At 46.3% G+C, this 63,820-nt stretch overlaps 1 long non-coding RNA gene across 1 annotated transcript; it reads right to left on the minus strand.

Moving 5' to 3' along the window:
- Window positions 1-13,488: 13,488 nt before the first annotated feature.
- Window positions 13,489-60,486, minus strand: LOC137638352 (uncharacterized). The gene is made up of 3 exons (XR_011044092.1): window positions 60,406-60,486; window positions 14,759-14,885; window positions 13,489-14,280 (listed from the first exon to the last, which is right to left on the minus strand). It is a non-coding gene; the product is annotated as an uncharacterized lncRNA (long non-coding RNA).
- Between the last annotated feature and the right edge of the window lie 3,334 nt (window positions 60,487-63,820).

Here is a 63,820-nt window from a genome sequence, read left to right on the forward strand (position 1 = left end):
CCAGCCGGCAGGTCTCATTCTCGGCGACTGAGATCCTTAGTCAAGAGAAGGTTGCGAAGTGTGCCATGCAGGCCACTTCGTGGCTGGATATCTGGCTAGGGACCTTAGGTATCCTGATACGTTCGGAGGATTTATCTAAAGAACGTACCAGGAAAGCTATGGAGACCTTTTTACTCTCAGGCACTCACACGATCGAGTTTCTGGCCCACCAAGTCTCGAACTTTTGGGCAAAAACCATCCTGAAACGTCAGGATGCGGTGTCTGAGAGGTTCCACCAGAAGGTCCCTAGCACCAAGATCAGCAGGCTCAAACATTCTTCCGTTATGGGAACGAACCTGTTTGAGCCTAAGGACGTGGAGCAGGCTGCCGAGAGGTGGAGGAAGTCCCAACAAGACTCCCTCCTACGTAGGGCTTTGACATCCAAGTCCTATAAGCCTCCAGCACCCCAGCAGCCACGTCCTACCAAGACAACGAAACCGACAACGGCAGCGAAGACGGTGGTGTCTAAGGCCTTTCCTGTCAAGGACAAGAAAGGCAAGAAGTCCTCCAGGGGAGGGAAGAATCCTAGAGGGAGCAGCCGAGGCCGCAAACGCTAGGATTGGCAGTCCCCCTGCATGTCCACCAGTGGGGGGATGCTTACAAAGTTGCGCAGACAGGTGGCAGCAACTCAGGGCCGATTCCCGGACGATTTCCGTAATCAGTCAGGGATATCGCGTCCCATTCACATCTCTACCTCCACTGACGACGAATCCAGTGTCATTGAGCTCCCTTGCCATGGGATCAGCAAGGGGGCAGGCCCTTCAGGCAGAAGTCCAGACCATGTTGAAGAAGGGCGCTCTCCAAGAGATCCTCGACGGGTCTCCAGGCTTCTTCAGTCGACTCTTTCTTGTAAAGAAGGCGTCTGGAGGCTGGAGACCAGTCATCGACCTCTCGGCTCTGAACAAGTTTGTCAAGAAAACTCCGTTCAGCATGGAGACCGCAGACACGGTCAGACTTGCAGTGAGACCGCAAGACTTCATGTGTACACTGGATCTGAAGGACGCGTACTTCCAGATCCAAGTCCATCCGTCTTCAAGGAAGTACTTAGGATTCAGCCTACACAACAAGGTGTACCAGTTCAAGGTACTGTGTTTCAGTCTCTCCACAGCACCACAGGTTTTCACCAGAGTGTTCACCCTAATATCATCGTGAGCAAACAGGATTGGCATCCGTCTCCTCCGTTATCTGGACGACTGGCTGATCCTAGCAGACTCAGATTCATCCCTTCTTCAACACAGAGACAAACTTCTGGGACTTTGCCAGGATCTGGGGATCATGGTAAATCTCGAGAAGTCCTCTCTGCTTCCCACTCAAAGACTGGTTTACCTAGGCATGATTATAGACACCAATCTCCACAAAGCCTTCCCATCAGACGACAGGATAGCAAGGCTGAGGAGGGTCGCAAGCCCTTTCCTCAGATGAGAAGAGCTTCCAGCCCAATCGTGGTTACGTCTCCTCGGTCACCTCTCATCCTTGGCTCGTCTAGTTCCCAACGGTCGCCTCAAGATGAGATCCCTCCAGTGGCAACTCAAGTCCCGGTGGAATCAAGGTTGCGATTCCCCGGACGTCATGATCTCTATGGGACCTGCGGAACGGACGGACCTCCAGTGATGGGTGACAGACGAGAACCTACGAAGAGGAGTGGACCTTCTCGTCCTTCCCCCAGATTTGATGCTGTTTTCGGACGCCTCAAAGGAAGGGTAGGGGGGCCACGTTCTGCACCACAGGACCTCAGGCCTGTGGTCAGAATCAGAAAAGTGCCTCCATATAAATCAACTAGAGATGAAGGCCGTCTTCTTGGCCCTTCAGCAGTTCCAACAATACCTGGCGGGTCACTCTGTGGTGGTGATGAGCGACAACACCACAGTAGTGGCTTACATCAACAAGCAAGGACGTACCTCTTCGAAGCAGCTATCCCATCTTGTAGTACAGATACTGAGATGGACCGAAGTCCAATCGATTTCACTATCGGCACGTTTCATTCCAGGCAAGAGGAATGTGCTCGCCGACAATCTGAGCAGAGCGTCTCAGGTAGTGAGTACCGAGTGGTCTTTGGATCATCTAGTAGCCAACAAAGTCCTGACTTTGTGGGGTTCCCCGACTGTGGATCTGTTTGCGACAGCGTTGAACTTCAAGCTTCCACTATACTGCTCCCCAGTCCCGGATCCCAAGGCGCTCTGGCAAGATGCCTTCCAACAACGGCGGGACAACATCGACGTGTACGCTTTTCCCCCGTTCTGCCTGATGAGGAGGGTGCTCAACAAGACCAGAATATCGGTCAATCTTTCAATGACCCTCATAGCTCTGCTATGGCATCACGCGGAATGGTTTCCGGACCTTCTGCAGCTCCTAACGGAACTTCCGAGAGAACTCTCTTGCGACACGATCTACTCAGACAACCACATGCCAACATCTTCCACAAAGCCGTAGCTTCACTACGACTTCACGCCTGGAGACTATCCAGCATCTCCTCGCTGAGAGAGGATATTCGCAACAAGTTGCGATTAGGATGTCTGGACATCTACGAAAATCATCCGCATCTGTCTACCAGGCAAAATGGAAAGTCTTCTGTGGTTGGTGTCATGGAAGGGGTATCTCTCCACTCGATGCCACTATTCCAGCAATAGCGGAGTTCCTTGTGTATTTGCGGGAAGAAATGCGCCTTTCAGTCTCGGCGGTGAAAGGCTATCGTTCAGCCTTAAGTCTAGCCTTCAGGCTCAAAGGAATAGACATTTCTTCCTCACTGGAACTTTCCCTACTCATACGAAGCTATGAATTTACCTGCCCTCAGTCGGAAGTGAGACCTCCTCCATGGAACGTGGTTCGAGTTCTCAGGTCTCTTAAGAGACCTTCCTATGAACCATTAGGCCAGGCTTCAGATCGCCACTAACTTGGAAGACGGTGTTCCTGCTTTGGCTTCGGCCAAGCGAGTCAGTGAACTTCATGGTCTCTCATATGACATCGCCCATTCAAGGGGATGGGGGGAAGTAACGTTCAGATTCGTCCCTGAGTTTATTGCTAAGACTCAAAACCCGGGGGTGCCGGATGCTCGGTTCGACTCCTTCCGGATTTCAAGTCTTCGTTCTGTAACAGATGACCCAGACCATCTCCTACTGTGCCCAGTAAGGAGTCTGAGGCTATATCTCAAAAGAATGGCTGCAGTCCGTCCCCAGGTGCAAGCATTGTTTGTTAGCACTGGGAGGACTACGAGGAGGGTCACCAAGAACACCATCTTGGCATGGATTCGTAGGGTGATCCATCTGTCCCTGAATCCAGACCCTCCTCCATCACATCGCCCTAGAGCACATGATGTCAGGGGCGTAGCTACGTCCCTGGCCTTCAAGAAAAATTTCTCAGTGACACAGGTTCTTCAAGCTGGGGTGTGGAAGCATCAGACGACCTTCACAGCCCATTACCTGCAAGACGTGACCCACAGGAGGCTCGATACGTTTTCTTTCGGCCCTGTGGTGGCTGCACAACAGCTGGTTTAAAACCTCAGGCTCCTTAGTGGACAAGTAGCAGAAGCTTGAGGGCATTGTTACCCGGTCTTAGTCTGCATGAATGAAAAGGTTTGTCTGGCCCTTATTCTTTTCTTAATCTTCCCCTCTCTTGGGGAAAGCACATCCTGGGTTCTCTGCACAGCTGACCTCAAACGACTGCAGGTAAACCATGTTTCCTTGTGTTCCTAGTATTAAGATAATACTGTCACGTCCCCATACCCTGACGAGGTGGTATTGGGAGAGTCCTAGCCTTAAAATCCATCTAAAGGACTCCAGGTCAACTTCCTAGGACGAGTCGCACTTCATTATACCTTCACACACAGTTTGCGTAGGATGCAGTCCTTGCGTAGCAAGGTTCTAGGGAGGTGCAGGGACTCCTTATTGCCAAGTGCGAACACACTCCCCGGGCCAAGCCAAAAGCCAGTACTGGCAGGGACTTTCCACCCTTCCTAATGGGTGAGTCACCCCTATTAAATAGCGTGGTTTGTATGTCAGTTACGGAACAAATGACAAATTCCTAGATAATTTGTATTTTTCCTAACTATACAAACCTTAGCTATTTAATCAAACTTGCCCGCCAGCCCTATCCCCCTTGAAGTCCTACCTCCAAGCAAAGTGAGCTCAAGCACAGGTGTGTGTGAGGGGGGGAGGGTAGCAGGCTACCCTCCCTACCCCCCGCTAACTAGCGGTGGGGTAGTAAACCCTCGTTAAAATTCTAATGGCTCGCCATTTCAGCTACGCCGAAAGTAATAACCCCTATTAAATAGCTAAGGTTTGTATATTATGGAAAAATACAAATTATCTACGAATTTGTAATTTTTTAAACATCTGACTTAGCCGGTAGTTATATATATAGCTGATTGACACCTTTGGTGGAGGGTCAGACACAGCCAATATTGTTGGAAATTTACTTAAGAGTTAATAAAATAAGCTTAAGGGTTCGTACCTGATAAGGAAGCTGACTTCAATGAATTCTTTCATTATGTCCGCTTTCCTTATGAGCTCCAGCGATCCACCCAGGGGGCTGAAGACCTCTAGAAGTTGTCAAACCGGTCTAAAAACCTCTCTGTGACAGGACCTCCTCCAATACCCTTGTTCCGGGAGCTTTCAAGGAACAAATTGACCACCTGACTAAAATCAATGATTGTGGAAGACTGTCGCAATCTCCACGAACAACCATAAAAATACAAAAGTTCTAAAATAAGGGTATTAGGATTATGGGAATGTAGTGGTGGATCCTTCCCCCACTACTGCACTCGCTGCTACGAATGGTCCCAGAGTGTAGCAGTCCTCATAAAGAGTCTGGACACATTTTAGATAATGTGAAGCGAACACAGATTTACTCCTCCAAAAAGTTGTGTCCATAATGCTCTGCAACGATCTATTCTGCCTGAAGGCCACCGAAGTTGCTACAGTTCTAACTTCAAGCATTTGACTTTTAAAAGCTTGAGGTCTGCCTTACTGCAATGTGCATGAGTTTCTCTTATAAAGAGCCTGATGAAGAATGAAAGTGCATTCTTCAACCTCTGTAACGAGGGCTTCTAGACCGAGCACCAAAGAGCTTCTGCCTTGCCTCGCAACTCTTTCTTTCAGTCCAGGTAGAACTTCAGGGCTCTTACTGGACACAGGACCCTTCTCCAACTCCTCGCCAACATCATCCGAAAGGTTCGGAAACTCAAAAGCCATGGGCCAAGGTTGAGAAGGGCGTTCATTCTTGGCGAGAAAGCCTAACTGCAAGGAGCCAATAGCTTTGTTATCTCAAAAAAACCAACGTTTTAACTAAAAGCATGAATCCCACTGACTCTTTTAGCTGTCGCCAGACTGACTAAAAAAATAGTCTTCATCGTGAGGTCCTTAAATGAAGCTGAATGCAAGGGCTCAAACCTGTCACTCATAAGGAACTTCAGGACTATATCCAGATTCCAAGCTGGTGAATCCTGGTGCTGTTGCTTTGGTGTTTCAAACGATTTGAGAAGTTCCTGTAGGTCTTTAACATTAGAAAGGTCCAAGTGCTGGCCTGAATAAGGTTGCTAACATACTCTTGTATCCCTTGATGGTAGAGGATGAAAAAATTGCGTTTCTTTCGAAGATATAACAGAAAGTCAGCAATCTGAGTTATAGAGGTACTGGACGAGGAAACAGAGTTGACTCTGCATCACTCTCTAAAAACTTCCCACTTGGATTGGTAAACCTAGAAGGTAGACATCCTCCTTGCTCTCGCAATAGCCCTAGCTACCTCCTTCGAAAAACCTCTAGCTCTTGTGAGTTTTTCGATAATCTGAAGACAGTTAGATGAAGAGCTTGGAGATTCTTGATGGTACCTTTCCAAGTGGGGTTGTTTGAGTAGAACTACTCTTAATGAAAGGCTTCTTGGAGTTTCTACCATCCATTACAGTACCTCTGTGAACCACTCTCTTGAGGGCCAAAAGTGGGCCGCTAGAGTCAATCTGGTCCCTTTGTGTGACCCAAACTTTTTGCATCCCTTTGTAATGAATTTTGAACGGTGGAAATGCATACACATCCATGTCACGAGCTGTTTGACGCTCGACGTCGCGTTCTGCTTGATGCTCGACGTCGCGTCCCGCTTGACGCTGGACATCACATCCTGCTGGACGCTCGACGTCACGTATAAGCTGGACCCTCGACGTCACGTCCTGCTGGACGCTCGACTTCTTGTTAGCTGAACGCTCGACATCAAGTCTGGCTGCTTGACTCCTTTTGGTTAAAGCGGCTGAAACACGCCATTTAACAAGGTAGTTGTAAAGACATTCGTCATCAAGAACCTCTCGACTAGTAGCCTTACGACGCTTAGCGTCCAGGTGTGAAGCTTCCTGATGCTCAGGGTCCAGGCCTGCTACTCTTTTGTTGTCCGCAGGCTGATAAACTTGCATGAGCAAAGAGAGTTTCTGTTGTATATCTTGTAGCACACTGAAATTAGGGTCCACTTGTTGTGGTACATGAGACGTCACGTCTACCACAAGCTCACTTTCTACGCCGTTTAAAGAACGTGCAGAGCGTCCAGAGGACGATAACCAGTCTGATGGTGGAGGAGGAGCATGAACCGAGGTCATGCCAGGCTCAGACAACTGTCCTGCAACTGGGTGAGTTGAACATTTCTTGACAGTTGCCGACGTCCTTAAAGGACGTTTGGCAGGAAAGCTTTCTTCGGTAGAATGAAAACGCTCAGGACTGCTCCAAACCCTACAACCAGTAGCTTGCGGTGTCATGATAGGACGCTGATTGACCGTGTCCATCTTCCTCTTCAGAGGTCTGGAAGCTTGACCCCAGCCTCGTCTGGGCGCTGCGTCATCCGAAGATGACGAAAACACTTTAACCTCACCTTCCTTATAAGAAGATGAGCGTCTTGTGAAGCATCAACAGGTATGCTCGAGGTGACAACTGCTCAGGAGCTAAAGCATCTCATTTCCTTTTGCCGTTCGACATTCCTTCTCCCAGGGGTTGGGGAGCTTGGAAGAGGTCTATGGTTAGAAGAATGACAGGTCCTAGCAGACGCACCATCTATTGAGGGGTGGTGCTTAGGCCGAAACAAAGAGCCCAAAACTGGACAACTTCCTCCTATACACGAACCTTCAGGTATTGCTTGAAGTTTGGATGGATGAGGATGTGGAAGAAAGCATCCTGGAGGTCTAAAGAGACCATCCACTCGTCCTTTCTTACTGCTGTTAGGACTGATTTCGATGTCTCCACAGAGAACTTTGTCTTCTGAATGAAGACGTTGAGAGCACTTAAATTCAGGACCGATCAATAGCCTCCTTCTCCAAGAAGAGAGACATTTGATGTTGCATAGCCTGTCTCTTTGGCTCCTCTCTGTATCTGGCTGAGAGGTCTATCGGAGTTACTATTAAAGGAGGTTTCACTAGCAAAAAGAATTCGCATCCCTCCTTTAGAAATAGTACGGGCCAAAGGTCTGCTCCTCTCCTCTCCCAGGCTCACCAGAAGTTGTTTAGTCAGGCTCCTACTGTTGTCTGTGCAGTTGAGAGACAAAAAGTATGCAGAACCTTTCTTGCTGATTTACACACCAAATCCTGTGTGACCTTTAGGGCTAAAGTGGAAGAGACCTCTTTGACCAACTCTTGAGGAAGAAGAGAGGAAGAAAAACAGGGGGTGCGTACCTCAATTCTGACTTCTGAATGGGTGTAACCCCAATGGACAGAAAAGAACACATTTGGGTTCTTTTCTTAAAGACCCACACAGAGAAAAGGGCTGCTAACTCGTTGGAACTGTTCTTTAAGGCTTTATCCATGCTTGACATAATAAGGCTGAGACTATCAGTGTCCACATCCTTCAAAGCAAAAACCTTCTTCCCCAAGGCTCCCAGAGTCCAGTCAAGGAAAATGAATACTTCATAAGCTCTGAAGACGCCTTTGAGAGGATGATCAAGCTCTGACGTTGACCAGAGTATTTGGTCCTTCTTAAGGCCATCCGACGCAGAACGTCTACTAGACTCAAAAAATTTCCTTGGGCAGAGGTAGGAACTCCCAAGCTGAGAACTTCTCCAGTCTTGTACCAAACACTAGGTCTGGAGGCAAATCTAGCCGAGGGAAAAGGGAAAAACAGTATTACCCTAGATATTCTTGGATTGCATCCAGTCTGTCATCATCCTCAAAGCTCTTTTTAGATGATCGGGACAGCACCATCTTTGTGAATAGAGACTCCTTCGACGGCTTCCCTAGCATAAACTCTGAAGGCAGGGAACGAGGAGCAGCAGGCACAAAATAATTCGGAAACTCTTCAGATAAAACTCTCATGAGTTTCTTTAGGTCAACCGAAGGAAGAAGGATCTTAGGATCTTCTCCTACGAGAATTCCTCTAAAAGATAAATAGGGGAAAAGAGATCGTAGATCCCTTCCTCCTACAAGTCTCTAACCGAGGTAAAGACCATCGATTCCTTCCTCCTACAAGTCTCTAACCGAGGTAGAGACGTCTTGTTTCCTAGGAGTCAACTCCTTAAGGTCCTGTAATTTTGGCCTCAATGGATCCAAGATCATTACTTACTTTTACTTATGTTTAGGGGTTTATTTCTCGCCCTCCATCAGACACCAAGAGTCTGTACAGACGGGCCTTGGTGTGTAAAAATAATTTATTTCCAGTTAATATTTTTCTCTGTATCTTTTCAGTTACAGCGCCTGGCGTAACTATGTTCCAACGCTAGACGCTCGCGGTCATTGGAGGAGCGAATCGTGATTCGACTTTCTCCACCTCTCAGCTGTCCGTTCCTCGTCCTTGGGCTCAAACCAAGGTCTTTCCAAGGATGGAAGAGTGACTGAGCTTGCCGACATCCATGGTTGGGACTTCCGAGAGGAGCCTCTCGGTCACTGCATCTCAATGCTTCAACATCGAGTTTGCCCACAAGTTCGAAACTTGGTGAGCCGGGAAGCAATGGAATTCGTGCCCGAGAAAGTTTCCATGGCCTTTCTGGAGCTCTCCTTGGACAAATTCTCGGATCGCAACAGGATGCCCAGAGATCTAAGCCAGACAACCAGCCACGAAGTGGCCCGCATGGCACACTTTGCGGCTTTCTCCTGGCTTAAGATCTCTGAAAACGAGAGAGTCACCTGCCGGGCGGAGAATTTCTCAAGAGAAAAACTCCCTGGTAAGCCCCTTCCACGGAATGGTGGAGAGGAAGGGCTAAACTAGGTTCTGAAAAGAAGGAAAAGAATGTTGCCCAGACCTCTCTGAAGATTCTTCCTGCTCATGCACGTGCCATGCTCTGCATTTACGGGGTGAAGATCATGATCTGGAAGTACGCGCTCCAGAAGACTCGCCAGGTTGCCCGTGTTGCGAAAACTCGACAGGAATCGCGGTCGAAATCGCCCTGGTGCTCGTGCGATGGTAAAACGTTGGTTCGTGCGTGGGCGAACGTGGGCACGGGCACGCAAGTGGGGGCAAGCGCGGTAGTAAGGGCGAGCGCTGGCGGTCGGGAGACCGATGGCTCACTGGCGGGAATCGCGCTGGCGCTCGTGTGATGGAAAACCGTTGGTTCGCGCCCGGGCGAACATGGGTGCGCGTGGGCGCGCGGTTGTAAGGGCGAGCGCAGGCGGCCTGGGAGACCGATGGTGCGTAAGCAGGCGATGGTGCGCTGACGAGCGATGGCTCGTAGGCGGGCGAAGGCGAGTTGGCGAGCGGTGGCGCGTAGCTACCGATCGCGTACAGGAGAGTTAACGCGTGGGCGCGTAGGAAACCTACGACGATTGAAGCGTTGGCGCGTTGAAAACACTTGCGCGCAGGCGAAGAATCGCGCAGGCACGTAGGAGATCGCTGGCGCGTTAGGAGACCCCAGGAGTGCCTATGAGGTGTCTTCTGGGCGAAGCGGTATGAAGTGGAAGCGTGCTGGCGTGTTGGCGCGCTGGAACTGGAACCGCCTGTGGGCGCATTTGGTGCGAAACTTCAGAAGGGCGCTGCGAGTCCCGAAGAACCTGCGAGCGCCTGTGCGCTAGCGTAGGAACTTCTTGAACTGCGCTTGACGAGGCAAAAACCAGGAGATCGTAGGAGCGTAGTTGCGTGGCCAGAAGATATGCGCGGCCAGACGATATCGGCGAGGGTGCAGAACCAGAGAGATCGTCGGCGAGGAGGCGAAGGAATAAATTCCTTGCCTGCGCCCAGATCCGAAGATCGTGGGTGCGTGGACGAACGTTGCCGCGTATTGCGCACATCAGGAAAGGGGGGCGCAGATGCGCGCTGGCGAGCAGGTGAACGTGGAATTCGGTGAAGAAATAATCTCCCTGCCTGCGCCCAGATCCGGAGATCGTGGGCGCGAGGGCGAACGTTGGCACGCATTGCTCACATCAGAAAAGGGCGATCACATATGCGCCGGTGAGCAGGCGATCGTGGGCGTTCAGGAGACCATAGGTGCACATGGCGCGTAGCCACACAGAAGGTCTCAGAAGAGTTGGCGATCAGGAGATCTACGGCGAGACTCAGCTACAGGAGGTCGCTGGAGTGTTGATTCAGCAGAAGTCTGGTCCACAGCAGGAGAATGAGGTTGCACAGGTAAAACCTGACACAAAAGGGACTTACTCACACCGTGAGATAAACCCTTTGCCCCGAAGGGACCGGTGGCCATTTGGAAAACGGGAGGGAGTGGCGCCCACTGCGCATCTGTGTCCAGGAACGGAGAAGGAAGACAAGAAGATCTGGCAGGTGTCGGAGATCCCGAACGAACTGCCGACAGGAGTAGCGAAGCAGCTGCAACGGTCTGTTCTCGTCGAGGAGGATCCTCTGCGGCTGAAGATGAAGACGACCACGGACAGGAGCACCATCATCAGTCCTCCGAAGAGGAGAGTCTGTTAGTGAACTCCCCCGAGGGGGAGAGACACTCGCAGGAGAGACCGTTGGACTCAGCTGCCCCCTCAAAGGATGTTCGGAGGTGGAAACTGAGCCTTCAGCAACAACAGCAGGTGAGTCCTCCGAAGAGGAGTCTCTATGAGTGTCCTCTCTCGCGAACGAGAGAGGTGAACACTTCGTAGAAGAGACAGGAAGAACTGCTGAATGCGCCCCTAGGGCCATTGGATCAGCAAGCTGACCATAAAGAGCAACCTCCGAAGAGGAGCTCTTGCAGCTGTTCAGCCCCTTGAGCGTAGCTGCAAGTGCGACCGCTCAGCACCAAGAGCATAATCGCATGCACACCATGGTCCGGCCTTGCAACCGCTCAGCCCCTTGAGCATGGTTACAAAAGCGCGGTCGCTCAGCACCAAGAGCATAACCGCCCGAGGACCAGAAAAAATTAAGGTAAGAGAAGTAGCCCCCCCCTGAAGGGGAAAAAATTCATACCTGGGAAGGGAACCTCCCTTGGAAGGGAAGTTACCCACCCATGGAGGCGAACCTCCTGAGCGTTCTATATGAACTAAGGAGCTGACAGATGTCACGGGAGAACATCTAGGAGAAGGGAACACGCCCATGACGAAGTCGTAGAGGAGGCAGCAACAGCAGACTCCCCGGGCCCCAACAGGACAGCTCTGCTTCGTTGACACAATAGGCAAACGAAACACTAGATAGATAACTGTGAAAATAAAACAATCAGTTAACATTAATTCCCCCGGGGGAACTCCGAAGAGGAATCCCCGAGGGAAAAGAACATAAGAATTACGCACCAGGAATGCGCCCTCCTCCCCCACTGACACTCACGGGAAGGAGGGAACGGAGAACGGTAACAAAACAGAATTATAACAATTATAATTATGTAATTATCTAAGAATGTTCACTGATAGTAAGAACGAATGAACCCCGAAGGGAAGCGTTCTACACAGAAGCGGAAAAGTTAACAAATACAATTAGATTTGATTAAAATTAATTGAGTCAAAATAAACAGAGTAGCAACTCAACCCGCAACGGGAAGGAAGCTACCGTAATACGTAACGTAGTAGAAATAAAAGGGTGAACAACCTCAAAGAGAAAGAGAGACCGTAGTCAACTAAACTCCCATGTTCCCTACGCTGAGAGACCAAGTTCCCCGAAGGGAAGGAGGAACAGCGGGAAACAGATAATAAATAAAGTCCAGCGATGACGATTCCCCACGGCGCCCGCCGAAGGGAGACCGAAGGACCAAGGGAGAGATCGCGACCCATGAAATGTCACCGTGGGGGCCTAGGACCACACGGAGAAGTTGTCGTACAATGAGTGGACTTCCTACACACACACACCGCACAAACACTGAAAAGGAGACTTACTGTATTTCTATACTCAATATATACATAAACATAAGAATGTTTACATATATATTAAGTATAAGAAAAGTAAGTAATTAAGTAAGACAAACATTAATGGCTGCCATGCGAGGACGGGACAGAGACGTCTGTTCATTGTCCGAGCCAAAAGTGAAGTGAAGCAGTTCACCGGTGTGTGAGGGGGGAAGGGGTAGCTAGCTATCACTCCCCTACCCCCTTGCTAACTAGCCCGAGAGTAATACACCCTCGTTAAATTCTAATGGCTCGTCATTTCAGCTACGCCGAAAGTAAACCCTATGTAAATAGTGTGGTTTGTATTTCGGTTACGGAACAAAAATGGAATTGAGTTTGTCAAGTTGTGAATAATGAGAAAGTAACTGTTTTTGACTGCAGCATCCAGTATACAGTATCAATAATTATCATGTTTCATCCTAGACCTTGAGGTTGCATAGGTCAGCATACATGTCTTGTTTGTGAAAAGGAATTTGGAGCTCTGAACCTCACTGATTCTTGGCTCTCTGAAGACAACAAGGTACTGACAGCAGCCCCCTTTACCCAGAAGGGAAACAGAGTATCCGTCTAGTACTGCTCATAACAATTATGAATGTGGTTGATGGCCTGTTACCAGTGTGTAGTGGTCTGTGATGCTGCTCTGTATTCATATTATATTGCCTGTGAACTGTAAATCCCATCAAGTGTTGAACTGTAAATCCAAAAAGTGTTTGATTGAATAACACCACAACTAATGCATTATAAGGCCATTGGCGATTACTTGTGTTCGACAGTCAACAACGTAAAGTTAATGAATATTTTGTTTCGATGTGCGAAGTAACGAGGAAGAAACTCGCTATATGAGTGTGTCATAAACATTAATAGTTAACAGGAGCTATTGAAATGGCATATCTGGTCGGAGGCCCAAGAAGTGAATTCAAGATGTTAGGAGGAGAGTGACTGTGTTCGAGTTTAGTCTGAATTGTTTCAGACTTATTCTAAACCCCTTCCAAGAATGAGAGATTTAGGCACTACTGTGGTTGAAAAAATTTTTGAGACATTGTTATTGTGGGCCCGCAGAGACTGCACGGAATCGTATGCGGCCGTACTGTTCAGAGTTTGATAATTTTAAGTGACTTTGCAGCTTAGTGGTGAACTGGATATTGAAGGGACAGAATTGATTCAGGGAAAATTATTGTAGTACAGTATTTTCACAGATTTATATTTTCTTATGGGTGGGTGGTTAATTTGAGATGGCTTAGAAAACTTGAGTGTCCAGCATGTGAATAATTTTTTTCATTCATATTTATTCAAAATTTTTTTATCTTGTTACCCTGATGCTGAAGTTTTACATAAAGGGATGCTAATTTTGCCTTTAATTTTTTATTTGGATTGACAAAACAATGTTAATGTAATCCTAACAGTTTTTTTTTTTTTCAAATAAATATTTTTTGTTTTTATGAATACATCATCTCATTCCAGTTCCTTACACCAATGTGCTCCCCTTCTCAGCCACTGTTTTTTCTTAGTTTTTTAATTATAATATTCCCTTTCACCTAATGTTCTTATACTTTTACTTATGATCAGCAAGCTAAAGGCAAGAGAAGCAAAGGGGTAAGTCAGGTTCTAGCTGGGTCCCCTTGCCCAGGATAAATCAAGGGGTGGTGCCCAGTGCTCCGTTCTTTTGACCTGTTACCTAGATTTTTGGGTATTCCACTGTTGTATATTTTTTGTGTAGTGAACGTCAGGTTGTGGTCGGCATTCAGACACTAGGCAGTTTGGGTGCTATCTTTGGCCACAGTCCGCAACCAATACAATGCAGTCTACATCTAATCGAATACAATGCCTTACATCTAGCCACACTGAAATTAGAAGGATAATTGGATAACTAGCAATACCTAATGGGAAAAATGCATCCCTATTAAAAATGGTATTGAACCTGTTCTAATTGAATAACTTGACAGAGATCCCCCTGAACTGGTTGTACAGCTGCGGACATTGCAACAGATCTGATGAAGCTGTTGTCTTAACCGCTACAACTCTGCTTCTCGCTGGGTCACAGCCACCTGGAAAAATTCTCATTAATGGTAAACTGAATCAAATAGGAACTAATTCCTTATCTAGTTCACTTTTTCTGAGTTAACAATAGGTATCTATACATGAGAGAAACTATACCTTATGTCATTCAACAGTGCATATTTCTAAAAAATCCCTTAAACACAAACATGAAAAATCAAATGCTTATAGGCCTTCATCTCTTTGAAACACCCAAAAAATTACTTCAATCTTTTCCAGTTCCGTTAATGCAAATGCTGTAACCTACCTTATTTTACTAAACCCCAAAAATTTTCAAAATAACTTGTGAAAACTGACAATTATGTTTGTTTTTTCTTTGAAAAATTTTGGAAATTTAATAACAGAAATATAATGACCAAATCCACAATAAACTCAAGAAAATATAACACAATATATGAAAATACAGATACAGTACCATTGAAAATATGAGGTGCTTTCAAAACTAGACAAAAATGAACATTAACTTACTTTTAGCTGATTGACTTTCGACAGCAGTACTTAATTCATTTCTTCTGTATGCGAGATTTACTAGCTGTCAATTCTTCCGTATGGCTCTTCAAACCATCAGTCTCTTCACATGCTAACATAAGGCTTTCTGTCAAGAAGAAAAAGGAAACGCTTATTTTGCTTACCAAAATAAAAAATAAACTAGAATGGACACTCAGTAGAGTGCATACCTTTGGCTATATCACATTGTATATCACAAGATAGGCAACTGAATTATGCACATTTCGGCACTAGTTTCATGCAAATCAGATAAAAATTGACCATGATATAGCAAAAAGATGTTTTTTATATTTTCATGATGGGAGAAGTACGAGAGGAAGGCCAAGGTTTGGGTGGATGGATGGAGTGAAGGAAGCTCTGGGTGATAGGAGGAGAGATGTGAGCGAGGCAAGAGAGCGTGCTAAAAATAGGAATGAATGGCGAGCGATTGTGATGCAGTTCCGGTAGGCCCTGCTGCTTCCTCTGATGCCTTAGATGACCGCGGAGGTAGCAGCAGTAGGGGATTCAGCATTATGAAGCTTCATCTGAGGTGGATAATGTGGGAGGGTTGGCTATGGCACCCTAGCAGTACCAGCTGAACTCGGTTGAGTCCCTTGTTAGGCTGGGAGGAACGTAGAGAGTAGAGGTCCCCTTTTTGTTTTTGTTTCTTTGTTGATGTCGGCTACCCCCCAAATTGGGGGAAGGGCCTTGGTATATGTATGTATGTATGTATGTATGATCTTAACCTTGACCTTTAGTCCAATCGTTTCCAAATTCTAATCAAATTGCCCTTGGATTAAGGTCAATCATTTCACCAGATTTTAGGAGATTCGGTCATATAGTTTTTGAGCTATGCGAATCACAAACACACAAAGAAACAAATACACATCTATCAAAACATAACCTTTCCAAAAAGTTAGAGAAGGTTACAAGACAGCACTATAATCAAACTGGGCATTAAGGATTTTGGATATGCTGCAGTTCTCTAAACCTAAAGCATCTTCCAATGGATTAAAAAAATTATTTTGTGAATTACACCTTAAAGCTTATATCGATTAAGTGAAATCTAATCAGCTGTGTTGGATCATCGGCAGTACTGTATAGTACCTTGCTTTAGGAGTAATTTTGAACACTGTACAAGCAAAAGGGGATTTGAGCACAAAAATTAAAATTTTAATTATGACTACATAAATCTGCAAGCAGAAACTGCTTTGCATGGACAATTATTGTTGACAATTATTAATGAGACAAGCATGTAAAGAGATGAAACTATTGTTCATGTAATTTCTAGGCCCTTTTCTTGGATGTTAGCTCGCATTGTCATGTTGACAGTACAGTATCATGACAATGGTCTCCAAGATGATCAATTTAGACGGAAAGGAGGAGATGATTATTATAAAAGTGAAAAAATATTTATTGGGGCACTTGAGTAAAGTGTGTGTGGGGCAGAAAAGCCAAAAATATGCAATTATATAACACCCACGATTTGTACAATTCTGAAGAAAAAAAGAGAAGAGATCAAATCAATTAAGTGTTGTGCAAGGGGGGCTGACAATGACAAAACAACAGCCATATATTTTTTATATCAGTGGAAAGTTGCTACTTATCAGTATCCATGAAATGCAGTTAGGAGGAGATTTGATTACTGTAAACACTATTTGTGAAAAATCAAAAGTAATGTCTGCTGACATTTTGAAAAGCAAACCAATGTTTTTTAGGAGATGACCAGGAAGATCTACAATACAGCAGAAGAGGCAATTCCTGGTCACAAACTCAAGAAGGACCGCCTAATCCTGCTGTTCTGAGCTAACGCTAGCGGGGGACTGCAAAATCAACCCTCTCCTAGTGTATAACTAGAATCCATGGACCTCTGAGAAGTACAAGGTGCAAAGACGCAATTGAACGTTATTTGAGGGTCAATTAACAAGGCTTGGGTGATTCTTACTTTGTTAGTGCAATGGATCTATGAGGTCAAAAAGTACCTTAAGGAGAAGAACCTCCTACTCCTAGCCTTGTTACTAATGGAAAATGCTACTGCCCATCCTTCCTCCATTAAAGACGACATGACGGAGGACATCAAATTCCTTCCGTCCAACACCACTACAAAATCCAATCCATGGACCAAGAAGTGATCTCTAAACTTTAAGAAGCTGTACACAAAAGAAATGTTCGCTGTACAGTATGTGTACTTACAGACATTAGGAACACACCAAGAGAATTTCCTCTATTTCTTCAGATCTTTGCTCAGACAGCATCTATTTTATAAGTTTACTACGCTTCCAGAGGGCTAAAATCACTGCAATATCTTTGATCAGACAGCCCAAATAAATTGGGAAAAATTGTATTATTTATGAGCTCGCTCCAAGAACAAATTAAACTCATAAACCATGTTACAACTGTATACTAAAACTAGCAAAATATTTATCCATTTCCTCTAACATTTTGCAAACAAATTCTGCACCACTAACCTTGTACATGAGACAGGGATTCCTTAGTGCTCAGGTAATCGGAAGTTATGCTATTGATATCCCGGGATGCTTCTGACAGCCATTCCTGGAGTTCTTCAACAGCCATGCGGAGGTCTGAACGTTCACTTTCAAAATTCTGTGTTTTCAGAATAACTACCAGGCATAGAGGTGAAAGCGCAGGACAGGGCCTAGGAGATGGATATGTACTGATCTATCGTGGAGTGCAGGAATCAGAAAGCATGGTGTTGCTATGATCGTAGGACCCAGACTTGCCCCCATATACAAAAAGTACATTTGATCAGCAAAAGACTTATTAGTTGCACAATTAGAGTAAAGAACACAAATTATAATGTCTTTCAGATTTATGCACCACAGCAAGGTCATACACAAGAGGAAAAAGATACTTTTATGGAACTTTTAGAATTACATTTGGAGGGACAGCCAGAAGGCATCAACCTACTACTAGGAGATTTTAATGCACGGATTGGCTGTGAGAGAAGAGGGATAGAGAGTGTAATAGGCCCATTTGGAGAAAACCTAACAGATTTTTGCATAAAAAATCACCTAATGATCATGAATGGATTATTTATACATGACAAATTCGTAGATAATTTGTATTTTTCCTAACTATACAAACCTATAATCAGGCCAAGGTATACCAGTCTTTGAGTGGTAAGCAGTGAAGACTTCTCGAGATTTACCATGATCCCCAGATCTTGGCAAAGTCTCAGAAGTTTGTCTCGGTGTTGAAGAAGGGTTGACACAGAGTCTGCTAGGATTAACCAGTCGTCCAGATAACGGAGGAGACGGATGCCAATCCTGTGTGCCCAGGATGATACTAGGGTGAACACTCTGGTGAAGACGTGGTGCTGTGGAGAGACCGAAGCACAGCACCTTGAACTGGTACTTTCTGTTGTCTAGGCTGAATCTTAAGTACTTCCTTGAAGACAGATGGACTGGGATCTGGAAGTACGCATCCTTTAGATCCAGTATGCACATGAAGTCTTGCGGTCTTACTTCTAGTCTGACCGTGTCCGCCGTCTTGTTCAGAGCTGAGAGGTCGATGACTGGTCTCCAGCCTCCAGACGCCTTCTTTATAAGAAAGAGTCGACTGAAAAAACCTGGAGATCCGTCGAGGACCTCTTGGAGAGCGCCCTTCTTCAACAGGGTCTGGATTTCTGCCCGAAGGGCTTGCCCCCTTGCCGATCCCATGGCAAGGGAGTTCAATGACACTGGATTCGTCGTCAGGGGAGGTAGAGATGTTATGAACGGGACGCGATATCCTAGACTGATCATAAAGATTGTCCAGGAATCTGCCCCGAGTTGCTTCCACCTGTTTGAGCAACTTTGTAGGCATCCCCCCACTGGTGGACATGCAGGGGGACGGACAGCCTATCCTAGCGTTTGCGGCCTCGGCTGCTCCCTAAGATTCTTGCCTTCCCTGGAGGATTTTTTGCCTTTCCTTTCTTTGACAGGAAAGGGCTTAGACACCAAGGTCTTCGCTGCTGTTGTCGTTTTAGTGGTCTTGACTGGACGGGACTGCTGTGGTGCTGGAGGCTTATACGGCTTGGATGTTAAAGCCCTAAGAAGGAGCGAGTCTTGATGAGACTTACTCCACCTCTCAGTGGCATGTTCCACATCCTTAAGCTCGAACAAGACGGATTCCTCTAGGGAGGACTGTCTAAGCCTATTGATCTCGATGCTAGGGACCTTCTGATGAAATCTCTCAGCTACTGCATCACGACGTTTCAGGATGGTATTTGCCCACAAGTTCAAGACTTGGTGGGCCTGAAACTCGATCGTGCGAGTACCTGAGAGAGGGAAGGTTTCCATAGCTTTCCTGGTACGTTCTTTGGAGAAATCCTCCGAACGTATCAGGATACCTAAGGTCCGCAACTAGATATCGAGCCACAAAGTGGCTTGCATAGCACACTTCGCAACTTTCTCCTGGTTGAGGATCTTGGCTGCCGAGAACGAGACCTGTCGGTTGGAGAGTCTCTCAAGAGGGACTCCCCTGGTTAGCTCTTCCAGCGAGTGGTGAAGAGGAAGAGCTAAACAAGGCTCCTGAAGGATCTCGAAGTACCTCCTCTGCTGTATGGGAGGAGGTGGGAGGAGCTTGTTGGTGGCACCGGAACAGTTGGAGGAGGACGTCTCGGAGAGCTGTTGTGAGATCTTGTCTCTGGTACTCTTAACCCCTTGAGACCAGGGCAGTGCTGCACTGGTCTTGGAGTGTTTCTGAGTACCAAAGACACGGTCCGGGACCCTGTCTTTGCCCTCTCGAGGAGGGAAACCCGTTGAGAGCCCTCAGAGTTAGTACTTGCCAAAACGCATGTTCTGACTCTTGCTGGTCTCCTCCTGCAGTAGGATTTGCAGTGAAATCTCCTTCTATCCCCAAAGGCTCTTCTTGGGGAGAGTCGCGGACATTCTCTGAGTGGCTAGCTGGCTCCATCCTAGTCCTAGTAGAGGACTTCGGCAATGTTTTGGAGTCCTTAGATTCCTTCCTGGGAAGGATGTAGGACTCTAACATTGACGAGGGTGGCATGTTCCTTTCAATCCCCGACTGAGTAGACCCCTTGGTGCGAGGAGAGGTTTCTCCCATTGGTGCGACGGGGGAAAGTCTCTCTTCGCGTGATTCCCTTGGGGACGGGAAATCTTCGTCCGAAAGGGAAGGAGAGGCAGTCTGAGGAAAAGAAGGAACCTGCCTCGAAGGTCTGCGTGGAGTCAGTTTCGCCCTTGGGAAATGACCGCATCTGGAACTCCTCTTTTTCTCTTCAAAGGCGTAGAAGAAGCCATAGTTTTGTGTCCCAATTCACAGAAGACAGGCTTGAAAGCGTGCGTTACGGCTCTGATCAGTGCACCGAACCAGGGCTGTTGGCTGACAGATGCACTGTCAGACATACCCCTTGAAGGGACAGCAATTGAAGGATCCCTGAGAGGAGTCCCTATAATTGGTGAGTTTGCCTAAGGTGGCTTTGGGATCCTGGACCCCTCTGGATGTATCCCTTCTCCCACAATGCGCGGTGGTATGCGCTCGCGGGGAGGGGAATGAGGCGATGGCAACCTTGCCGTGTGTAGTTTAGTAGTCTCGCGCGCGGGATGATATTGACTCTCGTGCGAGGGAAAATATCGGGGCTAGCGCGTGGGAGACTGTTGACGCGCACAGGATTAATACGTTGAGTGCGCGGGTGTGCAGGAGAGAGTTCACGCGCATCTATACCAGCTGTAGGGCGCGCTTGCAGGAAAAAGATCCCTAGCGCGCGGGCGCGCAGTTGAATCATGTGGGGTGAGTGAGAGAATGTTGGCGCGCATCCATTGGAGAGGATGGGCGAGCGTGCGCGCGTATTCTTAGCTGGAGCCTTGTTAGGCCCATGTAGAAATGACGACGGCAGGTCGGCAGGTCTGTCGGATGGAAGGTCAACGTGTTCTTTAAAAGGACGATCTTCCACCGAAGGCGATTGCGAACGATCTGCAGAAAGGTCCAGGACAAGTGCAGGAGCAGTGATAGATGATTGGTCTCGAGGCTCCTCTGCGATGGACAGCATCAAAGATGTTGAACCAAAGAGGCGTCTCCTCACCGCAGGTGAAGGAAGGCCTCTTAGGGTGAAGAGGAATGCGAGCCTTCGGACGAATGCGCCCTCTGGGGGCCGTTGGATCAGCAAGCTGACCTTCTGCAGTCCTCCAAAGAGGAGTCTCTGTAAGTGAACTCCCCTGAGGGGGAGAAATACTAGCAGGAGAGACTGACGATGGACTTAGTTTCCCCTCATAGGTTGAACAGGAAAGAGAGAAATTAAGCCGTCAGCTACCATTGAGTTTGGAGAGGCAAAGGTGATGGGTGATACCGCATGGGATACCTCTGACACCACAACGTCGACAAGAGACAGATGATCAACCTCTGACGGTGACGAAGATTGCGTGACAGCGACACCCAATCGGATGTAGTTAAGCAAAATCTCCATAGAGGGCGAACCCGTAAGCCCCAAGGAGGACCAAAGCTGAAATAAGGAGGTTAGTGACATATCCTCCCCTAGGGGGGAGAGGTGGAGCTGCTTCGCTAGGGGAAGCAACGTCATCTCTCGAGTCCCAAGGTTGGTAAAATATACATCGATCTACGCTACCACTCCACGGTCTCTCGAAAGAGACCGACCGAGTGGTGGGAAGAGGATTCAACAACGGAAGAAGAGGCCTTGGGTTTTTCTCATTTCGAAGCAACCTTCGAAGGAGAAATATCCCGTTTGGACTTCTTCTTCCGTCGTCGTGAAAACCTCTCCCAATGGGAGGTAGACCACTCCCTACACTTGTTGCTGCCATCACACCGTTGGCCCCTACAAGAAGGACAAAGGGCGTGAGGATTAGTCTCGACCGTCGACATGAATGTTCCACAGGGGCGGTCGGGAAACCCAGGGCAGGTGCGCATGATCGCAGAGGCCAACTTCACATATACAGAACTAGAAAAAGAAAAGGCAAAAGCAATTAAATGGCTGCCAAATGACGGCGAGGATGAAAGCAGGCATGTCCAACCACCATCCGAGCCGAGAGCAAAGTGAGCTCAAGCACAGGTGTGTGAGAGGGGGGTTGCAAGCTACCCTCCCCTACCCCCGCTACCTAGCGGTGTGGGGAGTAAATCTTCGTTAAAATTTAATGGCTCGTCATTTCAGCTACGCCGAAAGTAATACCCCTATTAAATAGCGTGGTTTGTATTCCAGTTACGGAACAAACCAGGACTCACACAAATACACTAGATATAGATGGAATCAAACCACAGGGCAGTTTGATAAAAAATCAGTAATTGATTATGTCGTTATATCAGATAAGAGGCTTGTAGAAAATGTTAAAGTATTGCCTGGAGTCTCCCTTGATTCAAATCATAGACTAGTCATAGGAAAAATTTACATTCCTCCCATAAGAACAGAGAAGAGAAAAATGATAAAAACAGAATCCTTGAAAGACCCAGTTATCAAAATGAGATTTCAAAACAAGTTTACAGAGAGGTTGCAACACCTGGAGCAGCGGGATTGGAAGGGACTAAAGGAGAGTGCCTTGGATGTAGGGGAGAAGGAACTTGGCTGTAGGTTTGTTGGAGGTACTAGGAAAAGATGTACAGTTTGGTGGAATGACGAAGTAAAAGGTGCAATAAAGATGAAGAACAAAATGCACATGAAATGGAAGAAAGAAAGGAACCAACAGACTAGAGAAGAATATGTATCTTCTAGGAATCAATCAGAAGAGATTAAGAGAAGATCACGGATAAATGCAATATAATATAAAGGATGAAAATGGAAACATTATTGGCACGGCTACAGAACTTAATGTAAAATGGACTACTTATTTCAATAGGTTACTAAATGTAACTACAGAAGGAAATGAAGAAGAATATATCTTTCAATTTGACAGAGAAAATAGGGAGGATGTGATTACTTATCATGAGTTTAAAAATGCTTTGAAAGAGATGAAAAATGTTATTTTTATAATAAAATAAATTTTTGAATATACTTACCCGGTGATTATATAAGCTGCAGCTCTGCTGCTCGACAGAAAACTCTACGCTCAAAATCCGCCAGCGATCGCTATGCAGGAGGGGGTGTACTTCAACAGCGCCATCTGTCGTGCAGGTACTCAGTACTCAATGTAAACACAGAACTCAATTTTCTCCTCGGTCCACTGGGTCTCTATTGGGGAGGAAGGGAGGGTCCTTTAATATATAATCACCGGGTAAGTATATTCAAAAATTTATTTTATTATAAAAATAACATTTTTCAATATTAAACTTAGCCGGTGATTATATAAGCTGATTCACACCCAGGGGGGTGGGTAGAGACCAGCATTAATTGTTTACATTATATGAGCTAAGGATTTTGTATTTCATTTTAGCAGTTATTCAAAATAACAAACATAAAATAAATAAGTACCTGGTAAGGAAGTCGACTTGAACAATTACTCTGCCTTTTTAAGTACGTCTTCCTTACTGAGCCTCGCGATCCTCTTAGGATGCTGAGCGACTCCTAGGAGCTGAAGTATCAAGGGTTGCAACCCATACTACAGGACCTCATCAAAACCTCTAATCTAGGCGCTTCTCAAGAAAAGAATTTGACCACCCGCCAAATCAACCAGGATGCGAAAGGCTTCTTAGCCTTCCGGACAACCCAAAAACAACAATAAAAAACATTTCAAGAGAAAGATTAAAAAAGGTTATGGAATTAGGGGAATGTAGTGGTTGAGCCCTCACCCACTACTGCACTCGCTGCTACGAATGGTCCCAGGGTGTAGCAGTTCTCGTAAAGAGACTGGACATCTTTAAGGTAAAAAGACGCGAACACTGACTTGCTTCTCCAATAGGTTGCGTCCATTATACTCTGCAGAGATCTATTTTGTTTAAAGGCCACTGAAGTTGCGACAGCTCTAACTTCATGTGTCCTTACCTTCAGCAAAGCTTGGTCTTCCTCACTCAGATGGGAATGAGCTTCTCGTATCAACATTCTGATATAATAGGATACTGCATTCTTTGACATAGGCAAAGAAGGTTTCTTAATAGAACACCATAAAGCTTCTGACTGTCCTCGTAAAGGTTTAGTTCGTCTTAAATAGAACTTAAGAGCTCTAACAAGGCATAAGACTCTTTCTAGTTCATTTCCAACCATATTAGAAAGGCTTGGAATATCGAACGATTTCGGCCAAGGACGAGAAGGTAGCTCGTTTTTGGCTAGAAAACCAAGCTGTAAAGAACATGTAGCCGTTTCAGATGAAAATCCTATGTTCCTGCTGAAGGCGTGAATCTCACTGACTCTTTTAGCTGTGGCTAAGCAAACCAGGAAAAGAGTCTTTAAAGTGAGATCTTTAAAGGAGGCTGATTGTAGTGGCTCGAACCTTTCTGACATAAGGAATCTTAGTACCACGTCTAAATTCCAACCAGGTGTAGCCAAACGACGCTCCTTCGTGGTCTCAAAAGACTTAAGGAGGTCCTGTAGATCTTTGTTGTTGGAAAGATCTAAGCCTCTGTGACGGAAGACTGATGCCAACATGCTTCTGTAACCTTTGATAGTGGGAGCTGAAAGAGATCTTTCTTTCCTCAGGTATAATAGGAAGTCAGCTATTTGGGTTACAGAGGTACTGGTCGAGGATACTGATACTGACTTGCACCAGTTTCGGAAGACTTCCCACTTCGACTGGTAGACTCTAAGAGTGGATGTCCTCCTTGCTCTAGCAATCGCCCTGGCTGCCTCCTTCGAAAAGCCTCTAGCTCTAGAGAGTCTTTCGATAGTCTGAAGGCAGTCAGACGAAGAGCGTGGAGGCCTGGGTGTACCTTCTTTACGTGAGGCTGACGTAGAAGGTCCACTCTTAGAGGAAGAGTTCTGGGAACGTCCACCAGCCATTGAAGTACCTCGGTGAACCATTCTCTCGCGGGCCAGAGGGGAGCAACTAACGTCAACCTTGTCCCTTCGTGAGAGGCGAACTTCTGCAGTACCTTGTTGACAATCTTGAACGGGGGGAATGCATAAAGGTCTAGATGTGACCAATCCAGAAGAAAGGCATCTATATGAACTGCTGCTGGGTCTGGGATTGGTGAGCAATATATTGGGAGCCTCTTGGTCATCGAGGTTGCGAAGAGATCTATGGTAGGCTGGCCCCATGTGGCCCACAGTCTCTTGCACACATCCTTGTGTAGGGTCCATTCTGTTGGAATGATTTGACCCCTCCGACTGAGGCAATCTGCCATGACATTCAAGTTGCCTTGGATGAACCTCGTTACTAGAGAAAGGTTTAGATCTTTTGACCAGGTGAGGAGGTCCCTTGCGATCTCGTACAACGTCATAGAATGGGTCCCTCCTTGCTTGGAGATGTACGCCAAGGCCGTGGTGTTGTCCGAGTTCACCTCCACCACTTTGCCTTGAAGGAGGGACTTGAAGCTTTTCAAGGCCAGATGAACTGCCAGTAGCTCCTTGCAGTTGATATGTAACGTTCTTTGATTCGAGTTCCAAGTTCCCGAGCATTCCCGACCGTCTAATGTCGCACCCCAGCCCGTGTCCGATGCGTCCGAGAAGAGAACGTGGTTGGGGGTCTGAACAGCCAGTGGCAGACCCTCTCTGAGGTTGATACTGTCCTTCCACCAAGTCAGGGACGACTTCATCTTCTCGGAAATGGGGATCGAGACCGCTTCTAGCGTCTTGTCCTTTTTCCAGTAAACAGCTAGGTGAAATTGAAGGGGACGGAGGTGTAGTCTCCCTAACGGAACGAACTGTTCCAGTGATGAAAGCGTCCCTATCAGACTCATCCACTGTCTGACTGAACATCGTTCCTTCTTTAGCATGTTCTGGATGCATACCTGGGCTTGACCTGTTCTGGGGGCCGACGGAAAAGCCCGAAAAGCTTGACTGTGAATCTCCATCCCTAAATACACAATAGTTTGGGATGGGACCAGTTGGGACTTTTCCATATTGACCAGGAGACCCAATTCCTTGATCAGATCTAGAGTCCACTTTAGATTCTCCAGACAGCGACGACTGGAAGAAGCTCTTAGAAGCCAGTCGTCCAAATAGAGGGAGGCTCTGATATCCGCTAAGTGCAGGAATTTGGCAATATTCCTCATCAGCCTCGTAAACACAAGAGGAGCTGTGCTTAGGCCAAAGCACAGGGCTTGAAATTGGTAGACAACCTTTTCGTAGACGAATCTCAGAAAAGGTTGGGATTCTGGGTGGATGGGGACGTGAAAGTATGCGTCCCTTAGGTCTAAAGAGACCATCCAGTCTTCCTTTCTGACCGCTGCTAGAACGGACTTTGTGGTCTCCATGGCGAACGTCTGCTTTGTGACAAAGACATTCAGCGCACTGACGTCTAGCACCGGCCTCTACCCTCCTGTCTTCTTTACCACTAAGAAGAGACGGTTGTAGAAGCCCGGGGATTGATGGTCCCGGACTTTGACTACCGCTCCCTTTTCTGGTAAGAGAGACACCTCCTGCTTCAAAGCTCGTCTCTTGTCTACTTCCCTGTACCTGGGAGAGAGATCGATGGGAGACGTTGCTAGAGGGGGTTTGCGAACAAACGGGATCTTGTACCCTTCTCTGAGCAACTTCACAGATTGAGCATCTGCGCCTCTTTCCTCCCAGGTCTGCCAGAAGTTCTTGAGTCTGGCTCCCAATGCTGTCTGAAGAAGGTGGCAGTCAGACTCTGCCCTTAAAGGACTTGGTACCTTTCTTCTTCCCACGTCTCCCTTCGGCACGAGCACCTCCTCTGCTGGAGGCTCTGCCACGAAAGGGCGGAATGAATCTGGACGCTGGAGTGTCCATCCTGGGTCTTGACAAGGTAGGCAAAGGGGTGGCTTTGCGGGCAGAGGACGCAACCAGGTCATGAGTGTCCTTTTGAATCAAGGAGGCAGCAATCTCCTTTATCAAGTCCTCTGGGAAAAGGCACTTTGAGAGAGGAGCAAAAAGAAGTTCCGATCTCTGACACGGTGTTACTCCAGCAGACAGGAACGAGCAAAGGTTCTCCCGTTTCTTGAGGACACCGGAAACGAACGAAGCCGCAAGCTCACTGGATCCGTCACGTATGGCCTTGTCCATGCAGGACATTATGAGCAAGGAAGATTCCTTGTCAGTCGGGGAGATCTTCCTGCTCAAAGCTCCCAGACACCAGTCCAAAAAGTTAAAGACCTTGAAGGCTCTAAACACACCTTTCAACAGATGGTCTAGGTCCGAGGGAGACCAACATATCTTAGAGCGTCTCATGGCTAGCCTGCGGGGAGAGTCTACTAGACTTGAGAAGTCGCCCTGGGCAGAGGCAGGAACTCCCAAGCCGAGAACTTCTCCCGTGGCATACCAGACGCTCGGTCTGGAAGATGGTTTCGCAGGGGGAAACGTAAATGCTGTCTTCCCTAGGTTCTTTTTGGACTGCATCCAATCTCCTAAAACCCGTAAAGCTCTCTTGGACGAGCGGGCAAGGACGAGTTTCGTAAAGGCAGGTGCGGATGACTGCGTGCCTAAAGCAAACTCTGACGGAGGAGAGCGTGGAGCCGCAGACACAAACTGATCAGGATACAACTCTTTGAACAGAGCAAGAACTTTTCTAAAGTCCAAAGAGGGTTGCGTGGTCTTGGGTTCGTCAAGGTCCGTATGTGGGTCGTCAATGTGTGCAGCGTCGTCATCATCAGAGAATCCATCATCTGAGAATTGAGGAGGAAGCGGCAAAGGAGTAGGAATCGGCTGGTCAGCCAAGTCCGGCAGCCCGGGTGCACGCGTGACTGAACCGGACGCAACGTCATGGAACTGTTGCCCAGTCTGAGAACTGGCAACAACCATAGCAGCGCGGGGACGCAAAGCGTCTACTCCAGACTGTCTAGTCTGATGTGGGTGAGTAGAGGTAACCACACTGGGTTGCGGAGGTTGACGCACCGCGTCAAAACAAAACAACTTAGAATGTTGTTGTACCTCGCGAACGTCAACGGAAGGCTCCGTTCGTCGCTGAACGTCAACATGCGGCTGGCAGGGTACACTGGAACGCATGGGTGGCGGGACTCTCTCAGCTGGAGTGCGGCAGAAGGTCGCCTCAGCGTCCACAGGACGCACAACCGTGGGAGGTTGTAGGCTAGAGGTTGGTGCAGCGTCAACCTTCTCCGCACGAAAGTCCTGCATCAACGACGTTAGCTGAGACTGCATGGTCTGCAGCAAAGACCACTTAGGGTCTACAGGAGCAGGTGCGGCAACAGGCGGTGTTACTGCCTGATGCGGTACCGCTTTGCCTCTCTTAGGAGGTGAGCAGTCGTCGGAAGACTGCAGCGAGTCCGAACTGACCCAGTGGCTACAACTGGGCCGTTGGACTTGCGCGGAAGGGACCGACTTGCGCTTAAGAGGCCGCGAGACCTTGGTCCATGGTTTCTTCAGAGAAACCTCTTCCGCAGACGAGGAATAAATGGGCTCTCTCGTCTTTGTGTGGGTGGGGCGATCTTGGGTAGATACGCCCGAAACCACGGAGGGAACGTCTGTTCGCTGATTAAAGCCTCTCGAACCCTTTGGTCGTACGACATTGCTTCTCCCCTGGGCTTGGGAGCTTGCAAGAGGTCCCGGACTGGGAGGACGATAGGCACGAACAGACGAACCCTCAAGCGCAACACTATCCACAACACTACCACTCACTTTATCACTACCCACTGCACTCTTGCACTTCAGCTCCTTGACGTCTGCCATGAGCTGGTTACGGTCACTAGCCAAGGACTCGACTCTCTCACCCAGAGCCTGGATGGCACGCATCATATCTGCCATCGAAGGTTGTTGAGTGCTAGAAGGGGGATCAGGAGCAACCACTACAGGGGAAGGAATAGGTTGTGGGGCATGAGGAGAGGAAAATTCAATGGAGCGAGATGAACTTCTCCTGACTCTATCTCTCTCTAGCCTACGTGTATATTTCTGGAATTCGATAAAATCGAATTCCGAAAGCCCAACGCATTCCTCACATCGATCTTCCAATTGAGGATCGATAGAGGCCTTCGGAAGACGCCTTGAACAGTCCCTAGCATTACACTTCCTGAATTTAGGGACTTGAGAAGGGTCAGCCATTTTGAATTAGTCAAAGGGGAATTCAAAAACTATCCAAAGTCGTCAACAAATAATCCGATATCAACAAAAGAATTCAAGGATGTATTGAAGATAACGTCTGCAAAGCGAAAGCTCAAAACTAGAAATGTGTACTTCACCAAAAATATGTGAAAACCAATCCAGTAAGCAACAGCGAATTTAGTAGGTCTTGCCGGTGGCACGACAGAGAGAAAATTGAGTTCTGTGTTTACATTGAGTACTGAGTACCTGCACGACAGATGGCGCTGTTGAAGTACACCCCCTCCTGCATAGCGATCGCTGGCGGATTTTGAGCGTAGAGTTTTCTGTCGAGCAGCAGAGCTGCAGCTTATATAATCACCGGCTAAGTTTAATATTGAAAAATGGGAAAATCCCAGGGTATGATAATATACCAATTGAGTTATTCAAAGGGGGAGGGGATATTATATGACCTAACCTTGTCATTCTGGTTAGAGAGCACAGTTACTGAAAACTGGGGAAAACATATTTCTGTACCCTTTTATAAAGGTAAAGGTGATTCAGGCAAATGCGAGAATTATAGAGGTACTGTATAATGCTCATATGTCATGCAGCAAAACTTTATGAGAGAATTTTATAAAAAAGGGTGCGAAACATCATTGAACCTCAGCTAGGCGAAGAACAGCATGGATACAGAAAGGGCAGAAGTACATCAGATCTCATTTTCGCCTTGAGGCTTGTTATTGAAAAACCATGGGAATACAATAGGCCACTGTATATAGCATTTATTGACTTGGAAAAGGCATATGACTTGGTACCTAGGAAAAAATTGTGGTGTTTAGGAGAGGTTTATGGACTCGACGGTAGATTGGGAGCTGCAATAAAGAGCACGCACGAACCATGTATGAATAATGTAAGGACTGGATACAAGAATGAAAATTGGTTTAGAGTAACAACAGGTGTTAAGCAGGGAAGCGTTCTTTCCCCACTCTTGTTCATTGCATATATAGATGTAATTATAAGAAGTTTTAAGGAAAGAATAAATATCTCGGGAGACTTATGATTTTTGCTGATGATATTGCTTTCTGGACATATGATCGGGAGGAACTAGAAAGAGCATTGATAGCCTTGAACATTTGTTTAACAGAAGCCGGACTGAAGATGAACATTAAAAAAACAGAAATATTAACAATCAACAAACAACAAGAAGCTCCAACGAACATCATGATAAGAAATACGGTAATTAAGGACACCAACGCATTCAAGTATTTAGGGTGTATGTTTACAGACAACGGCTATAAGAACAAAGAAGAAATTACTGAACGAATAAAGAAATATAATAAATGCTCTGGAGCACTCTATCCAATTATGAGAGATGCATACGTACCTATACCGTTACCGATCCCATAATCCACCAGGATCGTAGGGGCGCTGCATGGTGGAACACCGCAATAGGAGCCTCCACTTGTCACGGTCGTGTGTGAGTGCCTGGGTCTGGGCGAAGGTTTTTCCTGTCCATTCAGCAATGTTGTCGGTCCACCTCTTTCTCTGCCGCCCTCTTCTCCTCTTCCCCTGAACTGTTCCCTGGAGAATTGCCTTGGACAGGCCGCATGATCTTGTTGTGTGGCCATACCATTTTAGTTTTCTCCTCTTCACTGTGGACAGCAGATCTTCATAGCGTCCTAAGTGTTGTCTCACTCTTCTGTTGACTTCTTCATTTGTGACATGCTCAATGTACGAGATGCCAAGCACTCGTCTGAAGCATCTCATTTCTGCAGCTTGGATCTTTCTCTGTAGCTCTGCCGTCAGTGTCCAGGATTCACAAGCATACAGAAGGATGGAAATGACTAGGGCATGCAATAGTCTCAATTTGGATTTGACAGCGATGTTTTTGTCTTTCCAGATTGGATTCAGTTTTGCAAGCGCCGCTATTGTTTGCGCGATTCTTGCATGGACTTCTGGTTTGGATCCTTCTTGGCTGATGATTGCACCAAGGTACTTGAATTGTTGGACTGTTTCAAGCTGTTGACCACCGACCACAATTTTTGCTTTGATTGATTCGTCGCTGTTTCTCATTAGTTTTGTTTTTTCAGCACTGATTTCCATTCCGTATCTGGTTGATGTTTCATCCAGACATTTCACGAGGTTGACCAGCTCATCTTCGTTCCCTGCCAGGCCGTCAATATCATCAGCAAACCGAAGGTTGCTGATTGTTCGTCCTCCGATGCTAACTGTGCTCACATGATCTTCGAGTGCATCTGTCATAATTTGTTCAAGGAAGATGTTGAACAGGGTTGATGACAGAAGGCAGCCTTGGCGGACACCTACTGAAGTGCGGAAGCATTCGCCTATTTTGCCTTGGGCAAGGACCGCGCTGGTTGCTTTGTTGTACAGCTGTTGGATCGTCAGTATCAGTTTTTGTCCCATGTTGTACCTGTTCATTGTGGCCCAGGGGGCATCATGCCATACACGGTCAAATGCCTTTTTGTAGTCAATGAACACGTGAAAGATGTCTTGCTGGTGTTGGCTGTACTTCTCACACAGAACTCGAAGATTAAAAATCTGTTCCGTTGTGCTCCTTCCTCTTCTAAATCCAGTTTGTTCTTTGGCAATGATCTCTTCTGCCTGGGGTCTCAGTCGGTTCAGAATGACTCTCAACATCACTTTGCTTGCGTGGCTGATAAGGCTAATCGTTCTATAGTTTTGGCATTGCTGTAAGTTGCCTTTCTTGGGAAGCGTGATGATGAGGGACTGTGTCCAGGGTGTGGGCCATTCACCTGTCTGCCAGATCTTGTTGCAGATGCTAGTGAGGATGTCAGTCACTGTCTCTCCGCCTTGCTTTATAAGTTCTGCAGGGATGTTGTCTACTCCTGCAGCTTTTCCATGTTTTAGCGATCTGATCGCTTCCTCCACTTCTTCTCTCAGAACTGGGAAGTCGTCGTTGTTAGATGATTTGTGGCACGATGTTACATTGGGATCTCCATTGGTCTGGTAGTTGTAAAGGTCGGAACAGTACTCTGTCCACCTCTAGAGTATGTCTTCTTCTTCCATGAGGCAGTTCCCTGCTTTGTCTTGGATGGTACTGACTCGTGCTTGCTTTGGTTTTGTTAGATCTTTCACGATTTGGAATGCTCGCCTACTGTTGTTCTTCTCCAGCTTTTCCTCAATTTCTGTACACTGTTTTCCAATCCAATCTTCTTTGGCTTGGTTCATGCTTTTTCTTATCTTGCGGTTGATTTCTCTGTACTCTGTTGCTCCAGTGGGTGTGGTCTTGTTCTTTTTCAGTTCTCTTCTTTTGTCGCACATATCCATGATTTCATCTGTGACCCATCGCTGTATTTTCCTGCGAACGTTTCCAAGCGTTTCGTTTGCAGACTCTAACATGACTTTGTTTAATTGAGCTGTGGTCTTCCTCAAGCGTTAACAGTGGGGCAAACTTCCCTCCAACTGTTGCCTTAAAGGACTCTGCGATGTTGGGGTCCCTCAACCTGTCCAGGTTGAATTTCATCCTAGTGTTCTTGGGCTTCTTGATTGTCTTCAGCCTCAGTTTGAAGTTCACAAACACCAGATCATGGTCGCTACCGACATCTGCACCAGGGAAAGTTCTTGTCGTAGCTCTTTTGATCCCCGATCTGAACCGATTTTGTACAAGAATGTAGTCGATCTGGTTGTGGTGGATTCCATTAGGTGCATGCCATGTCCAGCGTCGTGATGCCTTGTGCTCACCGAGTGTATTTGCAAGCACAGCATTGTTGTAGCTGGCAAACTCTAGTAGTCGTAGTCCTCTCTCATTGGACACGTCACTGCACGAGGGGCCGCAGAATTCCTTCCAGTCCTTCAGTGCGTCTTTGCCCACTTTCGCATTCCAATCTCCCTGGATGATAAGTATGTCATTTTTGTCCACTTTGTCGATGGTTTCTTGGAGTTGACTAAAGAATGCCTCCACAGCATCATCGTCTTGGTCTGTTGTTGGTGCATAGGCCTGTACTATTGTGATGTTAAATGGTGCTGCTCTTAGGCAGATGGAAATGGCCCTGCTGGAAACTGGGCGGCAACCTAGTACAGAGTTCTTGACGTTCTTGTTGACAAGAAAACCTACGGCATTGGTATGTTTGTCCATCTCTCTGCTGTAGTAAAGTACATGACCTTCCTCGGTGAGATGCTCCCCATGGTTCTTCCACCTAACCTCACAAAGTCCCACAACGTGCCAGGTGTATTTCTCTAGTTCGTGTGTTAGTTCCTGTAGTTTCCCTGTCTGGGCAAGGGTTCTCACGTTCCATGTTGCTATTGCAACGTTATCTCTTCCTCGGATCTTCGGAGGGGACGTACCTATAGAAGTAAAGAAAACCATATTTGAAGGATTACTAACACCAATAATGACAAATAGATCAGAGAGCTGAACAAAGACGATCAAAAACAGGAGCAGAGTCCAAGCTTCAGCAATGAAAAGCCTAAGAACAATAATGCACAAAACAAGAAGAGATAGAATAAGAAATGTAGATTTTAGAAGGATGGTTGGGGTATCTCCTATGTTGAACAAGATTGAGAAGGGTCAGCTGAGATGGCTGGGACATTTAATGAGAATGGATGGAAATAGAATTGCAAGGAGGAGATGGGACTGGACGCCTGGTGGGAGGAGATCAAGAGGTAGACCACGTAAATGCTGGAAGAATGGAATTGAAGAGATTCTGACAAAGAACAACATGCCAACAATTGAACAGGTGAGAAGAGAGGGAATTTTTGAAAACAGAATTGAGTGGAGAAGACAACTGATTCCAATGACAGGCTGAAAGCCTACCTGGGAGTGGAAATAAGTAAGTAAGAATAATTACGTTAATGCTGTAAAATATTCTTCTTATGCAGTATTCTGATATTATAACATCATAAAAATTGGCTGCTTTAAGAACAAAATAACTTGAAAATAACAGTAAAATATAAAAGAATAAAAGTATTACCTTTACGTCATCCATAAACTGCTGTAACTCATTGTTTTTCCTTTGTTCTTCCATTTCCTTCTCCACATGCCATCCACTAGAGGAATAAAAAAACGGATCAAACTACAGGTACCGTACACTACACTAATTTGTATTTCTTATCTATACAAACGGAAGTCCTTTTATAGGCATAGGATTTCAGTGAAGCTGAAAGCTCGGCTATTGAAATTCATAATGAGGTGTCAGTGGCCCTTCCCACCCCCTGCCAGCTCACATATTAGCCACTTTTACCTTCAACTAGGACTTAAGGGGTGGATGAGGCAGAAATTATAGCTTTAAGGACTGGGGTTTATATACTGTTGTTAGGAAAAATACGAATGACTTTAATTTATGACATTCTTACAAATATACAAAACCCTCGTCCCTTAATAGGATACTTACCCTTAGGATGGCGTTAGTCCCTGTAAGAAAACTGATTGGCTTAAAATCCAGGGATATCAAAACATTCGGAGCTTAGGAGGAGCGAGAGCGTTGACTCCAATTCACCTTCAATGACCTGAATTCCGAATATTAAGCTAGGTTTCTACCATTACACAGACGATCAGGGAAGAACAAATATTCCCAAGGGATCTGATGTCTTCAATGTAAGCCTAATGTAAAGCGATTGGTTTACATTACTATCCATCCTCCCTCTCGGCAGGAGGATGAGGAAAACATTTCTATAAGAACCTAAAATACAGTGGAATAGTTACTTGATATGGTAGCTTATCTGCATCAAGATCTGATCCAGCGACATATCAGTTCAACTGCTGCACCCCCAAGGATGGACAAGGAAACTAAGAAAAAAGCTAGACATTCTTACTCCCGTCTTAGTCAAGATGCTTCTTGTCCTACGAGGGAGCTAAGAACATTCCTGTACACAACTCACTAAGCAGCTACCACGGGTCCTAAAAAAATGTATCAAATGACTTGTGGGTGCATTTCCTAAAGGCTAACATCATGCCTCCTCCTCTAACATCGTGAGTATGAGCCTGTGATGGTTCCTCTGGTTCAGTTACTGCCTGGGTTTGTGCTCCATTTACAAGTAATAATAATAATACAGTAATTCCTCGCCATTTCGTGGCTCAAGTTTCGTGTTCTCAGTCCATCGCGGATTTTCAAAAATATTCATAAAAAATTAGAAAAAATGGTGCGAAAGTTACGTGGGCGCTAGCAGGAGGCAGAGAGTACAGTAGAACATCAGGTATCAACACGGAGATGACGCGCAACTTAAAATCCACCTCTGATTTGCAAGCTGATTGGCCGAGCCACCGAGACACTTTACCCAGCATCTCTTCCTGCCGTGCGCCACGCGAAGGGAGACCGCATTCATTGTTCTCTCTCGCTTCGCTTGTGTTCCTTAGTCTTGCCGCGTGGAATTTTTAGCTGTTTTCTTGTGCTTTTTGGTGTAAAATAGTGCTTGTGACGCCCTTAAAAATGGCTCCTAAACGTCCTCTACCCTCTACATCCTCTAGTGAACCCAAGAAGAAGAGATTAATGATGGCGGTGAACGAGAAAGTGAAATTATTGGACATGCTTAAGGCAGGCAGTAGCTATGCGTCTGTTGCCCACATTTACAGAGTGAATGAATCGACAGTTCGCTACATAAAAAAAGATGAAATGAAAATACGTAAAACTGCCACAATAACATTCTCCAAGGACACTAAGGGCGTTGTAACTCCTCGTAATATGACAAATTCGAAGATAATTTGTATTTTTCCTAACCATACAAACCTTAGCTATTTACAAAGGGTTACCTTTTAGCGCAGCTGAAATGGCGAGCCATTAGAATTTAACGAGGGTGTATTACCCCCGCGCTAGTTAGCAGGGGGGGGGTAGGGGAGTGGTAGCTAGCTACCCCTCCTCCCCCTCACACACAGGTGAATACTCACTTTCACTTAGAGGTAGGACTTGTCTTGGGGGACAGGGCTGGCGGGCAAATATGTGTAAATAGCTAAGGTTTGTATGGTTAGGAAAAATACAAATTATCTTCGAATTTGTCATTTGTTCCGTAACCGAAATACAAACCACGCTATTTACAAAGGGTGACTTACCCCTTAGGAAGGGTGGAAAGTCCCCAGCCATACTGGCTTTGGCTTTACCCGGGGACTCAGAATCCGAGTGAGTCGCACTCGAGAAAAGGAGTCCCTGCACCTCACAAGTTCCTTGCTCCGCAAGGAACCATGTGGCCTACGTAAGCTTGTGTGTGAAGGAAGAAGTGTGACCCGTCCTAGGCAGTTGACCCGGAGTTCCAGAAGGAACTCTGGGTTAGGACGTTCCCAATACTACCTCGTCAGGGTATGGGGGACGCGACAGTATTGACTCAATACTCGGAACACAAGGAAGCATGGTTTACCTGCAGAGGTTCGAGGTCAGCTATGCAGAGACCAGGATGCTGCTTCCCCGTAGAGGGGATGATGAAGAAAGAAGTAAGGGCCAGACATACTTCTTTCGTTCATGCAGACTAAAACCTGATAACAATGCCCTCAACCTTCTGCTACCTGTCCAAAAGGGAGCCTGAGGTTAGACCAGCTGTTGTGTAGCCACCACAGAGCGATAGAAAACGTATCGAGACTCCTGTGGGTCACGCCCTGCAGGAAGCGGGCTGCGAAGGTCATCAGACGCTTCCAGACTCCAGCTTGTAGCACCTGCGTCACAGAGTAGTATTACTCGAAGGCGAGGGACGTTGCGATGTATCCAACATCGTGCTGTAGGGAGACGTGACGGGGGAGGGTCTGAAGACAGGACGAGATGAATGTCTTTGAGTCCGGGCTGAAGAGGTATACTGGTGACTCTCCCCCCATGTCCTCCTTGTACTCCCAAATCGGCTGCAACTGAGGACAAACTGCAGCTGTTCCCAGCGCTAACCTCTCGATTCCTTACTGGCAAGAAAGAGAAGGTCTTGGGACATCAGACACAGAATGGAGACTCGAAATCTTGAATGAATCGGACCGAAGGGCCGGGACCCTCAGATTCCGAGTCTAGCCAACAACTCAGGAGCGAGCCTGAATGTTGCCTTCCCCTCTTCCTTAGAAAGGGGGGAGTAGTAAGAGACCAAGAAGATTGCTTACACACTGGCCGTGGCCAGAGTGAGCAGAAGACCCAAGGCGGAAAACAATCCGAGGCCTGTCGTAAAGGGTCTTGAGAAGATCTCTTAAAGGACTAAAAGTCCGAGCCATGCTCCAAGTTAGAGGTCTTCCTCCGACTAGGGCAGGGACGATCGTAGCTCCGCATGAGCGAGGATAGATCCAGCGGGCAGGAAAAAGTTATTCCTTTAAGCCTGAAGGTCAGGGAAAGGCTGAGCGACAGGCTTCATTGCCGAGAGCGGAAAGGAGTTTCCTCCCGCCGAAAGGCAATAAGACCGTTATTGCTGGAGAAGAGGCCTCAAGGGAAGAGGTATATCTCCCACGGCACCAACCACCTTAGACTCTTCACTTTGCCTGGGAGACCCCTGTGGATGACTATCGCAGATGACGCGACCTCCGTACCGCGACTGTAGCGGGTTGTCTCTTCTTGAGGAGGAAGCGTAGTGTCTCCAGGCATGAAGCCGAAGCGACGCCCCGGTTCGGGAGAGATGTCGCAGTGTGGTTGCTTGAGTAGTCTGCGCCGTGGGAGAAGCTCTCCCGGGAGTTCCGTCAGGGGAAGCAGAGGGTCCAGAAACCGTTCTGCGCATAGTCCCAGTGGAGCTCTCCCATTGAAAGGTTGACAGACAACCTGGTCTTGTTGAGACCCATTGTCCACAGACAAAAAGGAGGGAAGACGCAGGCGTCGAAGTTGTCCCACCATCACCGGAATGCATCTTGCCAGAGTCTCGGGGTCTGAGACTGGGGGGAAGAACAGCGGAAGCTTGAGGTTCCAAGCTGTCGCGATCAGGTCCCCCAGACCAGTACTTGCTGGTTACCCAAGGTCAAAGACCCCCAGGTACACTCTCTCTACGAGGCTCTGCTCGGATAGTCTGAGAGAACATTCCCCTGCCTGGAATGAGAGAGCCGATGGTGGTATTGAGAGAATCTCAATCATCCCGGTATCTCTACTGCAAGATGTGAAGGTGTGAAAATGCGTCCCCTGCTGGTTAGAATACGCCAGAATCATGAAGTCGACGCGCACAGGGCGACTCGGCAGGAGCTGTAGGATCTGTAGAGGGGCCAGACTAAGGCCCCTAAGCCTGCCTGAATGATGGAGAGGTATCCTTCAGGTCTTGACCATAGGCCTGGACCGGAACATGCCCCCCCCCCCCCCTTTCCTTTGACGAGTCCGAGAACCGCATCAAGAATGTGGGGAAAGGACGAGAATATCCACTACCATCAAGAGGCTCCATAGGTCAACACCCATTGCAGGTCTAATAGTTCCGCTGGTCCCATAGGGCCAGGGAGTCCGGTTAAACATTGCCTGAAGCCACCGGAACTTGGATCGTCCCACATGGAACTTATCCTGAGGCGACCGTTCGGACTATAGACGGGTCAATGAGGAAAGGAGAACTAGGAAACGTTCCAAGGTAGGGCTGAAAGCTCTGCTTGACTGAGAACAGGTACTGCGACTCTCCTCAGTCTTGCCACAGTCAACCGAAAGGAAGGCTCGGAGGATGTGGTAACAGAATCTGGCGTCCCCAGGTGGTCACCCATCCAAGTACCGACGTTGCTTAACCTCGCTGGACGGACGAGAAGTGGGGTTTCCAACGTGGTAAGGCCATTGACTCAATATCATGGCCAGATACTCCAGATGTTGAGGCAGAGGAAGAGAAGGCCCCAAGCAAAATACCATGAGCCCACACTCATGGTAAGCATCCCGAAGCTTGTCCCGGCGCTGAAGAAGGTCGAACCCAAGCCTACCGGAGTTGACCAGCCCTCCAAACAGCAGAGGAAGCGGAAGCCCGCACCTGAGCGGCCAAGAGGAAGGCAGGGAGAGTTCTCTGGGGAAACAAACCTGCTATGCCACGGCGGGATAGCCACACTGCATCATAAGCAGGAATACTTGCAGTCTAGGCTGAATTCGACAAGCACCCTGGAAGATGGATGGAATGGAAACTGAAAGTACCCGTCCTTCCGATCCAGGGTTTAAGGAGTCCTGTCGCCTCGTTACCAGTCTGATCGATTCTGCTGGTCTACGCTGGCCGAAGTTTGTTCGACAAACTTGATCAGGGCTGAGAGGTCGACTACGGACATCCCCTCTCAGATCCTTCCTTACAAGAAAGGATCGACTGAGGGGGTCGGGGGTGAAGCCGTCGATGATCCTAAGGAAGACCTTCGCCTAAGGTATGGATAATTCTGCCCAACCGGGCCACTCTGCTGACACTATGGCATAGAGGTTCAGAGACACTGAATTCGCTGACAGAGACGGCAGGCGCGATATCCTTGGCTAATCACAGAGATTGTGCGGGAATGGGCATCGGGAAGCTGTCATTCGGATGAGTAACCTTAAGCATCCTTCCAGCGAAAAAAACCTGCAATCCTAGAGTTCGTGAACTCCTTTTAGGACTATGCACCCCCCGGGGGAGTCTCCCGTGCCATCTGTTCCTGACAGGAGGAAACTGCAATTGGACACCTTGTCCCAGTTGTCGTAGCCAATAACTTAGGCCGACGTGGTTGAAAGAAAAGGGCGCTGGAGCCCTGCAGAGTCTGGAAGAAAGCGCCTTGGAGGAGTGAAACCGGAAGTCGATTTCCTCCGCACAGCAGCTGTCTAAGTCTCTGTCCTTGGGCACAAACAAACTCTTCTCAAGGATGGAAGGGTGTCTGAGGTCGTCGACCTCCACAGATGAGACACCCGAAGGAAGCCCTCAGTCACCGCGTCCAGATGGTACAACATCGAGCTTGTCCGCAAGTTAGATACTTAACGACGAAAGGCCAAGGTGCCTGAGCTCGAGAGGAGGAAAGTACCCCTGATCTTCCTGTAGCTTCCTTGAGCCAAACCTCGGGCCGTAACCGAGGAGGGAAAGAACCTGGTAAGCTCCCAGAGGAAGGGGTAAGCCGTCACCCCTTGTCCGATGGAGAAATCTCGAACGGAAAGCCCCCCCTGCCAAAAATTCTTCCAGGGAATGACGGGGAAGGGCTAACCAGGTTCAGGAAAGAGGAGTGTTGCTCAGATCTCCCTTAAGTTTCTCCTATTCTTGCAAGTGCCATGCTCTGCGTTTATGGGGTGAGGCCGTGTTCTGGAAAAACTCTCCAGAAGAACTCGCCAGGCTGGCCATGCTGCGAAAACCACATTGGGAGTCGTGGTCGCAATCGCCCTGGAGCTCGCGCGACAGTAATTCGAAGATTTTCGCGTGGGCGAACGTGGAAGCGCCCATGCGCGGTAACGCACACGAAGGTGAGCGAAGGAGCGCAGAAGGAGGGCGAGCGTGGTAGGAAGGGCGAGCTTGGTAGGAAGGGCGAGAGCTGGTGGTCGGCGACCGATAACCCATAGACGAGCAATGGATACTGCAAGAAATAAACCGACGTTTGTGCGAAGAAACACTGTAGGTTCGCGCGACGGAACACCATCCGTCCGCGTGATGGAAAACCGTTGGTTCGCGCATGGGCGAACATTGGAGAGCATGGGCGCGGACGCGCATGAGCGTAGACGCGCAGGCACGTGGGCGTGTGGGCGCGCAGGCAAATGGTCGTGCAGGCGCACAGGCGAGCGGTCGTGAGGGTGGGCAGGTGGATGAGCGCGAGTCCGAGGCGGCGAACGCAAGCATTAGCGCGATGGCGAGGAAACGCGCTGCCGCGTGGGCGAGGAAGACCGCTGGCGATATGGATCAACAAGCGATCGGTGGTGAGCCGGTGAGCGCTAACGCGCAGGTTGGCGATGGCGCGTTGTGTTATGCCGACGCGATGGTCGAGCAGCATGCGCAGGTGAGCGATCGTGCGTTGGCGAGCAATATGCGAAGGTGAGCGATCGCAAGCAGCATGTGCAGGAGGCGAGCAGATATGCGCGAGGTGGCGATCGCGAGCAGCATGCATGCGCAGGGGCGAGGTCGCGCGATGGTGATCAGCATCGCAGGTGCGGTCGCGCGATGGCGATCAGCATCGCAGGTGGGTCGCGCGATGGCTATCAGCATCCGCAGGTGTGCGGTCGCGCGATGGCGATCAGCATCCGCAGGTGTGCGGTCGCGCGATGGCGATCAGCATCCGCAGGTGTGCGGTCGCGCGATGGCGATCAGCATCCGCAGTTGAGGGTCGCGCGATGGCGATCAGCATCCGCAGTTGAGGGTCGCGCGATGGCGATCAGCATCCGCAGTTGAGGGTCGCGCGATGGCGATCAGCATCCGCAGTTGAGGGTCGCGCGATGGCGATCAGCATCCGCAGTTGAGGGTCGCGCGATGGCGATCAGCATCCGCAGTTGAGGGTCGCGCGATGGCGATCAGCATCCGCAGTTGAGGGTCGCGCGATGGCGATCAGCATCCGCAGGTGAGCTAGTAGCTGGTGAACCATGTTCCTTCAGAAGAGTTGGAGAACGTTGGCGTGCCGGCTGTAACACACGAGGGCGATCCGGAGATCGCTGAGAGACATGTGATCGCTGGCGAGTGATGATCGCTGACGAGCTGATGATCGCTGACGAGCAGAAGGCTACGCGTGGAAGCCTGCATATAGAAGAAGAGTCCTTGACCCCGACTTGAACCGAAGTTCGAGATCGCGAGGGCGAACGTGGGCGCACAGGGCACGTAACAGGAACCAACAGGAACAGCAGTGATGATCATCATAAAAGCGCTGACGAACAGGAGAGCGCTGATGAGCAGAAGAGCGCCTGTGCGTTAACACTGAGCAGGAGCAGGAGAGAACACAGCAGAAGGGCGCGCAGGGAGACTGATGTCCGTCGGAAGACCGCTGTCCGTCGGGAAGACCGTTGTCCGTCGGGAAGACCGTTGCCCGTCGGAAGACGAGATCAGACTGCTGTCCATTTGCACCAAGGCGGAAGATCGAGAAAAGGGAGTTGTAGGCTGCAAACGGAGATTCAAAAAGGCGCCTCAAGCACCCTTATAGGGAGATGAGAGGCCCTTACGACGAGGCGGACGGTGGGCCTTACGGCGAGGGAGGCCAACAGCAACAGCAACAGAAGAAACCTCCGAAGAGGAGTCTCTATGAGTGTACTCTCTCGCGAACGAAAGAGAAACACTTCGTAGAAGAGACTGGTCAGCAGTGACCTAAAAGGAGCAATCCTCCGAAGAGGAGCTCCTGCAGTTGCCCAGCCCCTTGAGCGAAACTGCAGGTGTGACCGCTCAGCACCAAGAGCATAGTCGCACGAAAAAAAGGCAAGAGGAGAACCCTCCATAAGGGGAAAAACTCAAGCCTGGACAGGAAAACCTTCCCTCGGAAGGAAAGTTACCTGCCCAATGAGGCAAGCCTCCTGAGAGTTCTAAAATGAACTGGAGAGCTGTCCGTCGTCACGGGAGTACTTCCAGTAGGAGATACGCCCCTGACGAAAACACAAGGGGGGAGGCAGCAACAGCCGAATCCCCAGGACTCAACAAGACAGCTCACACCGTTGCCATATTACAGAAACGAACTAGATCGGTAACTGTAAAAAATAAAACAAAAAAACATTAGTACACATTCATTCCCCCGGGAAGGCTCCGAAGAGGAATCCCGAGGGAAAGGAAACAAGAATTACACAACAGGCACGTGCCCTCACAACCACTTACAGTCATGGAAGGAGAACTGTAACCAAAACAGAATTATAACAATTATAATTATGTAACTATGTAATTATGTAATTTAAAAATGAATGAACACTAAAGAAAGAACGAAAACCCCGAAAGGAATCGTTCTACAAAGCTGAAAAATCAACAAATACAATTAGATTCATAAACTAATTGAGACAAACGTACGGCGTAGCAACCCCCCCCCACACGGAAAGGAAGCTACAAGGGCGTAGTAACACGTAGTAAAAGGGTGAACGACCTCAAGAGAGAGAGAGAGAGAGAGAGAAAGACATAAGTCAAACTCGATCGCCACCCATAACGCCGTGGCGACCAACTGCCGAGGACACCACGTAGAAGTACACTACACACACAAATCTGAAAAGGAAACTTACTGATTTCTATACTCAAATATGTATACAAACATGGAAACACGTTTACATATATATTGAGTAAATGAAAAGTAAGCGATTAAGTATAGACAAAACAAACAATGGCTGCCAAGAGAGGACCAAGACAGAGACGTCTGTCACAGTCCGAGCCAAAAGTGAAAGTGAGTATTCACCTGTGTGTGAGGGGGAGGAGGGGTAGCTAGCTACCACTCCCCTAACCCCCCCCCCCCCCCGCTAACTAGCGCGGGGGTAATACACCCTCGTTAAATTCTAATGGCTCGCCATTTCAGCTGCGCTAAAAGGTAACCCTTTGTAAATAGCATGGTTTGTATTTCGGTTACGGAACAAAAGACGATTGTACAAATGGAGAATATGTTATCAACGTGGATATTGGACAGTCGGGAAAAGGTTAGTCTTGATACCAACATAATTTGAACCAAAGCCAAAACCCTGTATGATAGCCTAGTTTCTGAAGGAAAACCTAACGAAGACGACGAAGATGATGATCCTGCCCCACGACAAAAGCATGGTTTAGTTGCCATCAAGGGCTGGTTCGAGAAATTCAAGAGGATGTTTGGCCTTCGCAGCGTTCCTTTGTATGGGGAGGCTGCCTCGGCAGACCAAGAGGCAGCTCTTCGTTACGTCGAGGACGAGTTCCCGAAATTAATTAAAGAAGGTGGCTATCTCCCGGAGCAAGTGTTCAATAAGGATAAGACTGGCCTCTTCTGCAAGAGGATGCCATCCCAGACGTTCCTTTACAAGGACGAAGTAAAGAAGCCAAGGTTCAAGGCCCACAAAGATCACGTCACTCTCCTCATGTGTGGGAATGCCGCGGGCTTCATGCTCAAGCCCGGCTTAATTTACAAGTCATTGAATCCTCGGGCTTTGAAAAACAAAAACAAAGCCTTGCTGTCTGTCTACTGGATGAGTAATAAAAAGGCATGGATATCTCAAGCCCTCATACTCAACTGGTTCGTGAACTGCTTTATCTCACAGGTGAAGCTGTACCTCGCAGAGAATGGGCTGCACTTTAAGGTCCTCCTCTTGATGGACTGTGCAGGCGGACATGCAACGGATCTGCATTATGACGGGGTCCAAGTGGAGTTCCTGCCCCCCAACACCACTTCCCTCATACAACCAAACGATCAGGGGGTCATTCGGGCCTTCAAGGCCCTCTACACGAGGTCCATGATGGAGGGCCTCATCTCCTCCATCGATGAAGACGACGAGGACTTCAGCCTCAAGAGATATTGGCTGGAATACAACATTGCAACATGCCTGGGCAACATTCAGAAAGCTCTTAATAAGCTGAAACAGCAAACACTGAATGCACGTTGGAGAAAATTGTGGCCAGACGTTGTTCATGACTATGAGGGATTTACGCCAGATGAAGTTCACCACTCTGCCGTAGATAAGGTTGTGAGACTGGCACGGTTAGTAGCCAACGAAGGTTTCTCTGACATGACGACGGATGACGTCAACTCACTGATCGAGTGCCACTCGGAGCCCCTAACCAGCGAGGACCTTGTGGAAATGACAAGATTAGCGAGTGAGGAAGAAGAAGAGGCAGCCGACGATGACGAAGCTGAAGAACGTGGCCTTACCGTGGACAACCTGCAAGAGCTCTGAAACATGGCACGAGCTCTGCAACAAAAGGCACAGGAAATCGAAGATAATATGGTCAGAGCCATCGAATTTAGTAACTGTATTGACGGTGTAATGGCGTTGTACAAGAGCATCTTTGCTCAGATAAAAAACGTCAACAACTTCCCCTCACGATGTTCCTAGTGCACCGAAAACCTTCTGCAGAACCATCAGATACTCCTGCTGCCTCTCTGGTTTCCCACCCAGCCACTACGCCGCCTCCTGCAGTTTCTCCAGCTCTATTGGAAGCTGTCGTTGACGATGAGGCGTCACCTGAGGAGCAGTAAAGCTCTCATTAAGCTGTGCAGTAAATCATCTTCATCTTCTTCACCTTCACCATACTGCACAGGTGTTTCATCGTCAATTATCAAGTTCATCGTCATTGTGAGAGGTGAGTTACGTATCTGGTTACAAGAATAAAAGAGTTCTAAAAACATATCTACAGTATAGACACGTACACTATTTATATCTACATATGTATGTACATGTACACTTACACTATTTATATTATTTATGTATAAATGTAAATGTACATACAGTATACATAACGTATTAAATACTGTATTTATATTACAGTATTTATACAGTACAGTACTTTATTTTATGTACAGTATATAATTTATATTATCAATATTTATTTATATGATTCTTTAATGTTCTAATGATAACATGCATTTATGGGGTTAATATACACTTATTGTTATTATATATACATGTACACAAAAAAAATGTACGTACTGTATTCCAAAAATAGGGAGGGAACCTACTTCGTGGTTTTCCACCTATCGCGGTCGGTTCTGGTCCCCATTAACCGCGATAGGTGAAGGATTACTGTAATAATAATCATGTAAAAGAAATTTACAGAAACACAAGCAGGGTATTAAGAAGCGTCGACTGTTTCGTGAATGGATTTCCCACCATGAGGTCAGTCATTATGACAGCTGGGTGATAAAAAGCTTCCTAGTATGAAAATAAAATCCTCCCAACAGACCACCATTCGTCGTCCAGACCAAGACCTTAGTATCATCACCTCACCAAAGAGCTGGTGGGTCCACAGCGCAACCATATACATGTAATGTTGCCAGACCCAAAATAACTCTTTAATCTTACCCAATAAAAGACGAGGGATTGTATCTGCATAGGAACAAAAGATTGAGAATGCACTACCATCATCTCAACAAAGAGCTGATGGGTCCACAGCGCAACCATATAATGTTGCCAGACCCAAAATGTTATTTTCATTAGTAAAATAAATTTTTGAATATACTTACCCGGTGATCATATAGCTGTCAGCTCTGCTGCCAGACAGAAAAACCTAAGGACAAAATACGCCAGCGATCGCTATACAGGTGGGGGTGTACATCAACTGCGCCATCTGTCGAGCAGGTACTCAGGTACTCCATGTCAACACAGAACCAATTTTCTCCTCGGCCCACTGGGTCTCTATTGGGGAGGAAGGGAGGGTCCTTTAATATATGATCACCGGGTAAGTATATTCAAAAATTTATTTTACTAATGAAAATAACATTTTTCAATATTAAACTTAGCCGGTGATCATATAGCTGATTCACACCCAGGGGGGTGGGTAGAGACCAGCATTATATGTTTACATTAAGAGCTAAGTATTTTGTATTTCATTTTAGCAGTTATTCAAAATAACAAACATAAAATCAATAAGTACCTGGTAAGGAAGTCGACTTGAACAATTACTCTGCCTTTTTAAGTACGTCTTCCTTACTGAGCCTAGCGATCCTCATAGGATGCTGAGCGACTCCTAGGAGCTGAAGTATGAAGGGTTGCAGCCCATACTAAAGGACCTCATCAAAACCTCTAATCTAGGCGCTTCTCAAGAAATGACTTTGACCACCCGCCAAATCAAGTAGGATGCGAAAGGCTTCTTAGCCTTCCGGACAACCCAAAAACAATAATAAAACATTTCAAGAGAAAGATTAAAAAAGGTTATGGAATTAGGGAATTGTAGTGGTTGAGCCCTCACCCACTACTGCACTCGTTGCTACGAATGGTCCCAGAGTGTAGCAGTTCTCGTAAAGAGACTGGACATTCTTAAGATAAAAAGACGCGAACACTGATTTGCTTTTCCAATAGGTTGCGTCGATTATACTTTGCAGAGATCTATTTTGTTTAAAAGCCACGGAAGTTGCGACAGCTCTAACTTCGTGTGTCCTTACCTTCAGCAAAGCTTGGTCTTCCTCACTCAGATGGGAATGAGCTTCTCGTATTAACAGTCTGATAAAATAGGATAAAGCATTCTTTGACATAGGCAAAGATGGATTCTTAACTGAACACCATAAAGCTTCAGACGGGCCTCGTAAAGGTTTTTAAATAGAACTTAAGAGCTCTTACAGGACATAAGACTCTTTCTAGTTCATTTCCAACCATACGATAAGTTTGGAATATCGAACGATATTGGTCAAGGCCGAGAAGGCAGCTCGTGTTTGGCTAGAAAACCAAGTTGTAGAACATGTAGCCGTTTCGGATGAGAATCCGATGTTCTTGCTGAAGGCATGAATCTCACTGACTCTTTTAGCTGTGGCTAAGCATATCAGGAAAAGAGTCTTAAAGGTGAGATCTTTCACGGAGGCTGATTGTAGCGGTTCGAACCTGTCTGACATAAGGAATCTTAGTACCACGTCTAAATTCCAACCAGGTGTAACCAAACGACGCTCCTTCGTGGTCTCAAAAGACTTAAGGAGGTCCTGTAGATCTTTATTGTTGGAAAGATCTAAGCCTCTATGACGGAAGACTGATGCCAACATGCTTCTGTAACCCTTGATAGTGGGAGCTGAAAGAGATCGTTCTTTCCTCAGATATAAGAGAAAGTCAGCTATTTGAGTTACAGAGGTACTGGTCGAGGATACGGATACTGACTTGCACCAGTTTCGGAAGATTTCCCACTTCGATTGGTAGACTCTAAGGGTGGATGTTCTCCTTGCTCTAGCAATCGCTCTGGTTGCCTCCTTCGAAAAGCCTCTAGCTCTAGAGAGTCTTTCGATAGTCTGAAGGCAGTCAGACGAAGAGCGTGGAGGCCTTGGTGTACCTTCTTTACGCGTGGCTGACGTAGAAGGTCCACCCTTAGGGGAAGTGTTCTGGGAACGTCTACTAGCCATCGAAGTACCTCGGTGAGCCATTCTCTCGCGGGCCAGAGGGAAGCAACTAGCGTCAACCTTGTCCCTTCGTGAGAGGCGAACTTCTGCAGTACCTTGTTGACAATCTTGAACGGAGGGAATGCATATAGATCTAGATGTGACCAATCTAGTAGAAAGGCATCTATATGAACTGCTGCTGGGTCCGGGATTGGTGAGCAAAATATTGGGAGCCTCTTGGTCATCGAGGTTGCGAAGAGATCTATGGTTGGCTGGCCCCAGGTGGCCCAAAGTCTCTTGCATACATCCTTGTGGAGGGTCCATTCTGTTGGAATTATTTGTCCCTTCCGACTGAGACAAACTGCCATGACATTCAAGTTGCCTTGGATGAACCTCGTTACTAGTGAAATGTCTAGACCTTTTGACCAGGTGAGGAGGTCCCTTGCGATCTCGTACCCTGTCAGAGAGTAGGTCCCTCCTTGCTTGGAGATGTACGCCAAAGCCGTGGTGTTGTCCGAGTTCACCTCCACCACTTTGCCTTGAAGGAGAGACCTGAAGCTTTTCCAGGTCAGACGTACTGCCAGTAGCTTCTTGCAGTTGAAATGCATTGTCCTTTGACTCGAGCTCCATAATCCCGAGCATTCCCTACCGTCTAATGTCGCACCCCAGCCTACGTCCGATGCGTCCGAGAAGAGAACGTGGTTGGGAGTCTGAACAGTCAGGGGAAGACCCACTCTAAGGTTGATATAGTCCTTTCACCAAGTCAGACCAGACTTTATCTTTCCGGAAACCGGGATCGAGACCGCTTCTAGCGTCTTGTCCTTTTTCCAGTGAAAAGCTAGATGGTATAGCAGAGGACGGAGGTGTAGTCTTCCTAGTGACACAAATTGATCCACGGAGGACAGTGTCCCTACCAGACTCATCCACAGCCTGACTGGGCAGCGTTCCTTCTTCAGCATCTTCTGGATGGATAGCAGGGCTGGGGGTTGATCGTCTTGTTCAGCAACGTCCTCATCAGAGGGTTCCTCATCCGAAACTGATGAGGAAACGGCAACGGAGTGGGCAACGTCTGACTCGCTAAATCCGGTCGCACTGGTGGATGCGTGACGGAGCCGGACGCAATATCATGGCACTGCTGCACAGTCTGTGAACTGTCAACAACCATGGGTGCGCGAGGAAGTACAGCGTCAACCCGAAACTGTCTAGACTGTCTGGGTTGTGCAGTCAACACCCTACCGGGTTGCTGAGGTTGACGTACTGCGTCACAACAAGTCACCTCTGCTGGTTGTTGAACGTCTTCCTAGTGACACACTGAACGTCAACAACCACCTCCGAGCGTCGCTTAACGTCAACGTGCGACTGGCAACCCACACTGGGTAGCATCGGTGGAGGAACCACCTCAACTGGCAGACGCGAGTAGGATACCTCAGCGTCAACAGGGCGCACAACCAACCGGTTGGAAGGTTGTTGGCCAGAAGGTTCTTCTCCGTATTGAAGTCCTCTATCAAGGACACAAGCTTGGACTGCATGTCTTGCAGCAAAGCCCATTTAGGGTCTACGGGAGCAGGTGTGGCAACAGACGGGGTTAGTGACTGAGGCGGAACCATTTACCATCCCTGGAAGCCTTGTTATGTGTGACATAATAGTACAGCAAAACTTCAAAGGCTCGACAAAAGTTGAGAAGTTGACCTGTAAACAACTTGGAGCGTCTCCTGGCTAGGCGCCAGGGCGAGTCTACCAGAATTGAGAAGTCTATCTGGGCAGAGGCACGAACTCCCAAGCCGAGAACTTCTCTCGTGTCCTAACAGACTTTCGCTCTATAAGCCAGTTTAAAAGAAGGGAAAACAAAGGCTGTATCCCTAAAACTCCTCCTGGTGCAAAAACCAGTCGCCTAGCCAACGTAACGCTCTCTAGGAGAGCGAGAGAGCACTAGCTTAACAACAACGGCTTTGAAGTAGCTAGGCCTAGTGTAAGTTCTGACGTTAGGCGAACGAGGAGCAGCAGTTACAAGATCCGGACGAAGATCCTTAAAAAATCATCATGATTTAATTAAAGTCCATAGGAGGCTAAGCAGCTTAAGGCTCCTCTCCAAATGACAGAGTCCTCAAAGGAATATTAGTAGGAGGGAGAACAGCACTTTCTCATCTACAGGAACCTTGTCAGAAAAGCTAGGTTATCTCAGTGAGGGTCTCACTGGTGCATTAGCAGCAGACCAGAAGGCAACATTATGTAACTGCTTGACAGTCTGTGAACTGTCAAAAACTGAACTGTCAACCATAACAGGTGCGTGAGGACCTACAGCACTGGTGCATTAGTAGCAGACCAGAAGGCAACGTCATGTAACTGCTAGACAGTCTGTGAGCTGGCAACAACCATAGCTGTGTGGGGAAGCAAAGCCTCTACTCCTGACTGACTAGTCTGCTGCGGGCGAGTAGCGGTAACCACAGTGGGTTGCGGAGGTTGACGCACAGCGTCAAAACAAAGCAACTTAACTCCACCCTCCTGGTGTTGTGGTAACTCGCGAACGTCAACAGAGGGTACCGTGCGTCTGTGAACGTCAACGTGCGGCTGGCAGGGTACACTGCGCATGGGTGGTGGAACTCTCACAGGCGGAGTGCGGGAGCAGGTAGCGTCAGCGTCTACTGTACGCACAACCGTGGTTGGTTGTAGGCTAACGGGTGCAGCGTCAACCTTCTCCGCACGATACTTCTGCATAAAAGATGCTAACTGTGTCTGCATAGACTGTAGCAAAGACCACTTAGGGTCTACAGCAGCAGGTGCGGCAACAGACGGTGTTACTGCCTGTTGCGGTACCACTTTGCCTCTCTTAGGAGGTGTGCAGTCATCGGAAGACTGCAGCGAGTCCGAACTGACCCAGTGGCTACACCTGGGCCGTTGGACTTGCGCGGAAGGGACCGACTTGCGCTTAATAAGCTGCGAGACCTTGGTCCAAGGTTTCTTATGAGAAACCTCTTCCGCAGACGAGAAGTAAATGGGCTCTCTCGTCTTTGTGTGGGTGGGGCGATCTTGGGTAGATACGCCCGAAACCACGGAGGGAAAAACGTCTGTCCGTTGATCAAGGCCTGACGAACCCATAAGTCGTTCGACATTACTTCTCCCCTGGGCTTGGGAGCTTGCAAGAGGTCCCGGACTAGGTGAACGACAGGCACGAACAGACGAACCCTCGGACGCAACACTGTAACACTTTGCGCATATCACTTTATCACTTCGATTTTCTGTTTTGCACTTATTTCACTGAAATCGAAACTTTTACTGATTTCTACCTGAAACACGCAATTCTACCCTTCATTAAAAGGTAGTAATTGCGAAAACAGTCGTATAATGCAAGCTCATTAATACTAGCAAAAACAGAAAACATATATAAAGATAAAGAATTCAGTGGCTGGGAAAGAGACTAAACACTAGTTCAAATAAACTACGTTTACAATCTCTCACCGCACATAGCCTGGGGACAAGAATAAAACCCTAGAAACGTTTTACCTTCTTCCCCGTACAGGGACTAGGGAGGAGAGTAACACGAGAACAACGTTACCCGCTTGAATGGAACGTTTTCTCTCCTCTCTCTCCCTCCGTCTCTATCTCTCTCTCTCTTTCTCTCTTGATTTCGCACCTGAGAGAAGAGCCCAATTATATATCGTCAAAACATGTTATTTGGCTAAAGGAAAAAACTGAAAGGTTTTCCAAATAAAAAGTTCCTTTAATTTAGAATTTAAACCATTTAAGCTAAGAAAGAATGAACGAAACGTCAGAATCGATTTACTCTTACTGCAAAGTGAAACCGTGATACACTCTCTCTCTATCGTAACGATAGAGCGCATGTTGAACGTCCTGAACGTCAACAACTGCGTAGTCTAAAAAACTAAACGTTAGTTCATCTTTGAAAACAGTACGAGACTATCAAAGAAATTCTTTCATAAAACATTAAATTTAAAAAGTTTTAAATTCTTTAAAGGCTAAATACGATATAACGGGCTCAACGTTGATTAACTTCGGTTCCAAGTTAGGACCGCCTACTATCAGGAAAGGTCGCATATAAACAAAACATAAAAATTTATTTTTATATGTTTATAATAAATGGAAAGTTAATCGAAGAGGCCTAATAAAGGCGGAGAGATATAAAATATATAGATCTATAACGTGTTGAGCAAAATTACTAAAAACCTAAACACACTTCCGTCTAAGGGAAGGGTCGGCCATTTAAAAGTGAAAGAGAGTCCATACTCTCTTTGTCACCATAATTAAATCTATTCAAAACGAGTTCAAGTTTTGAGATGAAGATAAAACCCCTGCATAGCGAAAGCTCAAAACTAGAATAGTGTACTTCACCAAATAGTTGTGAAAACAAATCCAGTTAGTAACAGCGTATTTAGTAGGTCTTGCCAGTGGCACGACAGAGAGAAAATTGGTTCTGTGTTGACATGGAGTACTTGAGTACCTGCTCGACAGATGGCGCAGTTGATGTACACCCCCACCTGTATAGCGATCGCTGGCGTATTTTGTCCTTAGGTTTTTCTGTCGGGCAGCAGAGCTGACAGCTTATATGATCACCGGCTAAGTTTAATATTGAAAAACACTTGTTTCACAGAATTGACATGAATACGCCAAAATTATAGTTAAAACTTGCAGAAAATGTTTTTATGTTGAACAGGCTGACATGAGTCTTTTTATAGTTTATATTTGAAATATCTTTTTTAATGTTGTTATTGTTTTTAAAATATTTTATTTTTATTGTTCATTACTTCATATATCATTTATTCATTTCCTTATTTCCTTTCCTCACTGGCCTATTATTATTATTATTATTACTAGCTAAGCTACAACCCTAGTTGGAAAAGCAAAACACTATAAGCCCAAGGGCTCCAATAGGGAAAAATAGCCCAGTGAGGAATGGAAATAAGGAAATAAATAAACAATAGTAATGAACAATTAAAATATCTTAAAAATTTTAAAAATGTTATTTTTATTAATAAAATAAATTTTTTAATATACTTACCCGGTGATTATATAAGCTGCAGCTCTGCTGCCCGACAGAAAAACTCTACGTTCAAAATAAGCCAGCGATCGCTATGCAGGTAGGGGGTGTACATCAACAGCGCCATCTGTCGAGCAGGTACTTAGTACTCCATGTAAACACAGAACCAATTTTCTCCTCGGTCCACTGGGTCTCTATTGGGGAGGAAGGGAGGGTCCTTTAATATATAATCACCGGGTAAGTATATTCAAAAATTTATTTTATTAATAAAAATAACATTTTTCAATATTAAACTTAGCCGGTGATTATATAAGCTGATTCACACCCAGGGGGGTGGGTAGAGACCAGCATTACTTGTTTACATTATTATGAGCTAAGTATTTTGTATTTCATTTTAGCAGTTATTCAAAATAACAAACATAAAATAAATAAGTACCTGGTAAGGAAGTCGACTTGAACAATTACTCTGCCTTTTTAAGTACGTCTTCCTTACTGAGCCTCGCGATCCTCATAGGATGCTGAGCGACTCCTAGGAGCTGAAGTATGAAGGGTTGCAGCCCATACTAAAGGACCTCATCAAAACCTCTAATCTAGGCGCTTCTCAAGAAAAGAATTTGACCACCCGCCAAATCAACCAGGATGCGAAAGGCTTCTTAGCCTTCCGGACAACCCAAAAAACAACAATAAAAAACATTTCAAGAGAAAGATTAAAAAGGTTATGGAATTAGGGGAATGTAGTGGTTGAGCCCTCACCCACTACTGCACTCGCTGCTACGAATGGTCCCAGGGTGTAGCAGTTCTCGTAAAAAGACTGGACATCTTTAAGATAAAAAGACGCGAACACTGACTTGCTTCTCCAATAGGTTGCGTCCATTATACTCTGCAGAGATCTATTTTGTTTAAAGGCCACTGAAGTTGCGACAGCTCTAACTTCATGTGTCCTTACCTTCAGCAAAGCATGGTCTTCCTCATTCAGATGGGAATGAGCTTCTCGTATCAACAGTCTGATATAATAGGAAACTGCGTTCTTAGACATAGGTAAAGAAGGTTTCTTAATAGCACACCATAAAGCTTCTGACTGTCCTCGTAAAGGTTTAGTTCGTCTTAAATAGAACTTAAGAGCTCTAACAGGGCATAAGACTCTTTCTAGTTCATTTCCAACCAAATTAGAAAGGCTTGGAATATCGAACGATTTCGGCCAAGGACGAGAAGGTAGTTCGTTTTTGGCTAGAAAACCAAGCTGTAAAGAACATGTAGCCGTTTCAGATGAAAATCCGATGTTCCTGCTGAAGGCGTGTATCTCACTGACTCTTTTAGCTGTTGCTAAGCAGACGAGGAAAAGAGTCTTTAAAGTGAGATCTTTAAAGGAGGCTGATTGTAGTGGCTCGAACCTTTCTGACATAAGGAATCTTAGTACCACGTCTAAATTCCAACCTGGTGTGGCCAAACGACGCTCCTTCGAGGTCTCAAAAGACTTAAGGAGGTCCTGTAGATCTTTGTTGTTAGAAAGATCTAAGCCTCTGTGACGGAAGACTGCTGCCAACATGCTTCTGTAACCTTTGATCGTGGGAGCTGAAAGAGATCTTTCCTTCCTTAGGTATAATAGGAAGTCAGCTATTTGGGTTACAGAGGTACTGGTTGAGGATACTGATACCGACTTGCACCAGCTTCGGAAGACTTCCCACTTCGACTGGTAGACTCTAAGAGTGGATGTCCTCCTTGCTCTAGCAATCGCCCTGGCTGCCTCCTTCGAAAAGCCTCTAGCTCTCGAGAGTCTTTCGATAGTCTGAAGGCAGTCAGACGAAGAGCGTGGAGGCTTGGGTGTACCTTCTTTACGTGTGGCTGACGTAGAAGGTCCACTCTTAGAGGAAGAGTTCTGGGAACGTCCACCAGCCATTGAAGTACCTCGGTGAACCATTCTCTCACGGGCCAGAGGGGAGCAACTAACGTCAACCTTGTCCCTTCGTGAGAGGCGAACTTCTGCAGTACCTTGTTGACAATCTTGAACGGGGGGGAATGCATAAAGGTCTAGATGGGACCAATCCAGTAGAAAAGCATCTATATGAACTGCTGCTGGGTCCGGGATTGGCGAGCAATAATTTGGGAGCCTCTTGGTCATCGAGGTTGCAAAGAGTTCTATGGTAGGTTGGCCCCATGTGGCCCATAGTCTCTTGCATACATTCTTGTGTAGGGTCCATTCTGTTGGGATGATTTGACCCTTCCGACTGAGGCAGTCCGCCATGACATTCATGTTGCCTTGAATGAACCTCGTTACTAAAGAAAGGTTTAGATCTCTTGACCAGGTGAGGAGGTCCCTTGCGATCTCGTACAACGTCATAGAATGGGTCCCTCCTTGCTTGGAGATGTACGCCAAGGCCGTGGTGTTGTCTGAGTTCACCTCCACCACCTTGCCTAGAAGGAGGGACTTGAAGCTTTTCAAGGCCAGATGAACTGCCAGTAGCTCCTTGCAGTTGATATGTAACGTTCTTTGATTCGAGTTCCAAGTTCCCGAGCATTCCCGACCGTCTAATGTCGCACCCCAGCCCGTGTCCGATGCGTCCGAGAAGAGAACGTGGTTGGGGGTCTGAACAGCCAGTGGCAGACCCTCTCTGAGGTAGATGTTGTCCTTCCACCAAGTCAGTGATGACTTCATCTTCTCGGAAATGGGGATCGAGACCGCTTCTAGCGTCTTGTCCTTTCTCCAGTGAACAGCTAGGTGAAATTGAAGGGGACGGAGGTGCAGTCTCCCTAACGCAATGAACTGGTCCAGGGATGAAAGCGTCCCTATCAGACTCATCCACTGTCTGACTGAACATCGGTCCTTCTTTAGCATGTTCTGGATGCATCCTTGGGCTTGACTTGTTCTGGGGGCCGACGGAAAAGCCCGAAAAGCTTGACTGTGAATCTCCATCCCTAAGTACACTATAGTTTGGGATGGGACCAGTTGGGACTTTTCCATATTGACCAGGAGACCCAATTCCTTGGTCAGATCTAGAGTCCACTTTAGATTCTCCAGACAGCGACGACTGGAAGAAGCTCTTAGAAGCCAGTCGTCCAAATAGAGGGAGGCTCTGATGTCTGCTAAATGCAGGAATTTGGCAATATTCCTCATCAGTTTTGTAAAGACAAGAGGGGCCGTGCTTAGGCCAAAGCACAGGGCTTGAAATTGGTAGACAACCTTCCCGTAAACGAACCTTAGAAAAGGTTGGGAATCTGGGTGGATGGGGACGTGAAAGTAAGCGTCCTTTAGGTCTAAAGAGACCATCCAGTCTTCCTTCCTGACCGCTGCTAGAACAGACTTTGTTGTCTCCATGGCGAACGTCTGCTTTGTGACAAAGACATTCAGAGCACTGACGTCTAGCACCGGCCTCCACCCTCCTGTCTTCTTTACCACTAAGAAGAGACGGTTGTAGAAGCCCGGGGATTGATGGTCCCGGACTTTGACTACCGCTCCCTTTTCTAGTAAGAGAGACACCTCTTGCTTCAAAGCTAGTCTCTTGTCCTCCTCTCTGTACCTGGGAGAGAGGTCGATGGGAGACGTTGCTAGAGGGGGTTTGCGTACAAACGGGATCTTGTACCCTTCTCTGAGCAACTTCACAGATTGTGCATCTGCGCCCTTGTTCTCCCAGGACTGCCAGTAGTTCTTGAGTCTGGCTCCCACTGCTGTCTGAAGAAGGTGGCAGTCAGACTCTGCCTTTAAAGGACTTGGTACCTTTCTTCTTAATCCCACGTCTCCCTTCGGCACGAGCACCTCCTCTGCTGGAGGCTCTGCCACGAAAGGGCGGAATAAATCTGGACGCTGGAGTGTCCATCCTGGGTCTAGACACGGTAGGCAAAGGGGTGGCTTTGCGGGCAGATGACGCAACCAGGTCATGCGTGTCTTTTTGAATCAAGGAGGCAGCAATCTCCTTGATCAACTCCTCTGGGAAAAGGCACTTTGAGAGAGGAGCAAACATAAGTTCCGATCTCTGACATTGAGTTACTCCAGCTGACAAGAAGGAGCAAAGGTTTTCCCGTTTCTTGAGGACCCCGGAAACGAACGAAGCCGCAAGCTCACTGGAACCGTCCCGTATGGCCTTGTCCATGCAGGACATAATGAGCATGGAAGTTTCCTTGTCAGAAGGGGAGGTCTTCCTGCTCAACGCTCCCAAACACCAATCCAAAAAGTTAAAAACCTCGAAGGCTCTGAACACTCCTTTCATCAGATGGTCTAAGTCTGAAGGAGTCCAACAAATCTTGGAGCGTCTCATGGCTAGCCTGCGGGGAGAGTCTACTAGACTTGAGAAGTCGCCCTGGGCAGAGGCAGGAACTCCCAAGCCGAGAACTTCTCCCGTGGCATACCAGACGCTCGATCTGGAAGCGAGTTTCGCAGGGGGAAACAAGAATGCTGTCTTCCCAAGGTGCTTTTTGGACTGCATCCATTCTCCCAACACTCTTAAAGCTCTCTTAGACGAGCGGGCGAGGACGAGCTTCGTAACGGCAGGCGCGGATGACTGCGTGCCTAAAGCGAACTCAGATGGAGGAGAGCGTGGGGCTGCAGAAACAAACTGATCAGGAAACATCTCCTTGAACAGTGCAAGAACTTTCCTAAAGTCCAAGGAGGGAGGCGTGGTCTTGGGTTCGTCGATGTCCGTATGCGGGTCGTCAAAGTGTGCAGCGTCGTCATCATCAGAGAGTCCATCGTCTGAATACTGAGGAGGAAGCGGCAAAGGAGTAGGAATTGGCTGGTCAGCTGAGTCCGGCAGCACGGGTGCATGCGTGACTGCACTGGACGCAACGTCATGGAACTGTTGGCCAGTCTGTGAGCTGGCAACAACCATAGCAGCGCGGGGGCGCAAAGCGTCTACTCCTGACTGTCTAGTCTGCTGTGGGCGAGTAGTGGTAACCACACTGGGTTGCGGAGGTTGACGCACCGCGTCAAAACAAAACAACTTAGGTTGTTGTTGTAACTCGCGAGCGTCAACGGAGGGTTCCGTGCGTCGCTGAACGTCTACATGCGGCTGGCAGGGTACACTGCGCATGGGTGGCGAGACTCTCACAGCTGAAGTGCGGGAGAAGGTAGCCTCAGCGTCCACTGGACGCACAACCATGGGTGGTTGTAGGCTAACGGGTGGTGCAGCGTCAACCTTCTCCGCACGAGAAAGTCCTGCATTAATGACGTTAACTGCGTCTGCATGGTCTGCAGCAAAGACCACTTAGGATCTACAGTAGCAGGTGCGGCAACAGACGGTGTTAATACCTGATGCGTTACCGCTTTGCCTCTCTTAGGAGGTGTGCAGTCATCGGAAGACTGCAGCGAGTCCGAACTGACCCAGTGGCTACAACTGGGCCGTTGGACTTGCGCGGAAGGGACCGACTTGCGTTTAAGAGGCCGTGAGACCTTGGTCCATTGTTTCTTTCGAGAAACATCTTCCGCAGACGAGGAATAAATGGGCTCTCTCGTCTTCTTGTGGGTGTGGCGATCTTGGTAAGATACGTCCGAAACCACGGAGGGAACGTCTGTCCGCTGATTAAAGCCTGTCGAACCCTTTGGTCGTACGACATTGCTTCTCCCCTGGGCTTGGGAGCTTGCAAGAGGTCCCGGACTGGGAGGACGACAGGCACGAACAGACGCACCCTCAAGCGCAACACTAACACTTTCCACAACACTACCACTCACTTTGTCACTACCCACTGCACTCTTACACTTCAACTCCTTGACGTCTGCCATGAGTTGGTTACGGTCACTCGCCAATGACTCGACTCTCTCACCCAGAGCCTGGATGGCACGCATCATATCTGCCATCGAAGGTTGTTGAGTGCTAGAAGGGGGATCAGGAGCAACCACTACAGGGGAAGGAATAGGTTGAGGGGCATGAGGAGAGGAAATATCAACGGAGCGAGATGAACTTCTCCTGACTCTATCTCTCTCTAGCCTACGTGAATATTTCAGGAATTCGAGAAAATCGAATTCCGAAAGCCCAACGCATTCCTCACATCGATCTTCCAATTGACAGGTTTTATCCCGACAATTGGAACAAACGGTGTGCGGATCGATAGAGGCCTTCGGAAGACGCCTTGAACAGTCCCTAGCACTACACTTTCTGTATTCAGGGACTTGAGAAGGGTCAGCCATCTTGAATTAGTCAAAGGGGAATTCAAAATCTATCCAAAGTCGTCAACAAATAATCCAAAAATCAATAAAAGAATGCAAGGATGTATTGAAGATAACCTCTGCAAAGCGAAAGCTAATAACTAGAAATGTGTACTTCACCAAAATCTGTGAAAACCAATCCAGTATGCAACAGCGAATTTAGTAGGTCTTGCCGGTGGCACGACAGAGAGAAAATTGGTTCTGTGTTTACATGGAGTACTAAGTACCTGCTCGACAGATGGCGCTGTTGATGTACACCCCCTACCTGCATAGCGATCGCTGGCGTATTTTGAACGTAGAGTTTTTCTGTCGGGCAGCAGAGCTGCAGCTTATATAATCACCGGCTAAGTTTAATATTGAAAACAGATATTTCATACATAAATTATAAAAAGACTCATGTCAGCCTGTTCAACATAAAAACATTTTCTACAAGTTTGAACTTTTGAAGTTCAAACTTGGGTGCTTCGAAAGTTTCTAATGACGATAGCTGGCAAAATGAGTTGTGGTAGTCACCACACAGACTGCTCCAAATACACAAAATCCAACTTAAACAGCATCTAATATCAGAAAAACAGAGGAAAATACAAATTTTGTACATGACTGTCCCATCATTGTACACAGAAAACCTAACCTGTACAGTTATCAACCCAAAACTGATGCAGTTTTCCTAAAAAATAACCATTTAAAAAACACATTCCAGCAAAAGCAGCAAAAAATATCGGAAAACACATGAAAGCGCATATTATGTACGTAGGTGTCCCTTCATTATACACACAAAACCCCACAATAATTGTATTTTGTGTATTTGGCCCCAAAAACCAGTTATAATCACCCAAAACAACAAACACGTTCGTCATTAACGTATTTCAATATTGCAAAAACCATAAAAAATGCAACATTTTAAAGGGACTGTTCCAACATTCTACACAGTAAACCCAACGTTAATTTGTGCCACTGTAGTTAACCTAAAAATCCTTCGGCTTAACTATACCATAGGAGCCTTTGTATATCAGCGCCCAGTTCCTCCCAAGTGCACATTAGATGGACACCGGCTAACCTAAACTCCCCTGCCCTAACCTGACCTCCAGGCTGTGTCCTTACCTACTTAACTAATGGGGGGGTTAACGGCCCCTGCAACCCCCCTTACACTGCCGTATTCTTAGCCAGCCGACATCATACATACAGGTGGGCGCTATCACACATACAACCCTTATCAGTGCACTGTTCCGAGTAGGAACGGAGTCACCAAACTGATATTAAGTCATTGGGGTGCCAAAGTATAGCTACCTTCCTAATTTGGGTTAGCGGTGCAAGGGTAAATATAAGCCAGTTATATGAAAACAATGCTAATACCAGTTCCCTAGTTAAACTATATAGGTAATTTACTGCATATAACCATAATAAAACCGAAACATGATATATGATAATAATATTTATCGATTATCTTCTTAAAATATTATTATACAGCTAAAACTACATTTGAGAACCTACCCATCACCGTATGACTATTTTCGATCTAGCCTGAACTAATGGCTTTTCCCTGCTACAGTACGATTGAATATTATTTATCAATTATATATTGATATAGATAAGATTAAACTGTTATAGAGGAAATTCTGTTAATAATGAAATAATTAACACCTTTTTGTGGCCAAAGGTTAAAATGATCGTAAGCGGGACAAGATCTTGGGGACTGAGATTCAAGTATAATTCAACGAATTTAAGTCTATAATCTTTACACAGAACATAAATTACTTTTAAAAAGTATTACAAATATTGAAATTACTCTTACCTATTCATTTCACATCTAAATAAAGCACTGTACAAGTGAAACTGCTTTTAAACCTGTTGCCGAAGTTCAAAGTTTGTTTTTGTTTACATTTATTCTGGTATCCAATATAGGGTTGCCAGGTTTTCTAAATGATAAAAGACCAACTTTTAATCAACATAAGCTTTAAAAGGCCAAGTCATTACTAGAAAAAGGTAAAAAATATTACATTTAAGGCCCGCCTTTTTTCATACTACTATAGGTCAACCTATTTAAATAAAAAAAGGTTAAATTTGAGTTTTTTTTTTGGCCTAAAAAGGCCAAACTGGCAACTCTGATCCAATACCGGGAAGAAAAGTAAAAAGGTTCCAACTTGTAAATTTATTTTATGTTTTTTAATATATATTTATGCTTTATTTGAGTTTCTATACTTGTTTAAAGGTTTTTATATAAATTTTTAGTTCTATTTTTATTTATTTTATGTCTTTCTAAGTGAAAATACAATACAAAATATGAAATATTAATACATATGTTGGCATCATTTGGGCCAACCGAACAAGGCCATTTTGTGTATTGTAATGCAGTTTCCAGTATATTATCATAAATTTATTCATCATTATATGCTAAAAATATTTATTATAATACTATATATATTATATTAATTACAATAAATACTCTATTATAGTATTTTAATAATTTCATGGCGTAGCTTATTGTTCAATCTCCATACATATGGAAGAATAGAAAATCAACCAAATTATCATTATTTTGATTAAATGTGCATTATATATCATGCACAAATAACCAATATTACATTGAAATACAATTTTCAATCCATAAATAAGGATTTAATTATTTCTGTACAATGGGAAACATTTAGGTTGATACGTATAGGCCTATATATAATCATATAAAAACATATTAGCAGAGTATACATTAATGTATGTGCTGTCCATACATTATTATATGTCTAAGATATTTAAAACAGGTTCCATAAGTCAGCAGATTGCTATTTTCATTCTTGTCCATAAACAAAACTAATTGTGAACCTTCTTTTCTCTTCTAAATCATCTCGTTTACTTCACTATGAAGGTTCATGTAATCAGTTCTTAATTAGGTCTAATATCGGCTGTTTTCCTTTAATGATTCAAAGTCAAGTTTAGCTATTCTTCTTTTCTTTATTAATTTCCATGTTTCACAACTCGACCATTTCTTTCGTTTTACTCCTCTGTCTGATTGTGATGTTGTCAGATTCTTGAGAGATTTCAAATTATTTTACAATGAATATTCGAATCTGTGTGTTCTTCATCATCAAGTAACATTTCTAAGACTGCAAATCTGTTTTGGCATTATAACAATCCTTTTCACTGCTTGTGTTATCTTAGTATTTCAATCTGAGTAGTCACACAAGGTTAAGTAGAGAGAGAGAGAGAGAGAGAGAGAGAGAGAGAGAGAGAGAGAGAGAGAGAGAGAGAGAGAGAGAGAGAGAGAGAGAGAGAGAGAGAGAGTGAGTAGTCATACAAGGTTAAGATGAGAGAGAGAGAGAGAGAGAGAGAGAGAGAGAGAGAGAGAGAGAGAGAGAGAGAGAGAGAGTAGTCATACAAGGTTAAGATGGAGAGAGAGAGAGAGAGAGAGAGAGAGAGAGAGAGAGAGAGAGAGAGAGAGAGAGAGAGAGAGTAGTCATACAAGGTTAAGATGGAGAGAGAGTAGTCATACAAGGTTAAGATGGAGAGAGAGTAGTCATACAAGGTTAAGATGGAGAGAGAGTAGTCATACAAGGTTAAGATGGAGATACAGAGAGAGAGAGAGAGAGAGAGAGAGAGAGAGAGAGAGAGAGAGAGAGAGAGAGAGAGAGAGAGAGAGAAAGTAGTCATACAAGAGTTGTTGTTGCTTCCTATATCAGGTCTCAGTCTTCACATGTCATCCTGTAGTGACTTTTTGTATTACCTGTTTATTGTTAAATGGTCAATTTCGTAGAGATATTTCCCACGGAGATGTCCAAGCATACTCTGGTATATCTGTTCCCCATCATCAGTTCATTAGAAAAAAAAAGAAAAAAAAAACTTACTTCCCGATATGAAGTGCCATGCTCTCTCCCAGGATGTAGAAACCACTTTCCTCTACAAGTTTTATTCCAGTTGTTACCAAGTTGTGGAATGATCTTCCTAATCGGGTAGTTGAATCAGTAGAACTTCAAAAGTTCAAAGTTGGAGCAAATGCTTTTTTGTTGACCGGGCGGACATGAGTCTTTATAGTTTATTTATGACATATTTGTTTTTGATGTTGTTAATAGTTTATATGTGACATGTCTGTTTTGACGTTGTTACTTTTTTTAGAATGATTTATTGTTAATTTGTTCTCTTCATTTATTTATTTCCTTATTTCCTTTCCCCACTGGGCTATTTTTCCCTGTTGGAGCCCCTGGGCTAATAGCATCTTGCTTTTCCAGCTAGGGGTGTAGCTTGGATAGTAATGATAGTAATAATAATGCTTTTTTTAAGAATTCAGTCAGTCTGGTTTCAGTGAATATACATATCCAGTTCATATCCTAAAAGAACTGACAAAGGAGTCTTTAATTTGCCATCCTACTTCAATGTTGTTAAGCTTTCCTCTGGATTTATCAACTTTAATTTGAATTATTTATTAGATACCTCACACCCTTCTCCCACTTTAAAGCTCTGCATGGGAATAAGGGACATTTCTACCATCGGAGAGTTCACTAAAGTCCACAGATCTTTCTCCTAACTCTGCCTCTCCCTTGCTGAAAGCCTCAGTTTTATGCTCCTAAGAGTATAGAATGAATTAAGAGTTTGTATAATAATATACATGCACAAATTATATAGGTATATCTGCTGTTACGCTACTGGTAACAATGCTGAATTTGTCCAAGAGAGACTGCAATAGTATTTAATATATAATAAAGGAGACAAAAACTAGAGAAAACCCCTACTTGATTTATATTTGAACACGACTATGTATAAATATTTTATATAAATCAATGTTTATCTAACAAAAACTCCCAAATCATCACATTAAACTTAAAACTGAAAAGCATAATTCTAATAGAATAAAGTTTTGACTTAAATCAATTCCTGGGGAGCAAATTACGAAAATACTTTTGGAAATTTAATTGAACCTTCACAGTTACAGACTCTGTGAATCTACTTAAAATACAACTTCTCAAAGATTAAACTATAACAAAGAATAACCAAGTATAAATAATTCAATAAAATTACATGGCAATTTCATGAAAGCACATATTAGGGAACACAAAAGAGACGTATTTAAGAGAATAACTTATACAACACATCCCTCTGAAAGAGGAAACAGAACATTGTAGATCCAAGTAACAAACCGATAGTTAAGAATTTTTATACAGAAGCTAAAGTCTAAACCTCTGGAAAGCATATCAGCAATGAGGTCTAATCACAACTTTAAT

This window comes from Palaemon carinicauda, chromosome 3 (genome assembly GCF_036898095.1).
Source record: "Palaemon carinicauda isolate YSFRI2023 chromosome 3, ASM3689809v2, whole genome shotgun sequence".
NCBI lineage: Eukaryota > Metazoa > Arthropoda > Malacostraca > Decapoda > Palaemonidae > Palaemon > Palaemon carinicauda.